This window comes from Zingiber officinale, chromosome 11A (genome assembly GCF_018446385.1).
Source record: "Zingiber officinale cultivar Zhangliang chromosome 11A, Zo_v1.1, whole genome shotgun sequence".
NCBI classification, from domain to species: domain Eukaryota; kingdom Viridiplantae; phylum Streptophyta; class Magnoliopsida; order Zingiberales; family Zingiberaceae; genus Zingiber; species Zingiber officinale.
In genome coordinates, this window is record NC_056006.1 from 65,510,057 (window position 1) to 65,582,145 (window position 72,089).

The 72,089-nt window shown below is 37.4% G+C and overlaps 3 protein-coding genes and 1 pseudogene across 4 annotated transcripts; 2 read left to right on the forward strand and 2 right to left on the reverse strand.

The window, feature by feature from the left end:
- Window positions 1-8,814: 8,814 nt before the first annotated feature.
- Window positions 8,815-10,237, reverse strand: LOC122031994 (adenylate isopentenyltransferase-like). Its single transcript, XM_042591236.1, has one exon. It carries the CDS (start codon window positions 10,092-10,094, stop codon window positions 8,991-8,993), a length of 1,104 nt encoding a protein of 367 aa, XP_042447170.1. The 5' UTR covers window positions 10,095-10,237; the 3' UTR covers window positions 8,815-8,990.
- A 1,649-nt stretch (window positions 10,238-11,886) lies between these two features.
- On the forward strand, window positions 11,887-12,589 carry LOC122031425 (mavicyanin-like). Its single transcript, XM_042590544.1, has 2 exons — window positions 11,887-12,043; window positions 12,210-12,589. Exons 1-2 carry the CDS (start codon window positions 11,887-11,889, stop codon window positions 12,587-12,589), a joined length of 537 nt encoding a protein of 178 aa, XP_042446478.1.
- An 11,212-nt stretch (window positions 12,590-23,801) lies between these two features.
- LOC122032942 (chloride channel protein CLC-d-like) lies at window positions 23,802-44,454 on the reverse strand. Of its 2 annotated transcripts, none has more exons than XM_042592256.1 (23): window positions 43,917-44,454; window positions 43,749-43,821; window positions 39,311-39,532; window positions 39,191-39,237; window positions 39,022-39,120; window positions 38,359-38,433; window positions 38,089-38,177; window positions 33,510-33,650; window positions 33,350-33,420; window positions 33,155-33,234; window positions 32,614-32,754; window positions 32,177-32,236; window positions 32,014-32,088; window positions 28,252-28,403; window positions 25,849-25,984; window positions 25,644-25,775; window positions 25,484-25,561; window positions 25,349-25,404; window positions 25,178-25,258; window positions 24,936-25,089; window positions 24,760-24,861; window positions 24,650-24,691; window positions 23,802-24,220 (listed from the first exon to the last, which is right to left on the reverse strand). In XM_042592256.1, exons 1-23 carry the CDS (start codon window positions 44,094-44,096, stop codon window positions 24,203-24,205), a joined length of 2,304 nt encoding a protein of 767 aa, XP_042448190.1. In that variant the 5' UTR covers window positions 44,097-44,454; the 3' UTR covers window positions 23,802-24,202. The 2 variants fall into 2 exon arrangements, with proteins under 2 accessions (XP_042448190.1, XP_042448189.1); XM_042592255.1 differs by having other exon boundaries at window positions 24,645-24,691.
- Window positions 29,873-30,016, forward strand: LOC122033046 (annotated as a pseudogene).
- Window positions 44,455-72,089: the final 27,635 nt, after the last annotated feature.

Sequence of the window (72,089 nt, forward strand, 5' to 3'; positions counted from 1 at the left end):
CAAATTAATTGATCATAAATGCAAGAGATGATGACATGGCATAAAATAATATCATAAGTGAAAACATGTGCCAATGTCATGATGTCATGTCATCAAGTATGAAACTTAAATAAGGCATGGCATATAACTAACCTAAGCATTATCATGACATTTCAAATGATAATAAAATAAATATGATGTCATGACATGGCATATGACAAACAATGTATGGCAAATAACATATAAAGGTATAGAAAATACCTAATTCTAGCCTTAGTTGCCATTTTTGATAATTTTGATCATTTTACCATAAATTCTATATTCCTAAGTGTAATAGACCTAAAATCATATACTAAAGATTTTTAGATCACTATGTGCCAATTAGATTAACCCTAGAAAACTCCTCAAATGTGGTTGGCACATCCTAATCACCTTAGGAATAATTTTTAGTTTCATTTTCAAGGCTTGATTACACTTTGAAAATTCCTAAAATGCCACCTTTTGCCATGAATAGGTTAACTACCTATCCATTTAAGGTTGACACACCCTAAACCATCTAGCGTGAAGGAATCACGCTCCTAGGAACCCAATACCTATTTGAGCTCATTGGGTTCACTAAATATTCACTAGGGATGACTTCCCTAGCAACCCTCCTAATGACCCTCCTAGGTTTTAAAGCCTTGGTCATTTGGGACTCATCAAGATCAACTCTAGGGGTGACTCCCCTTGTGACCTTGGTGATGATCTTCTTATCCCTAGGTCTTGTTCCATAATTGAATGGAACATTATGATAAGCGGGCTTAACCACTTGAGACTTAGGTTTGTGACCCAAACCTCTCATGTCCTTGGGCTTTGATTTTTGACCCTTAGACCCTAGAGTTGACTTCTCCAAATTCTTAAGAGCCTTTTCTAAAGTGTCAAGTCTTGACCTCAAGACTTGATTTTCCTTCTTTAATACCTCAAGCTTTAATTTTCCATTTTTATTTGAGGTATTCTTAGGCATATGTCTAGTTGTTTTGGGATTCCTATCTAGGTTTTCCTTAACCTTAGATGAGTTAACTCTAGAGTTGGTATTTCTAGCATTGTCCTTATCTAGGCTAACATGTTTGGCACCTAAGCACATGTATCGGTTTCTATGGTTATCATGCTTATCATTATTGACAATTGCAATAAAACTACTAGTATGTGTCTTATTAGAATTGCAAGAATGTGCCTTAAAGGATACCTTAGGGTTTGCCTTAGCTCCCCCCATAGATGTGCTTGGTCTCTTGTCCTTGTGAGGTTGCCTCCCCCTTGGACATTGACTCTTATAATGTCCCCTTTGCTTGCATTGGAAGCACACCATGTGCTCCTTGCCCTTGCGTATCGGGACTCCGGCTTCCTTGACTTTTGGTGTCGGTGGAGTCTTCCTAATCCTCTTTGGGCATTTACTTTTGTAATGCCCATATTCCCTACACTCAAAGCACATTATATGTAATTTACTTGAAATTAAGTTGCTTGAGTTACCTAGGGTTGAGGATGGATACAAGCTCTCTCCTTCATCCCTTCCGGAGGTAGAGGCTTCTTCTTCTTGCTCCAGTCTTGAAGAAGAACTCTCCTCCTCTTCTTCCTTAGATGTTGAGTAGCCCTCAACTTCTAATTCCATACCTCCATGATGTGAGCTACTTAGCTCATTTGACTCCTCTTCATGACTTGAATTGGAGCTCTCCTCATGGAACTTAGCCAAGTTGTTCCACAACTCCTTGGCATTGTTGTATCCACCTATCTTACACAAGATATCATTAGGTAATGAAAATTCAAAGATTTTCGTTACCTCGTCGTTGATTATGGATTGGTGGATTTGTTCCTTCGTCCACTTCTTCTTCTCGAGAGGTTCTCCTTCTTTATCCACCGGAGGAATAAAACCTACTTGTACACAATTCCAATTTACTGGGTTAGTCATAAGAAAATACTTCATTCTTACCTTCCAATACGCGAAGTCGTCGCGATCGTAGAAGGGTGGAATCGTGAAGTTGATCCATTCTCTAGCTCGTGCTCCCCCGGGTGTTAATCCGACGAAGAGCGACCTCGCTCTGATACCACTTGTTAGGACCTTCGGATGGCGGCTAGAGAGGGGGGGTGTGAATAGACGACCCCAAATTCACGTTTCTTCCTACAATTTGAGTTAGCGCAGCGGAAATAAAAGATAGAAACGAAAATGGAGAAGATCAAACCTCAAACGCGACGATATAACGAGGTTCGGAGATGATACTCCTACTCCTCGGCGTGTCCGTAAGGTGGACGAATCCTATCAATCCGTCGGTGGATGAGACCCCGGAAAACCGGCTAATAAAAACTCCTTCTGGGTGGAGAAACCTCGCCACAATCTCTCTTGCAACAGCAAGATCAGCGAACAATATGAATGTAAAAACACTAGTTTGCTTTCCTTCTTGTCGACTGTTGATGAAGCAACAACTTCACGCCAACAACAGCAACAACTGATCAGTTGGAGTCCAGCCGAGGGAAGCTCACACGAAGCTTCAGTAATGGAGAGCTTAGCAAAGCTCTGATCGCAAGGAACAAGAAGCAGCAAGCAGCAGCAAGCCCTACTGTAGAGGCCCTTGATTTATATGAACCTGCGAAGAAGAAGAAGAAGAAAGAAGAAATCTAGTCGTTGTGTCTCAACGGCTAGACCTGGACCGATCAGGCTCCACCCTGATCGGTCCAGGATGGATCTGATCGGTCAAGGGACCGATCAGGCCCTAGGCTGATCGGTCCCCAGACCGATCCCAACTCTCACAGAGAGTTGGTTGTGATCCCTGATCGGTCTGTGGACCGATTAGGCCCTAGGCTGATTGGTCCCCAGACCGATCCCAACTCTCACAGAGAGTTGGTTGCCAGAGCCCTGATCGGTCTGTGGACCGATCAGGCCATTCCTTCTCCCAATCTGTTTGATTATTAATCGGTCACCAGATCGATCAGATGACCCAGTGTATCACTGGATCGGTCAGCAGACCGATCCAATTTCCCAGCCTTAAACCCTAACGTCTTCCTAGTCTAGAGAACGAGCTACCAAGCCCTCTCTGACCTAGTCCGGAGAATGAGCTACCGAGCCCTCTCCGACTCCATCTAGTCCAGAGAACGAGCTACCGAGCCCTCTCTGACCCAGTCCGGAGAACGAGCTACCGAGCCCTCTCCGACTCCATCCAGTCCAGAGAACGAGCTACCGAGCCATCTCCGACTTCCACGTCCGGTCCAGAGAACGAGCTACCGAGCCCTCTCTGACCTAGTCCGGAGAACGAGCTACCGAGCCCTCTCCGACTTCGTCCGGTCCAGAGAACGAGCTACCGAGCCCTCTCTGACCTAGTCCGAAGAACGAGCTACCGAGCCCTCTCCGACTCCATCCAGTCCAGAGAACGAGCTACCGAGCCCTCTCTGACCTAGTCCGGAGAACGAGCTACCGAGCCCTCTCCGACTCCATCCAGTCCAGAGAACGAGCTACCGAGCCCTCTCCGACCTCCCATGCCAAGCTTCCATACTTGGACTTTTCCCCGTGCCAAGCTCCCTGCTTGGACTTTTCCCGTGTCAAGCTCCCTGCTTGGACTTTTCCGTGCCAAGTCTCCATACTTGGACTTTTCCCGTGCCAAGCTCCCTGCTTGGACCTTTCCGTGCCAAGTCTCCATACTTGGACTTTTCCCGAATCAGGTCAACTCAAGTCGGGTCAACCAGGTCAACCTTGACCAAAGGTTGCACCCACAATCCCCCAAGTTCCTATTCTTGTCAAACATCAAAATACAACTTCTCTATTCTTGTCAAACATCAAAATATACCTCGAGTCAGATCAACTTGAGTCGGGTCACCCAGGTCAACCTTGACCTAAGGTTGCACCAACAATGTCATCCTGCAAAGTGTCGTCGCCCCACTTTTAGCAAGTGGTCAGCTATCAACGGATTTGTCGTGTCTTTACCGCGAGCCGTTTGCTGCAGAGTAGATAGATCCTTATGGTGGATCTATGTACCCTCTTGGGCTTTTTGGCAAAGCCCTAGCCATCAACAGATTTGGTGTTGTCCTTACCGCGAGTCGTTTGTTGCGGACTAGATAGGTCATTATGGTGGACCTATTCACCCTCTGGGGCTTTTTGGCAAAACCCCAGCCATCAACGGTTTTGGTGTTGTCTTTACCGCGAGCCGTTTGCTACGGACTAGATAGATCATTATGATGGATCTATTCACCATCCTCACCCAAGCCTCACCCCCACAATAACCAAAATACACCCATACCACCCTCACTCTCATTTCCCCTCTCTATACAGCTCCCTACATGGCCAAGGTGACATCACTCACACACATACATTATTGGCCTCACCTCACATCCTCACTCTGTGAGGCCCCCACTGACTACATCTCCCTCTGTGAAGTGAAGAACGTCACGTGCTGGAGAATGGAACATCAAGGTGAGCTCCAAGTGGTGAAAGGTAAGAGCTTAAAACATCAAGTGGGCTCCATGTGGTCAATCTTCTAGTGGCATCCATCATGTGGTTGAGAATGGAACTTTGAACCATGTGGTCAATCTTGAAGAGAGGAGCTCGGAACCATGTGTCAATCTTCAGTGGAGGTTCAACCTTCATGTGGTGGAGAATGAAACATCAAGTGAGCTCCAAGTGGTGGGGAAGAGGAGCTTGCAACCGTCCAGTGGTGGAGAGGAGGAGCTTGCAACGTTGAAGCTCAGAATTGCTTGAATTTTTTTTTTTCCTTCATCTTTTTTTTTTCCTCCTTTTCCTTTTTTTTCTCCCTTTTTTTCCCTTTTTTTTTTCCTTCCTCACAAAAACAACAACAAGCAGTACAATACTAGCAAGACAGTATAAAACCAAAAGTAAGATAAAGAAAACAAAAAACCAAAACAAAATTCTCCTTCACTCCACCCGCTGGTGCAGCTCCCCTAGGACCTCCCTCCAAGTGTGGCAAACATCAAGGTGGCTGATAGAGCACAATATCCGAGTGAATATCCAAGGAGCGGTAGACATGGGTTTGGATCCTTCTGAAAACATCCTCCCCAATAAACGACTCCCCCTCAAATCGCAACCGGTTGCGGGCCTGCCAAACATAATGTATCATCGCAGCCATAGCAGCGTGGCGCGCTCGCATCAGTATCCCCGTCCCCCGGTAGCGTCGCACGAACACCCGCAACATTCGTCGATGCTTAGTCATCTCATGTGTCATGTGTAGCCAATCCCTGATACGGTCCCATATCCATCGTATCTGTGGGCATCCGAAAAATAGATGATCCTGCGTCTCCTCCTCCGAGCCACAGAATAAGCAGAGTCTGTCAGCCTCCCTAAGGTACTCCAATCGATCCCTGGTAAGTAACCTACGATGTGCAAGTAACCATAGGGTGAAGCTGTGGCTGGGCTGGATATGTTTCCTCCATACTGTCTGTGCCCATGGTGCACTGACTCAAGTATCGCGGAAGAAAACATATTCCTGATTGGACGATCGGGAGAGAATACGAGTACCTCAAATAGAGCATCAGGTCTTGACTTTTTTCTTTAATATTCGAGTTTGTCTCCGACGATACGCAGAAGAAAACCCTAACACCAACAAACTCCTTTCGGGCTCCAATCATGTAGAAGAAGACGGATTTGACTTTGGTGTGCTTTACCCATTCACCAAGTGTTACCGTTAATGATAAATTTGACTTTGGATGCTTTCTCCATTCTTCTTCATTAAAGCAGCTATCATCATTAATGATAAATTTGCTTTATTAACGATGGATTTGGCCTTTCCTGCTTTGCTCACGCCGCTGACAATTGCCGCGTGCTTCTAACATTTCATTTCCATTATATAATCAGACGGCTACAGTAGTCAAGCACAGTCCAACACTTAATCTACAGTAGATCAAGCCTACGATCCCATGGATTCCAATGAATGACAGTCATTCCGCATCTTTCTTTATTCCAAAGACAACAAAAAGAGGCCGACGACGGCTGCGAAAACTCCGAGTGCCAAGGTAGTGGATGCCGCCGGGTCGCTGTCAAGGTTGTTGTCCAGTTGTTGCTTCCTCTTCACTTGTTTTGTCTCCATATCGCTGTGGACTTTCTATGTGCGCAAAGACGGATTTTTGTTAAGGGTTGTAGTGGGCTGTAGCCCACCTCAAATATATGATTAATTATCAATAGCTACCCGTCAGGGCCCACATCTAAGCGTTGAAATGAACACCAACCCTTTCCTTACGTTACCCTGCTCATTAAATAACATCAAATTAAATGGAAACAAAACAAGTCACACAATAAATTATGAAAAAAAAGAAATCATAAACACCTTTGTGTTTTTTTTCACCGAATCAATAAACACTAAATGTCCTTTTAAATCATTCCTTACACAAAAAAAAAAAAAAAAAAAAAAAAAAAAAATATCGACCGTCTAACCGATTTAAATCATATAAAAAATTTATTAAAAATGATTTAAAAAATATAGTTTGAATGGATGAATTTGTTTGGTAGATCAGCATCCAATCATCAAGAATAATGAGCTTTCTAATTAATTAATTATATATGTCGAATTTGACGTGACGTTGATGTGATGTGTCAAAGCACGAATAATTATGAAAAAAAAGAAATCATAAACACCTTTGTGTTTTTTTTCACCGAATCAATAAACACTAAATGTCCTTTTAAATCATTCCTTACACAAAAAAAAAAAAAAAAAAAAAAAAAAAACTATCGACCGTCTAACCGATTTAAATCATATAAAAAATTTATTAAAAATGATTTAAAAAATATAGTTTGAATGGATGAATTTGTTTGGTAGATCAGCATCCAATCATCAAGAATAATGAGCTTTCTAATTAATTAATTATATATGTCGAATTTGACGTGACGTTGATGTGATGTGTCAAAGCACGAATAGATGCAACCGAGTATGCCTACGTATATGCTAGTGAGTCCGTCACATTTCTCTATCCTCTATCTCGATATTAATATTATACCAAGATTTCATCTAATGTATAATCGTTAAGAATATAGATGTACATTTTATTATAGATGAAGTTTATATTTTCAAACTCTGGTATGGCATAATAACTAACTGATTTATTATCTCATCGTCAAAAAAATTTAAATTGATCTCATATCTGGGAAATCTTGGACCTATGATATCTATTGGTACTACTTTTACGGAAAAATCTTACAACTTGAAATGTCAAAAAATATTAAGTATTGAATTTTAAAAATAAAATATATAATAATAAATAGATAAATTAAATCGTCGAACACGGTGAGAATGCAAAATTAAAATTTGATTTGATTCAAACTAAATCCAATGAGTAGATATAGAAATAAGAATTACATTAATTCAAATAAAAATTGATTTGAAATTTATTTGGCTAAGTTACGATTGAATCAACTTTAAAGTTTAAATAAGTTTCATCATTTAAAATGAATTAAAGTATTTTTAAACAAACTTTCCTTTTTTCCTTCTTATGCATGCAGCAGTCCTCACTATGTCATGCTTTTGTTCATTACTCTTTTTTATTTTTTATCTTTCTCTTCTTCCTCGTTTCCTACTTTTCCTTCTCTTCTCCAACTATAGTAGCAATTTTTTTCTATTCTCTTCTCGAGCATGAGAGCTTTCTTTTTCTCCTTTCTCTTTTCCAATAAGTAAGAAATGTAACATCAATAGTTGTTCTTTTTCAATAATAAAAGCAACCCTCGTATCTTCTTCATTTTCTCGTATTTTCTTGAATTTTGTTGGCATTGTAAAAATAATCCTATTTTGTCTTACTTTACTTTTTTGTGTCGTTGTCGAGCTCACCGAAGTTAATCAAGATTGCTAACAAGGAAGATAAAAATCTCCTTTTTTGTTTCTTTGTCTCTATCTTTTTTTTTTTATCTTTTTTTCTCCAAAACAACTCTTTTCCTTTTGTTTTTTCTAACGAGCTATTTTTTACAAGCAGCTCTTTTTTTTCTTTTGTCCAATCACAACAACAACAACAACAAAAGGAGTGAGTCATTCTTTTCTTCTTTCATATTTCGTTAATTAAAGATTTTATTTCACTAATTAGAATGTATGTCTCATGGGTAGGAGTATTAAATATGATGAGAAAGTGAAAATTATAAATAATTTTTTTTTTTTTTTTTTTTTTTTTTGACTTTAAAGCATATATAAACTTTAGATATCGATAAATTATTGTTTAAACTAGAATTATGGTTAAGGTCGGGATTTTTAAATTTAAATTCATTTTCTATCATTTAAATTAGAAATTTAGACTTTGGATTGTGAAAATAGGTCAATACTGTTTGAAATTTTTAAAAAATTCATCTTATATTTTAAAGTATTTTTAAGTTTTTAAAATTAAATAATTTAATTTAATATTATATTAATTTTTTAAAAATTAAAAATCTTAGCTATGTCAGTGGCTGCATGAGTGCAAGTAGTTCTCCAAGTCCGAATCTGTTCTACTCGGTGCTGTCTTATTTGGTTTTTTTTTTTTTGTTCCAGTGGCAGAAATACAACGTAACGTTGGCCCCTCGTTATCGCCGGCCACCAAGAGATGGTGTTCGAGAATTCTTAACGTTTTTGGCAACGTCCTCGCTCGAGTTCCCACAAACAGTGTCATTGAGATGATGTCAATTGGGTATTATTATTCCATTGCTAAACCACATCCTTCCAACAAGTATGTCTGAATCCGATAGAGCTTCCCTCTATCCGATCGAACAGCTTTTGTGCATGAACATAACATCCGTCAACGGGCCAACATGACTCCTGTCAAATCAGTGTTGAGTTTAAAAAAAAAAAAATTGAAATAGATGAAGTAGAATAGTGTCAGCAGCTTCCTTTTACCATGGCTTGTGATGCCCTATTTATATAAAATAATGAATGTAATCACACTTAATTAGTCGGAGAATTCATAAACCCCAATATATGATTCAAATTGTAAACAAACAATGATGATTCAGATTATTTGTTTACCCCAATGGTTCAATTAATCTAAATTACTAATTAAGTAAACAAACAAACTTAATTATCACAATATAACTAGTGTTCGTTGAGAAGCCAAATTAAACTCAATGATGATTCAAATTGTAAATGCGTGTAGCTGGGCGTCGTGTTCAGGAAATGCTCCACCGCTGCGACACCGGGCCCTGCCACGTCCCTCTCCCACGCGGCCTCTGATTCCGCCACGGACCCCACTAATCGAGCTGCCACCGCTGCTGTAGCGTCGAGCTTCTGCAGCGGCCACCCCATCCACCTCAGTCGCTCCATCTTCCGCACTTGCTCCTTCGCGAGTCGCCGCGTGTTTGCCTTGATGGCCTCGACGGCCGCCTCGTACGCCGCCACCGTCCCCTGACTCTTCCCCCGGAAGTACTCCCGGAACTCAGCCACCCCGATCGCCTTGCTTAGCCCCGGATGCCTCGACTCGCCTTTCTCCGCCGCCGCCTCTTCGACCAAGTACCGACCCAGCTCCTCCACCATTCCTCCCGCCACCATCTCGCCCACACGCTGGTCGAGCTGCTCTTCCAGCTCGGCGCCGTCCACGTTTACCCACAGAAAGCAGCAACGGTACCGCAGCGCCGCCTCCCTTCCCGTCCGCTTCCCCCAGGCCGCCTCGAACGGGCTCCGCCTCGGGTCAAAGCTCCCAGCCAAGGCCGCATGGATGAAGGAGTTCGACCCGCCGGTCACCACCGGAAGTAGGCCGCGGTCAGCGATACCGGCGATGGCCCCCGCCGCCAACTCCCGGTAAGCTGCGGGCGCGAGCTCGCCTTCCTCTGGGTCGAGCTCCCCCAGCAAATGGTGCGCCACGCCGCGTCGCTCATCCACGGGCATCTTGTTAGTCGCGACGTCGAGTCCCCGGTAGACCTGAATCTTATCAGAGTTCACCACCTCGCCGGCGAACTCGATGGCCAGCTCCACAGCTAGTTTCGACTTCCCCGTGCCGGTAGCACCCATGACCACCACCACGCTCTCCTCCGTCCTATCACTGTTGCCTCCAACACAGTGACGTCCGGGGCGACAAGAGCTCCGGCGCACGACGAGGTGACGGCCGGGGCAGCTGCTCGGCGGCGGCACGACAGGAAGAGCACGACGACAGAGTGGAGAGGCCCAGCGAACGCTGACAGCTCCGTGGAGTATAATTCTCATATATCAACAAAAAGAAGCAGCTTGAGCTGTTAAGAAGAGCGATCGAGGAATGGAAGGAAGAAGAGAAGTGGCGTAACCACTACTTAATTTCCTTCAAAGTTCAAACCATGTGACCTTGAGCTTAGATTCGAATCGATCGCTAAAATAGTCACCTACAAATAAATATAAAATAATAAATTTAATATAGAGCTTCGATCCTTCCTTTAATTAATTTAATCATTGCCTTATTTATTTGGTATGTCATATAATAATAATATAGAGCTGCAGGAGATCATTCAGCGCAGCCAACTGATCAGTTCAGCATGCATGGTTCAGATTGATCTGGACCAAATTGTATCCAGATCAAACGCAGCTGGTCTGATCTGAGTCTATGCCAATCTATATATATATATATATATGCTCCACTGGGCATATGAAAAGACTCAATCGATCGATCGAGCTGATCAATCTGTTCACTAGCGTCCTCATCTCGCAATTGGTTGTCAATGTTAAAATATATGTATTATATGATGATGGGAAGGACATTCGTGATGGTTACAAAAATAATATCCTTTTTGGAAATGGAGTGAAGTGTAGAATCATTGATGGCTTGCTTGACCGATTAGAGGGTAGGAGGTAAATAACCAATTAATTTACATTATTTTTTTTTAACTTAAACACAAAAAATCAAAATAGTCAATTGTCCTAGTTCCTAGCTAGTGTTGTTTGTATCGTGAGTATGCAATAGAAATAGAGAAAATAATATTAATAATTCATTTGACACGATTTTAATATACCATGCACATTCATAATCTACCATCTAATACTTATCGGGTTCCAATAGAATTAATATTTCCCTTGGTAAGAGATAGGGATAAATCTCTTCACCATCCCACTTGGGATATTTTACAGTTAATTTACTACTCTCAATAAGAACAAATTAAAGTGCTAAGAGTTGAGCCTTCAAACTTAATTATTCAAGCCCTTATAAAAATTTAATTTATTAGCATCTATTAGAGAAAATTTTAAAATGTTTTCATGCAACTCTAAACAGACTAAGTCTTGTAAGGCTCATATAATAACTTATACATGTGTCTGATATTTATAAACTGAGATTATAAATTTTTTATAAACAATATTCACGAGAAATCCTTGTGAATTATATTTATCAATAAAGGGAAATTGCTCGGTTTTTCTTTCTGTAAAAGCATAAACACGCACAACAAAGACCAGTACTACTGATCATGCAAACCTATAAATCTTTTTTTTTTTAAGGCTAGCACCCAACCACCAAATGACTAAATTATAATAAAATAACAATTTTAAATATGCATCCAAATAACTAATTGATCTAATAATTTAAAGTATATGTACCTTCTTCTTTTATATATATAGAGAGGGGGATATTTTGACAACAAATTTTTTTTTTTTGAAAAAGGTACTTAATTTCATGTTAATCAAATTGTGGAAAATAGAGACATTTTAATTTAAAGTCTACTGCATTTTGATAAGCCCCTCCATGGCAACTACATACCTTTGGAAGCACAGGAGTGGTCATGATTCATGAATTCGTGAATTCGAACCCAAGAAATCCAGCCATCCATCGAGCTCAATGGACGCTCGATAGCCATGCATGCAACTCGATCACGAGAAAAATGCATGGCAGGTTTCCATGTGGCCGTGCCTCCCTATATATATAGTGAGAGGGTCCAGTAGAAAGAGAACAGAGTTGGTGAAGAACGACCAATATATAAGAAGACGTTTGTTGTCACCGTCGTGGTGTTTGTCTCCTTCTTAGGGTTTATGGCCATGCATGGGGAAGGTAGGGTTTCTGATGGCTGTGTTTGTGTGCGTTTTGTGCGTGTCCGAGGCATCGGTTTACCAAGTTGGAGATGAGCAAGGGTGGGAGCAGTACGTCAACTACACTGAGTGGATTGCTTCCAAGACTCTCCATGTAGGAGACACTATCGGTATTATATGATCATGATCGATTGCTTTTATATAAATGATTGATGATTTCTTCCTCGATCCATTCTCTTTTTTCTAATTATATTTGGGTGTCGTCGATCGATTTCATGAATTATATTCTGATGTTTCTAGCTACCTAGCTTATCGTTTTTGTTCTTGTTTGATCAGTATTCGAGTATGACAAGGAGCGGATGAATGGGATGGTGGTGAGCCTGGATGATTTCCACAGCTCCTGCAGACCGATCCGTATCTACCAAACAGGTTTGGACAAGTTCATCTCGGTGAAGAGGGCACACCTCTACTTCATCTGTGGCTTCCCCGACCACTGCCTCCACGGCCAAAAGGTCGACATCCGGATCCTCGAGAGTCCGGCTCTGCTGCCCCAGACCACCACCCAGTCTTCCAGGGATACTCAGACTCAGCCTCTATCATCCAACTCCTCTCCGTCACCCCAGTCGGGACAGTGTGAAACAAAAATAGTTGTACAACAAGTTCCTGCTGACCCAAGATCTAGAACCAAACTTGTGAAGGAAACAACCAAGAAATAGAGAGCATAACAAAGAAACGTACAACAAGCAGAGGAATTTTACTAATGTGAAAAACTCTAAAAAAACCCCTACCTCTTGAATTACACCCATGAAGCATAAAAAGAGAACAAGTCTACCTTGAAAAACTAAGTACATTTTATGAAAAGAGAGTCTAATAATATCTGCTACCTAATTGATAGCTAATAATAATCATTTCTAATAAAAATCAGTTTTAATAACTTAACACTCCAAACCAATCCAAGTCTTTTGCAGAAAGACTCAAATGCAGCTCTCGGAAGTATCTTTGTGAAGATATCAGCAATATTCTCTTGACTCCGTACTTCTAATGGTGAAATTGTTCCGTCAAGAACCTTTTCTCGAATAAAGGGATGCTCCAACTCGATATGTTTTGTTCTCGCATGACATACGGGATTCGTTGTCAGCTTGATAGCACTCTGGTTATCCCCGAAGATCACAGTTGGCTTGACAATGGATAAATGCAAGTCTTCAATGAGTCTCTGAAGCCAAACACCTTCTTGTGTAGCAAGAGCAACCACTTTGTATTCAGCCTCAATAGTTGAGAGAGAAACAAAAACTTGTTTTTTTACTGCACCAAGAAACTGCAGTACCACCACAAAAGAAAACATAGCCCGAAGTAGACCTTCGATCATCCAAGTCACCTCCAAAATCTGCATCTGTATACCCAATCAATGAAAATTCAGCATTCTTCTTAAAGAGAAGTCCCATATCTTAAGTTGCATTTACATACTTTAGAATCTTCTTTGCAGCTTCTAAGTGACCCTTCCTTGGAGAAGAAAGAAATCTGCTGATAAGTCCAACAGAAAAGGAGATATCCGGCCTTGTAATGGTTAGATACAAGAGACTACCAACAAGTGCACGATATGGCCGAGCATCTAGGAGAAGAGAACTTTCTTCACGTCTGAGTTTTGTTTCTAAATCAAGCGGGGTCATTCTAGTTTTACTTTTCTTCTAACCAAACCTCTCAACCAACTTCATGGCATAACCTTTTTGAGACACAAAAATACCATCTTCTCTATTTTCCACTTCTAGGCCAAGAAGGTGACGAAGTTCTCCCAAACTTTTCATGTCAAAGCGAACAGAGAGTTCATCTTGTAGCTTCTCAATCTCTCTTTCATTGTTTCCAGTTATTACTATGTCATCTACATATAAAAGAACAACCACATGCAAGTCTCCTTTACATTTAACAAACAAGCTAGAATCTGAGTTAGAAGCTTCGTACCCACAGAAATGGAGATATTGAGAAATTTTTCCTTACCAGGCCCTTGGAGCTTGCTTTAAACCGTAAAGAGTCTTCTTAAGCTTGCAGACATAATTGGAATGATCGCTAAAAAAATACCCGGGTGGTTGCTCTATATAGATGTCTCGATCGAGCTCTCCATACAAAAAAAGCATTCCTCACATCGAGCTGCCACAACTCCCAGTTATAAGAGGCTGACATGGCTAATATAATTCGAATAGAAATCATTTTAGCCACTGGACTAAAAGTTTCTTCATTGTCCTCTCCATATTTCTGAGAGAAACCCCTAGCAACTAGCCTTGCTTTGAACCTGTCGATACTGCCATCAACCTTTCTTTTAACTCGAAACACTCATTTACATGAGATAGGTCCCACATTTTCAGGCTTTGGAACCAACATCCAAGTTTGATTTTTTTTAGAGCATCTATTTCTTCATCCATAGCACACTTCCACTCTTCAATTTCTTTGGCTTCTTCATAGCATGATGGCTCATCATCATCAACAGGGCCTGCAAAGAAGCAAGAATAGGTACTAATAAAGTTCTCATCTCTATAGCGAGCTGGTTTGGTGATGTTCCTCCAAGGTCTTTGAGAATTTTCAACATCAATAATTTCTTCTTCCTGTTGTGCTTGAGATTGATTTGAACTCCCCCTTTCACTTTGCTCCTCTTTAAGTTCTTCTTGTTGATGATGAGATTGAGATCGATTCAAGACCTCTTTTCCTTGTTGTCCCTCCTGGGACGATGAAGAAGAACTAAAAATATTGTTTATTGAACATGAAAGATTTATTGATTTATGCTCAAAACTTTTAGAATCTCCATTTACAGGTGCAACTCCATAATACCATGAAACTTCATCAAACACGACATCTCTTGAAACTACAAATCGATGACTTGTAGGATCCAAGAACTTCCAGCCCTTTTCCCTTTCATCATATCCAACAAAGATGCATTTCCTTGCCTTTGCATCTAATTTACTCCTTTTAGATTCTGGTACATGGACGTAGCAAATGGAATCAAACACCCTCATATGCTTGACATTTGGCTTCTTCCCAAACATGAGCTCGTAAGGAGACTTCTTGTTTGTTGGAGACTGAGGCAATCTGTTGATAACATTTGCTGCACACATCATTCCTTCTACCCAAAAGGCCTTGGACAAATTCTTTGCATGCAACCAACTCTTGCAAGTCTCAGTGAGATGTCGAATCTTTCGCTCAGCCGCTCCATTTTGCTGAGGAGTTTCAGCACAAGAAAGCTCTCTTTTGATGTCATTTTCACAACAAAAAGATGAGAACTCATTTGAAGTGAACTCTCCTCTGCTATCTATCCTTAATTGTTTTATCTTGGTACAAAGTTCAGCTTCAACTATCTTTTTGAATTGCAAGAATCTATTCATAACTTCAAACTTTCGCTTGACAAAATAGACCCAAGTAAATCTCATAAAGTCATCAATAAAGATTAGCATGTAAGAATAACTAGAAAGGAAGGAGTCTTTGTTGGACCCATTAAGTCACTGTGAATGAGTTGAAGAAGACCCTCACACTTTGATATTGATCTTTCGAAAGGAAGTCGATGTGCCTTCCCATACTGACATCCTTCACATATATGACCTTCGCTGAAGTTATTTAATTGAGGCAGCCCATCAACTAATTTCATCTTCACCATAGCCTTTAATTTCTCCATGTTGACATGCCCAAGTCTAGCATGCGAAATAGCGAGATTATCATTGCTACTCATCTTTTCCACATACAAATTTGAAGTAGACAAAACAAATAAATCATTTACTCTCTTGCTAGTGTGAACCACATCAGCTTTCAACTCCTTGATATTCCAAAGAAACTTCACATCATGGGGTCCGAATAGCACGAAATGTCCAACATTAACAGCATTTGCCACTGAAAACAGATTCTTACACATGCCTGGAACATGGTACACATTTCAAGCATTATCGAGTCCTGGTGCTTCCCATTTATGATCACCGTGCCTTGATTTTTCACTTGGTGGACTGTATTATCAGCTATAACAATAGCTTGGCGACCACTGTATTGTTGAATGTTGGAGAATTTTCGGTCGTCCCCAATGAGATGATGCCCACAGCCTGAGTCAACAATCCAATCCTTGTCAAAATTGATTGAGTTCATAGCATCCATAGTCTTATTTTCAGCCATAAAGCATTTTCCCCAATCTTCTTCGTCTTCAATTAGTTCAGTACCAGCCACATTACCTTCCTTTAGCTTTACCCAACAATTCTCCTTTATATGACCAATTTTTCCACACCGATAACACTTGATGCTTTTCCTACCAGATTGATTTAGAGAATAATATTTTTCAGTGTCAAAATTTGAATCCTTGTTATTTTCCACCCCCCCCCCCCTATAATCCTTCTTCCTTGATACAAGAGCAGCTCCTTCTAATTCCTTCAAAAAGACTTCAGCCATTTGCTTGGCCAAGGATTCTTGGGATGATAATAGGCTCTCTAGTTCCTCCAAGGATGGTTGTTGAGCCCAACCTTGGACTGATGTTATGAATGGAATGTATTATGGTCTTAGTCCATGAATAATATTTCTTCGAATTCAAGCTTCTGAGATAGCTTCCTCTGGATTTAACAAGGAAATCTCCGAATAAAGATTCTTAACTTTCAAGAAGTACTCTGAGATTGACAGATTACCTTGAGTAGCTTTTGTCAAATCATTTTCCAAGTGTTGCAACCGAGCCTCATCCTTCTTATTGAACAACTTATCAAATGTCTTCCATATCTCATGAGCAGATTTGCATCTTACTATATGATCAAAAGGCTAGGTATGATTGATCTCTTCAAGACAAACTCGGCCTTTGCATTTAACTGCTTCCATTTCTTGAGATTGTTCGATTTATCAGCCGTGGTTTCTGGACATGTGGTATTGTTTCCATTTACAATATCCCACAGATCTTCTCCAACAAGATATGACTCCATACAACTCCTCCAAACCTTGTAATTTGACTGGTTCAGGAACTCAATACCAAGCCCACCAACACGACCACTTAGATCCATTTGAGGCACCGGCTGAATCCTTCACCAAGGGTTGTTAACACACGAAAATTACGAATCGCTATGACCCTTATGGCTCTGATACCATGTGAAACAAAAATAGTTGTACAGCAAGTTCCTGCTAGCCCAAGATCTAGAACCAAACTTGTGAAGGAAACAACCAAGAAACAGAGAACATAACAAAGAAATGTACAGCAAGCAGAGGAATTTTACTATTGTGAAAAACTCTAAAAAAAACCCCACCTCTTGAATTACACCCATGAAACATAAAAAGAGAACAAGTCTACCTTGAAAAACTAAGTACATTTTATGAAAAGAGAGTCTAATAATATCTGCTACATAATTGACAGCTAATAATAATCATTTCCAATAAAAATCAGCTTTAATAACTTAACAGGCAGTGGATGTAACACCCACGAAATTATAAGATAGGTACATGAATATTATTTTTCCTTAGAGCATAGAAATGAAAAGAATAAGAGAAAAGGGAAAATAAAAAACAAAAATATAGAATAAGAAGAGGTGAGGTCAAGGATTGAACCTTGAACCTCCCACAAATGATGGAGATAAATTGATGCATGATAACCACTAGGATAAGGAGTAATATTTGGATGGAAAGGAATGAAAAATTTAATTAAAGGTGAGAAGGAAATAAAAGAAAATTAAACAAAAGAGCAAGAGAAAACCAAGTGACTTACCTTCTTTTCCTCTTGGTTAAGAAAAGGAGCAAGCAAAAGAGGAATTGCCTACTTCCCTCCCTCTCTCAATTTTCGTGGGAATTAAAGGAATGATGGAGAAGAAGAGTTGAGGGAATAAATGAAGACATGTTTCATTGAACAAAGGAATAAATAGATTTGGGAGAAGAAAAACAAGAGAGTAAGTCCTTTTCTCTCTTCCTCCTTCTTCCTTCTTCATTCCTCACCGAACCAAGAACCTTTCCCTCTCCTCATTCTAATAGCTAAGTTAAGTTCTTCTCCAAGAAAACTAATTTCCGTGAAGAAGCCCTCAAGTCCTAGCCCTTCCAAGCAAAGGAAACAAAAGGAGGTACAAGAAGAAGAAGCTTTCCCTTCCTTGGCACTTAGGATACTTTTCTCCTTAAGAAAAAAATCACAAGCGAAAGGATGTAAGTTTCCCTCACCTGTGGTACAATAGATTTTGTGTGTTCTATGAAGATTCGGTTACATAAAAATCTAAGAAAACCTCATGAAGAATTTCGGCCAAGATAAGACCAAAGGAAGGACCTAGGGAATGTAAAGATCTAAATTTCAACATGCTCAATATGTTTCTTGTAATATGTATTTTATGGTAGGGATTTATTTCATGTTTCTATGCTAGAATGTTTAGTTAGAACTTAGATTCATGATCCTAGACTTTCGGCCAAGCATGAACAAAAGAATTAGGTAAGCTTAAGCCTCAAACTAAAACATGCTCCTTTGTTCTTATGATAGGTGCCCTATGATAATGGTATTGTTAACATTTTCTCCTACTTGTTATGTTGATTGGAACTTCATTTTCATGCTCATGAATATTCGGCCATGGTAGAACTAAGGGCCTAGGAGAGCTTTAACTTAAAACTAAGCATGCCATGATTTCCCTAAGATAAGATATGAAGTTATTATGATATGCCCATGATTGTATGTTGAGTTGAACTCTATTTCATGTCTATGAAGGTTCGGCCATGTTTAGATTTGAGGCCTCGGAGAGTTTAAAACAAGTCTAAGATGCTCATGACCTTCTTGATGAAATGATATGAAACTAACTTAATGTTCTTATGTTTGTTTTTTGCATGGAAATTTGGTTACATGCCCTACAACTTTCGGCCACACAAGGTTTTAAGACCTAGGAAGCTTAGAACCTAACTCAACTATGCTCATGTTGTTCCTTGAAATATTTGCTATGAAAGTTGTTTAAGGTTCTCATGCTTTTAGGACACTTGAACCCTAGCTTTAAGTTCTACAAGTTTCGGCCATATCATATTTAAGGGCCTAGGAAACTTAGAATCTAACTCAACTATGCTCATGTTGTTCCTTGAAATATTTGCTATGAAAGTTATTTAAGGTTCTCATGCTTTTAGGACACTTGAACCCTAGCTTTAAGTCCTACAAGTTTCGGCCATATCATGTTTAAGGGCCTAGGAAACTTAGAACCTAACTCAACTATGCTCATGTTGTTCCTTGAAATATTTGCTATGAAAGTTGTTTAAGGTTCTCATGCTTTTAGGACACTTGAACCCTAGCTTTAAGTCCTACAAGTTTCGGCCATATCATGTTTAAGGGTCTAGGAAACTTAGAACCTAATTCAACTATGCTCATGTTGTTCCTTGAAATATTTGCTATGAAAGTTGTTTAAGGTTCACAAGCTTGAATGATAATTTTTAACCCAATGTATGTTTGATAAGTTTCGGCCATGATAAGTTGTAAGCTTAAGAAACCTAGAACTCTACCTAAACTTGCTCATGGTGTTTTCTTGTGGTATAGGAAATGATACTTATTTAGGGTTCACATGTTGGTATGGAGTTTTTACCTAAAACCCAATCTATATGTTTCGGCCACTATATTTTAGCGTCGTCATCTATTTTCTGGCCTGCTTCTGTGGATTTCGGCATCGACGCCCTGTCTACTAATTTCAGCACCGATGTCCTGTGCTGTCGATTTCGGTGCCGACGTTCTTTTCTGCCGATTTTAGTGTTGACACCCTATGTTGCCAATTTCATCACTGATATCCTTTTCTACTAATTTCAGCACTGACGTCAATTTTTACAGATTATACAAATGTGTATCCTTACAGTTTGGTTATTCTGAGAATTATTCATTTTGTCATCATGTCTGGTCGTGCAGATGCTTCATGGAAATCTGATTCGTATATGTTTGAGCAGTTTTAACAGTTTCTTGCTTCACAGCCCTCTGCCATGTCAACTTCTTCTCATATAGGTTTGTCATCGTCTAGTATTTCAGATATATCTTCGTCCTTATAGATCTTGGACTCTAGTGTCTCCCATCATATATTATCCAATTTGTCATCTTTTATTTCTTTTTCTCCCAGTTCATATATATCTATTGTGACTGCAGATGGTACTCCTATGTCATTAGTAGGTATTTGTTCAATTGTTACATCTTCTTTATCTCTAACTAATGTTTATTATATTCTAAGTTTTACTCTAAATCTTATTTTTGTTAGTCAATTATATGAGTCTGGATACCTAGTTTCTTTTTCTTCATCCAATTGTTATGTTCAGGACCCGCGATCTCAGAGGCTAATTGGGACCGGTTATAGGCAAGGAAGACTCTATGTTTTAGATCAACTCAAAGTACCAGAAGTTGTAGCTTCAAGTGTGGATTATCATCTTTTCATTTGAGTCGTTCATCTTTTGATTTTTATTTGTGGCACTCCCGTTTAGGTCATGTTTTAGCATCTCATTTATAGTTTTTAGCTTCTACAGGAGTATTAGGACCTTTAAAAGGTTCTGATATTTCTGATTGTAGTGGTTATAAACTGGCCAAATTTTCTGCCTTCCATTTTCTAAAAGTCTTTCTTTTTCTTCTGCTCCATTTGATATTATCCATTCTGATGTGTGAGAACCCTCTCCTATTCCTACAAAAGGGAGTTCAAGGTATTATGTTTCCTTTATTGATGATTGTACTCGTTACTCTTGGGTTTATCTTATGAAACATAGGTCCAATTATCTTACAATTTTCAATAACTTTAGAGTTCTAGTGAAAACTCAACATTCTAGTGTTATAAAGTGTTTTCATTGTGATTTGGGGGATGAATACACTTCAAATCAATTTTCACATTTACTTACTTCTGATGGTACTATTTATCAAACTTCATGTATAGATACTCTTGAACAAAATGGCGTGGCTGAACGGAAATATAGACATGTTGTTGAAACAACCCGTTCATTTTTATTGTCTGCCAGTGTTTCTAGTGTCTTTTAGGGGGAAGCAATCCTTACTGTTGCTCATGTCATTAATAGAATTCCAACCTCACACAATTCAGGTTTGTTACCTTTTGAAAAATTGTATGGGTATGCTCCTGTATATTTCTCTTTGCGTGTTTTTGGTTGTACTTGCTTTGTCTTCGTCCACATGCAGAGCGTAATAAGTTAGCCTCTTGGTATGCTCTGTGTCTTTCTGGGTTATGGTGTTAGTCAAAAAGATATCGATGCTTTGATCCTATTAGTCAAAAATTATATGTCTCTCATCATGTTGTGTTTCTTGAACATATTCCATTCTTTTCTATTCCTACTAGTTCGCATAATATGACAAAGTTAGATCTACTTTGCATTGATCCTTTCAATACCGACACTAAGGAAGCTTCACCCACAGCTCCTACTGATAGCTCAACTGAATCTAGTACTTTGGTTCCCGAGATATCTGCTCCACATGCTCCTCCTTCTACCACCACCCAATCATTTCCTGCGATTGCGGATGATCTTTCTCTTCACCGTCATCAATCCACTCATGTTCGTAAGTCTACTAAACTACCAGATTTTGCTTACTCTTGTTATTCTCATTCTTTTACTTCATTTGTTGCATCTATTCATTGTCTTTCTGAGCTTGTATCCTATAGAAAAGCTGTTGGTAACCCACTTTGGCATAGTGTTATGGCTGAGGAACTAATTGCTTTGCATCAGAGTCATACATGGGATTTGGTCCCATTGTCACTAGGAAAGCATACCATTGGTTCTCGTTGGGTATATAAGATCAAAACTAAATCTGATGAATCTATCGAATGATAGAAAGCTTGTCTTGTTGCTAAAGGTTATTCTCAGGAGTATGACATGGATTATGAGGAAACATTTGCTCATATTGTAAAAAGGACGACTGTTCGTACTCTAATTGTTGTTGCTTCTGTTTGTCGATGAAGAATATCTCGGATGGATGTCAAGAATGCATTTCAAAATGGTGATCTTCATGAAGAAGTTTATATGACACCTCCTCCTGGTATTTCACACCAACTTGGTGAAGTTTGTAGGCTTCGTAAAGTGCTTTATGGTCTCAAACAAGCACCTCGTGCTTGGTTTGAGAAGTTCTCTACAATGATTACTTCGTTTGGTTTTCATCTTAGTAATCATGATTCAGCATTGTTTGTCAGATGTACGAGTGCAGGTTGTATTCTTTTATCATTATATGTTGATGACATGATTATTACTGGCGATGATTCTGACGGAATTGCTTCCTTGAAGTCTGAGTTGTCTCATTGTTTTGCTATGAAAGACTTGGATATACTACGTTACTTTTTGGGCAATGAGGTTGCTTATTCTCCGAAAGGTTATCTTTTATCTCAGTCAAAGTATATATCTGATATGTTTGAGCATGCTCATCTTACTGATAATAGGATTGTTGATACTCCTATTGAAACTAATGCTCGATATTCTCCATCTAATAGCTCACCTTTGCCATATCATAGTTTATACAAAACTATTGTTGGAAGCTTAGTTTATCTTATCGTGACTCGTCCAGATATTGCGTATGCTGTTCATATGGTTAGTCAATTTGTCGCTGCACTAACTACAGTTCATTAGGCTGCTGTTCTTCGTATTCTTAGGTATCTTCGGGACACTCAATTTTAAAGCCTTTTATTTTCTTCTACTTCATCTCTTGAGCTGTGTGCATACTCTGATGCGGATTGGGCTGGTGATCCTACGGATCACAAATCTACCATTGGCTTCTGCATTTTTCTCGGTGATTCCCTCATTTCTTGGAAGAGTAAAAAGCAAGATATTATTTCTAGATCTTCCACAGAAGCTGAGTATCGTGTCATGGCCTCAACTACTTGTGAGTTAGTTTGGTTGCGTTGGTTGCTTGCGGATATGAATATTTCTCTTCATCAACCTACTCCGTTATATTGTGATAATCAGAGTGTTATTCAAATTACGTGCAATTCAGTTTTTCATGAACGGACGAAACATATTGAAATTGATTGTCACATTACTCGTCACCATCTTCAGATTGACACCATTATATTATCTTTTATTCCTTCAAAGCTACAGATTGCTGATAGTTTACATCGTGAGTTTGAGGGGGATATTAGATTATATAATTTATATTATATAATCTATTAAAATTATTTGTTTATAACCTTGAGAGCAATTTAGTCTTTTACCTTTTCAGTTTAGGGTTTAAATTTAATCTTTTATCTTTTCAGTTTAGAGTTTAGATTTTTTTTCTTATAATTAACTATATAAAGGCCTTGTACTCTTTATTTTTTAATCAATTTTGAATTCGTGGTAACTTGAGTGATGTCCTAAGTATGTAATAAGCCAAGCAAGAACTAGTTTGTTTCTCGTTCAAAACTGTCGTGTGTTTGTTTCAGATTCAAATTTCTCTCCCAATTTTAGTTTTAGTTTGTCTTATTACTGATAAAATTCAAATATAAATTAGAAATTTAATATTTTTAATAAAAAGGAGACAATTTATTTTAATAAATTAGCATACAGTTTTGAGTTTTTCATAGCTTTTTACTGGGAAGAGTCTTCTTGGAGATTCATTAATATTATAGTTTCTAATTCTCGTCTTCAATATCTTTCGGCGCCCATCATGGCTATGAATTACTTGGACAGAAATGAATCGAGTCAAGCCAACTTGAGGCGCGCAAAGTCAGATCAGAAGGAAATAAAATACATGAAACACAAAGTTAATATGCGAAATATTACTTTTTAAATTCTGACGGATAGATATTGCAAACTATTTTGGTTCTAGGCAACTCACAGTGGGTACTTAGATGATTACAATAATGCCCCCGAAGTTGACTGAGTTGGTCATCTTATTATAGAATTGTCAAATCAAGTATGTCAATTCCCAACAAAATCAAAAAAACTTACCCTCTATGTGGTGACCTGCTAAATCTTCTTATTGACACCAACAGTATGAGGTGCCCGAAGAATCTTTTGCGAAATCAAATGATTACAATATTAAGATGTTAATATCAGAACAGATCACATGCTCAAGAATATTACACAAAAAGTAGATGTACAATCACATATTTTCAGCCACTTATTGCTTGTAAAAGCTTTACATTTTCTATTTACTGAACCTGCGGCTACTTTTGAGTTTTGGCCCTACAAAATAATTCCACCATCTATTCTCCCTATTATAAAGATGTTAAGGCAAAATAATAACAAAAGAAGAATTTCTAGTTTTATCTATATATTAGACATTGAGAATGATCCAGTATATAATAACGTTCTCCATAGCATGGTGGATGGAAATGCATATAGAATATTGATGCCATGCCACCGAAAAGAAGATAGTATATTGCTATTCTTGGACGAGGAGACTATCCAGGAGAGGGTGTTCCAGATGTGTGTGTCGACCATTTGCTCTTCTATCTTGATGTTGATCTCTGAAATAAAAACAAAAGCCATCAATTAGAATACACTACAAAAACAATTTCAACAATTCTCTTTTTCTTCATAAAAAAGAAAGAAACAGCATAATTATCATTGGTTAGTAAAAAACAGATTGAGTTTGGTAATGTCATATCAAACAATTAATGATAGTATATTAAAGCATCAAATGCAATTAGGGCACATCCTAACATTTGCATAACATTTGCAATTGTCTGGAATCCTCAAGGTTGGATAAATTTCAACAAAAAGCTTTGAGACAAGAAAGTTTGTTGATTGGCCAAGGCACAAACAAGAAATATTTGTTTGTAAGGAGGCATAGATGCGTATGACTTCCACTTGTTTGACTTATGCATGTAAACTACCAATGATAAACTTATTCTGAATCACTGAGCAACTTAAGTGAAGTGGTGTAGAGACCTTACACTAGTTGATTGAAGTTCCACGGTGGCAGAACTATCACTCTCCTGTAATTCAACATGTAACATTAGTGTCACCACCAGGTTCTGATAAATGACAAAATCTGTCATCTCACCTCAACTAACAAATCCTTCCTAGTGATTAAACCCATAACACGTGAAGGACGAGGAACAACGAATATATGCCTCAGTCCTAATTGCCGGAAAAGATTGTACACCTGTCATTATTGATTTCATAGATGAGTATGTAGAGGAAACTAGTTCCAACACAAATACAAAAAGTTCCATTTACCTTCGCTAAAGACATGTCTTCTGGCACAATGTATGGGCAAGGATTTAGAAACGGTGCAAGATCGAGATAAAGTTCCATTTCATCCTCAGACAGATGAATTTCCTCAATCGACATTCCTTTGCTTGAAATAGGTTTGACAAAATCACTCAAGTGTCTAAAAAAGGAAATGAAAAGTAGGCAGTCACTCATTTGTAAAGAAGAAAAAATTGATTAAAATGTTAAAAGTAAAAAAAGGTACATACCTGTTGGATATTCCTCTCATCTCACAAGGAAAAGGATTGTTTTGAAAATCCAGCTTAGATTGTAGAAGTACCAATAAATGGCTGCAAAATCAAGACATTACAGAACTTAGCCACACTTTGATCAATTCTTCCAACACGCAAAGTTTTCTGTGTGATGACAAATGAAGATACCTGCGAAGAATGAGACCAATAACATGTGTCTCGCCATTATACCCTTGGTCTACCACCTATTATAAACCATGTGAATCAATTACAATAACTAATAAACTAAGTTATGAATATCAAATGTTCTGAGTTTTGACTCACTGGGAAGCCATTGTGCTTGGTGCTACGCAACACTGAAATAATTTCCCCAACTTTAGCTATGCGGGCGATGGACACAACCTTTAAATGCAAAGGCAGTCAAATGTTAAATAAAAATATGAATAAAAGAGCTATTCATATTTTAAAAGAGGTAAATAAGAACCTTTTGATTCTTGCAGACCTCCCTAACTGTCATGTTACGCATATAAAGCTTTGGTCGAGATTCAAGTAAGGGAATGCCTTTCAACTGAGCTTGTTCTTCATATAGGCCTTTATTAAAAAAATCACCAACAGACTGGATAGAAGAAAAAGTAAATTAACATGCTAGCCGAATTCATTATGCTTGTTAAAAATAAACAAATTCATACCTTTGATATTAGAAGAACCAGCATGATAAGGGGTAAGAGCTGTAAGTTATTTGTAATTTCAACCATAATGACACATAAAGAAACAGTCATCCGCATGGAACCACCAAGAAAAGAAGCAGCGCCAAGTAGAGCATATCTAAGAAGGAATTAAATTTCAAGAGTAAAGGGCACACGTCATTAACTATTGGTTCTTGATATTGAAAAAAAAACTAGAATCGTCGTACCCTAATATCACATCCCTTCAATAAGATAATGAAATGAAATGTTGAACCTAGAAATTCATAGAATCAACTAAGCTTTATCAATAATGCAAATCAGGCCATAGGATCATGAAATCCCAGATGGAACAGATGCAGACTTGCACCCTGATAGAAACACTGTTGAACACAACCTACCCTGTCAGGTTTATCAGAATTAGTGAAACAGCCCCTAGTTCCAACACTTTTTTTTTTTTTATTTTGTAATATAGATATCCAACTCTTACGATTCAACTAATCCTTGAGGTGACCGACCCGGCCCTACGGAAATTTTCCACCAGTCCACCAAGATAAATCAGAAAGCACAAATTGATCCTAGCGAACAACCCATGGTCAGCGTCACATGCTTTTCAAACTCAAGTATAATATGCCCTGGGTGAGATTTGAACCCTCGTTGCCTAGGAATCTTATTCCACCTCTTACAATCAGACATATGTGCCACCTCATAGTTCTTTGTTGGATTCATTGTTGTTTAATTGTCAATGGCACTCTGCCGCGGGCCGTCAAACCCCCATGCCCAAACTCCCCATCCAATTGGCCATGGCTCGTCTAACTATGTAGGTAGATTGCAGTTCACCTAACATTCACAATGATTCATCAAGGAGAGCAACCATATGTTCTCATGATCCTAAAAAAATCTTTTTACTTATGGTCAATATTGGATATCTTGTCTTCTCTTATCTGTTCTCCCCATCCCGCAACTATTTCAGTTATAGTAATGATGCATTCTTGTGCATGCTATGAATTTATGATGTTTGATATATTAATTTATTTGAATGACTGTCCAAAGTACAGTGTCCAACCTGTTTAGGTTCTAAACAGACTATCTTAATATGTTAAATCAGAATAATTGGTTGGTTCTTTGATTTTATTAGTGATTCATATGAGATTAATTTTTTAGTATTAATATAACTTGTCAGTTTATTTTGGTATATCCTTTTGTTCAAGAGAATAGGTTAATTAAGGTAATTTTCTGATTAGGTAATTTTTTTTGTTTAGAAAATAGAAATTCATTCCAAGTTTGAATGAGTTCAATATGAACAGGATTGTTTCTTTCCTACAATTGGTTTCCAAATTTTTGTTGATTACTTTTAAAGAGATCCCTCCACTTCCCCCTCCCTCCTCGATGTTAACCATATTATTTGTAATAAATTTTTTCTTTGGTGAATTTGGTCTTTGGTGGTGTATTAGCAACTAAGTTCAACAGAGAGAAATTATAAATAAGCTGTTTCTTGGATACCAGAATAAAGAAGGTTAAGTGTTTGAATCCATATAATAATATGTTGGTAGTGCATCAGTATCCGGAGGGCTTCTGCTTAAAGGTTAAGCATTTGAAACCACATAATAACAGTGTTTAGGAAATGGTTTAACCTTTTCCCTCCCACTCTGAATGGGAAATTGTTTCACATACAAGGTGAGGTGAAGACACCTCGTGGTTAAAATCAAAAAGAAAAAAAAATAAACATCTATTAAGTGGATAGAATAAGCTAATACTTGATGGAACTTTAGATGTTTCTGGACTATTCTTAAGAGAGATTGCTTTTGAGACAGGAAAAAAATAGTGCTAAAATCAAATTGGTAAAAACCATTTAGCTGAAAAAATCAGTAGGGCTTCAGTTAACATATAGTTAATGAATAAAGTATTCACAACTTTTTTACTATTCTTTAATGTGCCCTCATTGTACTTAGATCTATATAAGATGTCCTTAGAAATCTGACCAAGAAAGCTGCTCCTTTACCTTGCTATCCTCTTTTGTCGCATCTGATGCTTAACTTCAGTCAGATCTTCTCTTCTAATCTGATATCAAGCAACTTCAAATCTATCATGTGCCATTAAATTGGTCAATGCTGCATGGCACTAATGCAGCTATGTATTTGACCTATTTATCTAACTGCCCTGGCCATAACCTGTTTGTTAGAAACCAGGAGAGTCGCTTTATGTTTCCTCCGACTAGTTCTGCATTGAATTTTAGTATTTTAAGCCACATCTCACAACATGCTCACTTTATAGGGCCAAAACTGTATTAAGGTAGTAGGGATAAGGTGTTCTCTGTGTAGATATTTATTGTCTAAATCTTGTTTGGAGAATTTATGGGAAAAAGTAGTCAAACAGCACAAGAGAAAACTGAAAAGAAGCAGCACTTACGTTCCTTCCTCAACATTTAGTTTTTGGTAGAATTTGACCACAAACATTCCTACAAGACGTCCATAAGTTGATCCGATCATTATACCCGGCACAAATTGTCCAGCTGGAACAGCAGTCCCAAATGTCACCACTGCCAGGGAATAAAACATAACCTGGAAAATAATCAGAGTAATCTATTCACGCGATGTGTTTTTTATTGAAGTTGGTTGGAAAGAACGGACATATCAGGTTCCGAGTCAAACGTAGGATGTCATGAATCAAAAAGAATCATAAGTGCTAGAAACATTAAATAGGGGGAAAAAAGCCATTTTCAATTCTTCACTAGGACAAACTGATCAAAATTAGAAAGATACATATCAATTTAAGTTTGAAGGGCATATACACAAATTAATAGTGTACCAGAGAGTATAATACCCATGCAAAGCACAGGTAATTTTTCTTAAAAAAAAATAAGAAGCATTAAATTTGAAAAGTTAAAAAATTAATCTAACCTATACCGAACTAAATTGAAATATTTAATTCAAGTTGAATTTTATTTACTTACTATTTCAATTTTCTTTGATTTTACAAGAATAATATGAAAAAAAAATCATTACCTATCCTAGTTCAATTTTTTATTTTATTTGAGCCTAATTTAATATATTTTGAATTAGGGTTTTAAGCAAATCATTTTGTTTGTTTCAATTTGTTGAAAAATCTCGAAATTTCAAATTCAATTTTAATTTGTTTGTAAATTAAAAAATATATGTCACTAGAAATTAATATTTAAACTAAAAAAATGTCATATTTGGTCATTAACTTGCTTTAACTCAAACAAAATTCAATCAACTTGAATAGTTCAAGCTCAGTTTGAATTTGACTCGTATGCCAATTCTATTTGATTTTAAGAACACATAATAAGTTTATATTTGTCAGATTAATTTAAGTGAACACTCTTAATTAAATTATATGAAAGACACATACTAATATTGTTAAGCATCTAGGCATAGAGAGTTACTTCAATTTGAACCAAACTGAACTAGACTGACTTTAGATCAATTTTTTTTTTGTCAAATTTTACAAATTCAACCAAATAGAGTAGATATATAAATTAAATTACAACTAGAACAAATTTATATGTTTGGTTTGATTTAGTTTCATTTAAACCGAATTTGGACATCAATTTTGTAAGTATAATTTTTAAAATTACATACAATTTCCTATTAATATCGTACTATTTTATTAAGAATCTACCCCCTTTACTAACTAATTTTGATGAAACCCAAAAAAAAATTAAATTAATATCCTTTTTTCTTTTCACACCGTAAATAATTTCAAGGTTTATTAGTAATTTTCACAAGCACATTAATCAGGGATCTAGAGTTCAAGACTCAGCTGCAGTGTATTATTGAAAAAAATTTTCATTAACCAATCAGTGATCTAGAGTTCGAGACTCAGCTTTGTGGCGTATTATTGAGAATTTTTCTCTAGAGTTCGAGACTCAGGTGCGGTGTATTATTGAGAATTTTTCCCATTAATAAATTAGAAATCTAGAGTTTTATTTATTCCCACATCTTAGAATTGACAACACTACGAGCAAATAACCTTCTATAAATACCTTGGGCCGGCGATGTTAGAAAACATACTTTTCTCGACTTTTTGGCTAAGATCAAGTATGATATTAAATTAATTTTATATAAGGGGGAGTCCATTACTGTAGCTTGCTGCTGAGATTCTCGAACATCACCATAGTATTGCACTATTACATAGGTCTGGCGCACCCTTACCTAATTTATGGGCGCATTTTGGCTAAGATTAAGTGTAGTATTTATTTTTATCAATTTAATATATGATATAAAGAATTAAATTAATTTTTTATGAAGAAGAGTCCGTTATCTACACGCGTTCATGTATTATATTACACACGTAACCAGCAGCGGAGTCACGTATAGCGTTGGTGTGGCAGTTGTCCCATCTCAATTTTTTGTAAGTACCCTTAGAGTTCTTCCCTCATATCTCTCCTTGCACCTAGTATAAGGGGTCTAGCTCACGCAACGCGTGTGCACGATCGCTAGTTAATATAACAAACGAAATCGTCATTATGAATTTACATCAAACTTTATAAAACTTCAATCATTTTTCTATTTGGTTCAATTCCCAATAAACTAAAAGAAAATCAAACTAAAGATTTATAATGATTTAGTCAACTTTGATAATTCCAATCAATATGGTTAAATTTAAGCTGAATTGAAATTTTAATTGGTTGCAATTTGAATTTTCAGCTTGAACTAAAATATCAGGTTTTGTTAATAAAAAAATTTTAAAAAATATATTCAAGTATGATAAAAAATGAGATATATATATATAACGGAAAAAACTTGTGGCCTCATGTTTTTACCAAATTGTTGATATTAAAATTTAGGTTTAGGACAATCCAATCGGATGCAATCATGATTTACAATCTAGTTCAATATCAAGTGCACTAAACTTAGATTTAGTCATCATTCTAGGATGTGTTTTTTTCTGTGATATTACTAGGCATCAACAAATCAATATGCCAGATCAGGCTACAATATCACTAGTGACTAGTGTTGCATTATCTTAATTTTATTTTTTTCAATTTGATCTGAGGTTTATTTTAGTTAAAATTGTTAGTTCCAGCTTTAAGATAAATCTGAGCAAATTTAGTTATTTGACAATTGAAAGTGTTCTAAGATCACGAGTTATTCAGTTTTCATACAAGAATTCAGCGAATGTGTTGGCCACCATTTGGATGTTGAGAATCATTAAATGCTTATGTAGGCCCCCACGACTCCCAAACACTTATATTCCAAGTTCACAATAACTCACTATAAATTTCTAAACTACTCATTTATTATTCCTTTCACAATAAAATTATGCAGACTTTATATTCAAATGTGGAAGCCCAGTGGCAGCCTGTCAAATGTAAAACAAACAAATACTTGACTTGGACAAGTTGCTTAAGGACCCCTTCACCATCCTATTTTCTCATGAATTAGTCATGACATGACCCTCAAAAAACTATTAGCTTAAAGTTGCAACTACTTAGGAAACAAAATGAATATTTATCTTTTTCACATATTCAAAATGCACCCACAAGTACCTATTCTATTAATTTTGCAGTTACAATAGGAAGCTAAAATAGGAATAGTAAATACTTAGTTGCATTATTGTTCCTGAAATTATCAAGCAGCTGATTGGCAATCCCAAAATTCATCCAGTATAATCTAAATTTTTAAATGCTTGAATAACCACTCAACCAAGTCTCATGCAAAATGGATTACGGGAACTATCAATCATCTTGGTGATATCTGATTTAGGTAATTTGTCTTCTTTTTAGCTTCTTGTGTAGCGATGAGGAGGGGATGAACTGATTCACTACAATTCAACATTGAAGTGGTAGATATAAAGGAAGAAGGCCATGGAGACAAGGAAAGCCTTGTCCCATTTCATTCAAATTTTAATCAATTCACTAGTTCAAACAGACATTTAAATAAGGTATTTCGGGGCAAAGACGTAGTAAAAAAGCATCAAACATTGGATAGTCCAATGCCAAGATATACTACTCTAATACATACTCGTCCGTCATAGGAAAAGTGCGGATATAGGACCAAGATTTTACTCGATGCTTTGGAAGCTTCCAATAACCAATCTTAAACTGTAATCTATCTCAAATTTTGCAGAATGTAACATCTATAATTGAGGAACAAGAAAATAAAGCATACATGAGTGCTTGATTGAACAAAATGATAAAAGTAATACCAAAAAGATGACAAGGCTTTGCGCACTGTACTCATGGAATGTTTTTGCACTAAATAAATTTCGTATAGCATCATCCTGCCACAGATATATCAAGGTATGAAAAACGAGGGAAAAATTAAAGAAGTTCCTTTCCTGAACAACCCATAAGGCATTGATAGGACACCTGTGTATTGAAGAAGATTGTTGCCAAATCATTGTATTCTCTATCCTTAGTGCAGTGAAACTGTATACAGGGATATACAATTGTTAAACAAAAATATATATGGAAGATTTTAGAGTTTGCTAGAAGAAAGGTCGCAAAGTGGTCATAATACTTGGTGGCAAAAAGTCATATGTTGACCCCGAGCGCCCCCACATGACCAATCCCATGGTCATTAGAGAGGTAAATCACGGGTGACTTTTATTTTTTTTTTGCCTTTTGAACAGTGATCATTGCATGAGGGAGGGAGGAACTTGGCAAGCATTTCGCTGATAGGAATTGACCTCTAGACCTCTTGATAGCAACGCCCCATGCAATGACCATCTGCCCGTTCCGTAGGGACAAAGTGATTATAATACTTGATAAGCAAGAAGGTGGAATAGATACAAAAGAGATCTCACATTCACGAAATTTCCATCTGTCCCAGGTGGGCGGGGGCATTCAATGCCCTCTGAATCAGGGCATTGGCTACATCTTCTTAGAAGTGGTAAGCCAAAAGAGATAGCAGAGGTTACAAGGGATATTATGCAAACTTCCAAAATCTGAGACAAGCACAAGAGTTGACATCCACTTCAGATATATAAACAGCACTTGATAATAAGGCATCAAAAGACCATAGTAAAAAATAGCAAAAAAATGACTAAAGCTTTGGAGAATAGGCAAATTCCATGTCCTCCCACCCAAAAATAAAATAAAATAAAATCTAAATATTCACTTTATTCCCTCTTTTAAACCCGTGTGGAAAGTAAAAGCACAGAGTAAAAAACAAAATATCCCTTGTTTTCACGCATGGTAATATTAAAGAAATTGACATGGGATTTTATAATCTTTTCAGTCTACCTGATTTGTATTAACTTATATAACATGTTGAGAGTAGGGATTAAAGGAGTACAGAGACGTTAACCTAGAAAATATTTCAAGCAATACTACCCCATAGCATACCTTGACTCTGTTTCCCTTCTTATGTAAAGAATTTCTGCGCCAACTTGTTATATAAAGTGTAAGTTGATTAAATAGGGCTCCTGGAGAATGACAGAGCACAGCAAAAGACATTTGGCAACCAATAGGCTAAGCAAAATTTGTATACATGATTTCAACTTGGAGGTTCATAAAAATTTTGGCTCGTGAAAGACTTACCTAGAAGACCACCAATCACCCCAATAATAGCCATAGGAAGAAATTCCTGAAAAGAGTAGTCTTCTTGACCACTTTAAGTAAGAATTTATCAAAATTCAGAATCAATTGATCAAGCATTATTGAAAGAAAATGTTGGTGGATAATAAGATGGAATACTGACCCTGATATGTCCCAGATAATGAAGCCACCAGAACCAAAATGTCCACATTTCCCACTCTTGCACCAGTTCATTGCCGATCTTACCACCACAGCCACAACAGCCGATGTAAAGAACACTCTCCACATAAGCTGACTTCTCCACCTTCAATAGTAAATAAGACCAAAGTTTTCAAGTTATTTGTTCTTATTCCAGCATCAGTAACAAAATTGAACCAAGATGAAATTTCATGTTCATTTAGTTTGAATCATCACTAGTCTTATCTAATGTTGATTATCAATCCAAACAGAACTTGCTAATGAACATTTTAAATGCTTAAGACAATTTTTTAACCAGGATATACAACAGCTTAGCATGGAGAACATTGTTGTTCCGTGTTACAATTTCAGTCTAATTGATATTCTAATGAAATCACCAATGCATCTCTCTTGGCATCCTCATATACCAATTGCTTCAGATCCAGTATCATCAAGCTAAATGGTTCCGATTATCTTCATGTGTGTGGATCATTTAGATTCTTGTTGATTCATGGAAAGGATAGTCACCTCACACCACAGCCTAGGATGCTAGTAACTCAGGATGAAAGAGTTCTGATGTCACTTTGTTTAGCTATTCAATTTGAGGGAAGCACCATATTCCATGATGCTTCTTGCTATTGAAGGAGATATGGAATTATATCTATTTTATGTATTCTAATGAGAAGAATGGCTCTCAGATTTATTGGATATATAAATTTTTTATTGAAATCAAGTTAATTGACTGTAACACAAATACTTTGTCCTCCAAGGCAAGTGAAAAATATTTGCCATATATCATCCTTATCTCCATTGTTCTTTCTGAAGCACCAGCATGGAGATTCCAAATCAACAATCTTTTTAGTTTTGAACTCTTGAAAACTCTCATGGTGCTATTCAATCACACACGCTTGCAAATGACGCAATAACTCTTCTTTCCAATACTTTAGCTCATGCGCTTCATGCTTCTCATGCATTTGCACCTGCAACCTCCATGTTTTCTTCTTCAGATGTTGTTACTCATGTTGTTGGGTGAGGGTGTGAAGGTGGTGGGCATGCTAGTGTTCATAGAGGAAGATCATTTCCTTATGTTCAATATGACCACAACAGCAATATAGAAGACCATTCTCACCTTAAGCATCTTATTAAGGTTCCATCCTGTGCTCAGTGGTAGAACTACCTTTACCACTATCCTTAACATCATAGTTTTCTTTATTATTGGGGAACTATGTTTGTTTATATTTTCTCCATGTTCTTATACTAGGACACTACAACCTAAGTTATTCCTCCACTTGTATTTTCTTAGGTACTCACACAGTTGTTATGATTCATTGTTTTATTGCTCTTGTTTACCTACTGAAGTCACACTCTTTGGAATTGCCATATCTTTTGGACTTCTTGCCATCTCCACCTGCATCTATAACACTTCCTCTACCAGTTATTCAACATCATCATTCCTCCATTATAAGGTTATCATCAATGAAGGGAATTCCCTTCAATAGATCCTCAACCTTCACTAGCCCATCTCTATAATCAACACAATTAGCCTCATATGACTCTTTAAAAGGGTAGGTGCACCCTCACCATGCAGCCCTCATGCTCCTCTCACACATTTGATGTCATCTTTTCACAATTTTGTCTTTGCTTGTATCCTTTGTGACAATACTAAGACCATTTCATGATGCCCTTGGTGATATCCAATAGAAACATGTCATCAATGAGATGTTTATTGTTGGATCTAGTTTCTCTACATCCTGGAGTCAGTCTACTTTATGATGTTGGGTATCACAGCTAGATATTCCAAATGGAAAAATTAAACGGTACACCACTCAATTATTTTTCTAAATATGGTTAGACTTACAATATTGAATATTTTAGGACATCTTCACCATTTGATGGTCTTTATTTTGTGTTGAGTTCTTTAGCAATCAATCAAAGATGAGAAAATTGTTTCTTTCAGATGGTGACCTTGTTGTTGAGGTAGACAAGGAAGAACACTAAGTTATAAAGGAGACTAAATTATGCAAGATCAAAATGACAACTCATGGCCTCAGACAAAGTCACTGAATGAAATCGAGAAATTATCTTAGGCAACACTAAAATTCAAGTAATGTTTGTTGGGAATAATGCCTCAAGAATAGCTGCTTACATTGTTTACAATGATGCCACATGTAAGAACTTGCTGAAGTTGGTATGTGAAAGCTAAAGTTGCCCCCAAAGACATGGAGAGTCGCATGATTTTGTTGGAATGAAATTCCACTTACAGTTAAAAAGGAAGTGTGATGGATTGTCTACAATAAAAAAAACTAGATAGATGAGCCTATAGATGATATCATAACTTTTGAGTCATAGACTATGATGAGAAGGTGATGATCAAAAATTGTGCTCATATGAGAAATTTATCTTAATATCCTACTAGAGATATCTGCTTTGTGGTTCATTCAGTAAGTTAATTTAAAACACATTAGAAGTATCATTCGGAAGTAGTACAGAATTTTATAATATCTTAAACGCTCTTTGAAGAAATTCATACTCTACGAGAAGAATTGACACCGAAAAATTAAAGCATTCTTCGTGCAGACTATGTGAAGTTGCCACTTAAAAATAACTACTTCAAGATAATGTATTCTATGCCACAAACATTATAGCATTTTTTGTTGCAGCAAATTTACCACTTATCAAATATCTACTTCCGGACAATATAATATATTCTGTGCAACAAGCTAAGCATAAGCGATATACAAGGTTTAAAATTTCGACCCGTGCCGAAGTTTCGGTCCTGGACCGGAACAATACGGTTTTAGTACCGTATCGTACCATGCCGATATAATTTCAGTATTTTTTAAATATAAAATATATTAATTAAAAACTAAAATATTTAACATAAATATTTAAAAAATAAACAAGATAAAAAATAATCTTTTAAAAAAGGAAAAGATATGAAAATAGATAAATAAATAAATAAAAATTTTATTATAATTTTTAAATTAAACTCAATAAAATATAAAATTAATTAGATAATTTTATTAGGGTTTAATAAATTCTCTTTAGATTATCTCCACCACAACTAGGAGTTGATTAAAAAAATTAACTTAAGTTTAATTAAAAAAATCTGAAATCCGACACCACTCGTGAGCCCGCACGACTTCGGTGTTGTCGCAAGGTTGCACGACCAGCCATGGCCACGGGGATTGCATGACTTCTTCGACGTGACCACGTTGGTCATTCGACCCCTCTGCAGTGACCGCAGAATCACACGATGCCTCCACGGCGGCAGCGAAAGGATTATGCAACCTCTCCGCTACTGTTGCAGGGTCGAGCGGCCCCGTGTGTCCACGGGGTCGCGCAACACGTCGCACTTGTCGTGGGTCTGGTGTCGGGGTCGTGCCGGTGCCAGTCGCTGAGCGGAACGAGACGTTTCGACCATTTCAGCACGACACTTTAAACCATGGCGATATATATGCTTGAACATGAGGGAAATTGTTAGAATAAATAGGGTTTTAGTACCAGATTGCTAATCAACCTAGGAGTATTAGACACAGAATCCATTCATATGTGGTGCATTATTTTACTCGTTAATTTTAATTAGATATGAATTTTATCCTTTAACTTGGTACTAGAGCAAACAATCTTCTGTTAGAATCTTGCTAATGTCAATATTCCAAAAGTGCCCATTCAAATTAATCCAAATGATAGACTTGGGTCAGATAATAAATCCACTTCCAAAACAAGGAAGAGTGTTGATAACACAAATTGTTAACTGAACCATTTTAAAGAAAGTTGGAGGTTTTTGGTTAAGTAATTAAATGGTTTTTCATCTAACGAAATTTCACATGGATCACTGCATCTGCATTGCAGATTAGTTGGAAGCCTATGTGAAATTCAGGATAACTCATATGCTGCAACAATGAAGATATTATCTAATTGGAAATGTAATTGAGGTGCATATTCAAAAGTGAAAGAAACAAAACATGATTAAGTAGTTGAATTGATTTATGGTTTACAAGATTAGCTAATTCAAATCAAGGTGAGTCATTCAACACAAGCATTATCATTATTTGATTCTTCAGTGATCTTGGCTACTCTGAGCCCAAGATGTCTTTACCCATTTGACCTACCAGTGGTGGTAGTAATTGGATAATTCCAATATGTCCATTGAGGCATCAAGTCACAGATAGCTTTTCCCTATTAAAGCTGTTTCCTTCGAGCCAATATCATCAGTTAAGCCAGCAAATTTCAGATAGTCCCAAATTGATACATGAACTGTCAATTTAGTAGACCTATTTCTACCACCACATTCAATAAATCTTATGAAGACTGAACCTAACATGAAGGTTGAGATTATCGACTCTGAAATGACAAAAGAAAATCAATTCTAGAAAATTTTTTATATATATGAGCAATTTCTTAATAATTATAAAAGTAATTTACAGAAGAGCTCACTTGTTAAGAAAAGTTTTAATAAAATAGTTATCATCTATTGGATACACAAATATAGGAACATTTTGTATCATTAGAAATGAGAACAATAGTCACTAAGAAAAAAGAAGAAATGGTTAAAAGATTACCATGATGTAACTTCATAAAATTCAAACAATACACCGCCAACTGGAGCTCTAAAAGCAGCAGCAACCCCAGCCGCACATCCACATGTCACCTTTTCAAAAATTTAGCAAACAGTCAAGAACATCTAAAGAAACACCAAGTTTCGCAAGCCAATTAAGTGTATTAAATCATCCTAATCTGCTGAGAGCAACAGACAGTAATTGTACAATGCAATATTTCCTGATAAAATGAAGGAGAAACCAAAATATTATTAACTCAATAATGTAACATACAAGATCACGCCGATCACGATCACTCTCAAAAATCCGTACCCACTTTGAACTTAAGTGGTACTTCTTGGTTCCACCCTACATGATACAAAAAGAACAAAATTAGCATGATCTACTCAGTTAATTAAATCATCCAGATAAACAACATAAAGGAACAAAAATTCTCCATGCAGATTCAATAAAAGAGTTTGCAAAGTTGATTTTGAATTGTTCAACTCTGAGACAAACATCGTAATGAATTAAATCAGTTACATTCATGTAATCAAAAGATCCATTTTGTTAATGGAAATCCTACTGAACCAAAAAAACATTCCTATAAACTTTTTTATAGAAACCCTTAAAGACATTTCAACATTGAAAAACAACTTGGATAATGAAAAATCCTTTTGAAGGATGCATCTATAGGTATTTACAAGCAAGTTTGCCGAGGCAACCCACAGTCCATTGGTTTAAATAGGCAAACCGGACAAGTAAGATCTAGCCCACAAAGCACTTAGAGTTAATTAGGACTACAGGTGTTAAAAGTTAAAAGAGGTGGACTACAGCTGTGTTGAAATAAGGTAGAAAGATTATTGTAACTTGTAAGTGATGCTTCAAAAGGCTTAATATAGGCATTATACTAGTTAATAATTAAGCATAAATTAGTTTGAAAAGAACAAAATTTACTTGTCCGAGAAGAGAAGCAATACAAGCACCAGTATGAACCAGTGGTCCTTCTTTACCCAGAGCAAGTCCACCTCCCACAGAGCCAATACTTCCAAAAATCTAGATTAGAGAATAGGCATTAATACCTCTTCTCAACCATAACAACCAACACCATAGAAAGAAAAAATACCTTCCCGATCAAAGTTCTGAAAAGAAGAATTCCAGGTGTATCAACTCCTGCCCATACCTCTCAGTTATTTACTTTCATTCTAGGTGATAGCATACAACTTTGAGTATAGGAACTGCTTACCATTTAAGTAACCCTTAATCTCTGGTATACCAGAGCCTGCAGCTGCTGGTGCAAACTTTGTCACAATGAAAACAGAAGATAAAACAAGACCCAAGTTGAATAATATGAACACCAAAAAGCCAGCAAAATATGAATGCTGTATTATAGAGAAAGTTGCAGCATATTTCCAGCCCGAAAAGTTTTCAACAGCTAGATTAATGAAAACAGCAGCCAAAGCAGTACCTGAGGGAAAAGATGGTAAATATAGGATTCGGTAAATATCACAGAAAAATAAAACACAAACCAATATGGATTTAACTATTTAAGCATGATTTTAGTAACTCATTTTGTATTGGTGTTACCAACAATAAATTCCGCATAAATCAATTGCCAGTGACCTGAATAAAATTGTAATATTTTTCTTCTTTTTTGGCACTCTGCAGGCCATTAGCACAATTAAACCCTTATTTCATCAGTGCATTATAACAAGATTCAAAATGCCAGTACCAGAACCAGTTCAAGTCCTAGACTAAACAGTTTGGTACTGGTGCCAACCTGGATGAAAAATGCTATAGATCAACCATGCTAACCTGGAACCAGCAACAGAGAGGGAGGTTTAGTAGCAAAAGAAGGGGAAAAGGGAGGAAGGTACTCGGTGGGTTTGGCAGAGAAAAAGCTCGCTATCCTACCCAATCACCACGAGGGCCTTGTTAGACCTTCCTCTATTCTTCCCACCAAGATTGCCACTGGATAGTCACTGATGACAAGAAAGGAAGTAGACATGATGTCACATTTCAATGTCATGCACATCTCGGAGTGAAAGCGCAGGACACCTCACCATATATGGGTGAGACAGCACCGAAGTTTCATACTATTCACTATAAGTAGGTTGTTTGATTTTGCTTAGTTATGTAAGCTATCCTTCCAACCACGACGAGTGCCTCACTAGACCTCTATTTTTCCTCATTGAGATCATTGTACAATGACCATTACAAGCTTGAAAGGAGGTAGATGTAATGTTATTTTCCATCTCAATTTGAGAGCAAAATGGGGCATGTCACCCAATATGAGCTAGATGCGACCTAAATCTCAAGCCATTTACTATAAGCAGCCTGTCTATTTTGGCTTAGTTATGTAAGTTTGCATTCATAATTTATCACAAGGACTCGACAACTTGGCATAAAATCCAGCATGCACAAGAGGAAACAAAGGGAATGCAGCTATGACCATATTACTTTATTAGTCCATTTGTTCTTCTGCCATGATAGTGTTCTTCTGCATTCACGGACTTGGGGTTAAATCAAGTATGCATGGAAAGAAACAAGTGGAGCATAGCTACAAACATACTTAATACAACATGAAAATGGTTTCTCTCCATTTTGGGCTTACTTCATGTGCTACAACAATACTTCTAAACATTGCAATAGTACCATCTAGTTATGGTATGCAGTAATTCATAGCAACTCTTAAGATATGGTGTATTACTTTCATATAATGTTTTTGAAAATATCAGATGCACAATGTGTACACCACCAAACAAGACTCAAAATTTTAATTTATCAAGACAACTACAAACTTCGTTCTACTAGTATACAACTATGTATTTATCGTCTTTCTTGAAACCCACTGGTTGACACTAGGATGAATTTCCTTTGTATAATAACTAAGAGGTGAGAAAGTTGGATTAGGGTTTGACCTTCGTTAGTATGAGAAGCCTATTGTTTATAGATTCTTCTTTCTCTACATTTCGGCCACAAATTGCATCATTGTTCACATTGTAATTTCTAGTTACTCATTTGCATTAATAAAATCATTTGTTGCTCACTAAGATTTGCCGTCTTGATCAATGAAATAGAGAACACAGGAGGGCATAGACATAGAAAAGAAAGAATAGAGAGACAACCAAAGAGAAGACAATTGTTTTATTGTTGATAATTGTCATAGGCTAACAAGCTTATTTATACATATTATCAAAGTAATATACATGAAAAATATTATGATAAATATGGCAACATATGATGATAACTATGGTAATAATAAATATAGAAATAATGATAAATATGGTTGTGATTGCAATCCAAACATAGCAAGTCATCAAAATTTGAAACCAATTTCTGAATATTCTGAACTACTATCTTTGTCGTCATTACCCCAACAAACTCAACAGGAAGATGTTGAAGGTTGAGTTTGGTTGTCAATTTATCAAAACATCTTCTTTAACAAAATAACCAACCAAATCTTCTAAAGCAATGACCACCAATATGATCAACGCTAAGATCTGACATTATTATGGCCTTTGATGGAAGAGGGCAGCAGCTAGAAGAAGGAGATGAGGAGTTGTTGTTTGACGGCTGGAATCCTATCTATCACTGAAAAAAGAGCAACAGAGAAAGAAGGCTGTAGTTTTGGTGGCCAAAATTGCTGAGCAGGGAAGGAAAGGAAGAAAATCTGCTGTGCTAGGAAAAACCTAAAAGAAAAACTTGTTGTTGGCCAACTAGAAGATGGCTGAAAAGAGACAACACTTGATAGAGGAAAGACTACTGCAAAGCGGCTACTGCCTAAGAGGAAGATGTAGACGGAGAAGGGAGAGGAAGACAAACAGAGGGAAGTAGTTCGTTGTCCTTGAAATTAAGGAGAAGAAAAGTGATGTTGCACTTGTTACGGGAAAAACATGAAGAGGAAGAAGAAGAAGATGAATGGGCTACTACTTTTGAGAAGAGAAGTTTTCTGAATTGATGTTGAAAGAAGGGGAACTTGGCAAAGTGAAGGGAAAAGGAGCGCACGTCCAGGTGTTAGAAGAAAAGGATGGAAGAATAAGAGTAAAGAAGGAAGAGATGAGATGTGAGGGTGGTGACTCATGAAGAGGAGGAGATAGCAGCCATTTTTTCCCCCAGTAATGGTATCTTCCCACCAGACGAGCCAACTGCGCCACTACCCTATTTGCTTCTGTCACAAGTTTGAGTCTTGGAAATAACCTCTTACAAAGCAAGGTAAGGTTACGTACAATAGGCCCTTCCCTGGACCCGCATTGACGAGAGTTTCATACATCGGACTGCCCTTTATCAATTCTCAATCCACTTCAACCTTCAAGTTTCACCACTTATTATTATTCAACTTGGTAGATTTATTAATCTCATCACCTTCTTTTGCTTTTTTTTCTCCTTGTTTTTCCACTAGGATTGCTGGCTTCACAACTTCAATCTCATGGCAGTCCTCACTAGAAGCCCCACCCCAACTCTCTTCAAGATGAATTCTATCACATTCTGCGTGCTCCAACTTCATATTTTTACACCTTTTGCAATCTCTGTGTCACTTTTAAATTTTTGTTAACAGCTCTTCTACCTCACTGAGACTGATCCACAATGGTATAGCTATTGAGAATGCAACGATTCTACAAAACAAAGCTTTAACTAACTTATGAAGTTTACTCCTAGAGCAACTCATATCTCTATGCTTCATGTTTCTTTTATTTTCCAAAGGATGGAATTTTAACAGCAATCTTTATGTTCCTTGATATACACCTAATGGTATTCTTCCTCTGCACTAGGATAGCCTTCAGCTCCCATATGCATGCAACTAATGATGATAAACATAGAAAATGGTCAATAAGCATGTGCTTATTCTTGAGCAAACAAACTTGCCTCAAGTAGTTTGAGGATACATTAAGGGTGAAAACATCTCGATATAAGTGGTCGTTCTTGAGCACACAAACTCATGTCCTTAAGTAGTTTGAAGATACACTAAGGAAAGATACATGACCCACTCCAAGAAGTTGAAACATTATTCAGATAACTAGTAAGGACCACAACATCTCCAAGTATGTTAGATTCCTGATCCATTTCCTTACTGCAAGAACCAATTTTTACAAGAATTGAATTCTAGTTCTCTAACAGAAATGAATGCAAGAATTGAAAAAGTAAATACCTGGAGGACTGGGAATTATATTTCTCAAAGTACTTTTGTAGATTGTCCTTTGATGTTTCTTTTATGTAGCAAAGAAAGTGGATGAAAACTTAGAAATCCCAGCATGTTCCCTAGGATTTGTAAATAAAAAATTTCTTATTCTTGGAATTTTGGAGTCCTATATGTTATCGTTCCAAGTGATATAGCCTTGAATACATAAGTGAGATAAGATTTATGTAGGAGACGCTAAGTAGTTGGGAGAACAAGGCTTGATGATGATATTATCATTCCCCAAAAAAAAGGAATACATTTAAATAAGGATTTGGAATTTTCCAAATCCATCTTTTTCAAACAAGTTGTTCGTGTGGTCAATTATAACAACTAAGATTAAGATTCATGTCTTCTTATACACTCAGAACTAACAGCGCTTATGAGTACTTAAAATTACTATTATATAACTTTGATCTGAAATTGTGAACACAATGTGTCGAGTTATTCAGACGACCCCCAACAAATTCATTTAATTGGCATGTAAAGCATCTTCAAAACATCATACCGATGCCAATCAGTAGAGAGAACAACCATCTGAGGACTACATAATACGAAACCCAGAGCGTTCCTCTCTGCGCCTGCAAGGAAAGAGCCAAAGATCTCGTCTTCGTAAGATATATCACTAGAAATCCTGTTAATTTTGCAAGACCGGGTATCCTAGAGTACATCGCACCTGCTGTTCCCGGTAGGCGTGATTCTCGATGACCTCATAATCGAGGCTCTCGGAGCCGACGCCGTCGTTGCTCCGGTTAGCAAATTCGACCTCGGCAGCAGCGCCATCCTCGGAGCTCGGGAGGCGGGACCAGACGAGCTTGGCCGTCTCGATCCCGTTCTGAAGGTGATTCGACAGCATGGGGATGGGACCAGATCCAAACGAATCGGCTGATCCGCAAGAGATCCGATCCCGCGACGCGATTGGAGCTCCGCCACGCAGCACGCGATGTGGAAGTGGGCGATCAGAGACGGAAGGGACGGCGAAGAAGAGGAAGACGGAGACGAAGAGGAAGAGGAAGAGGAAGAGGAAGAGGAGAGGCAGATCGTGTTATGCTACGGAGCAGCAGGAGTGACGTTAGGAGAGAACCGAGCGTCGTCGCTAGCCGTCGGTTAAACGTGCCTTTTCCCCAAACTCGACGCCGATATTCCACCACGAGTCTTTCTTGACTCGAATCTCGAATTATAATCGTCGACGGTCGACAAGAGCAGAAGAGGCGGCGGCGATCAGTGGCTATAATTAGCGGGCTTTAACGTATCGTGTTCGATTGCGAGAGGATTTTACGTTGCATGATCCAAAATTGCATTTCAGCAAAACAGATGAATACAAGGGTACATTTGGTTAAGTCATCGTGTGTGTATACAGATTTGATATGCTGGGCGACGATTTATGTGTGACCGTGAGCGATGCACAGACGTAACATTGCCAGCTCGATTTCTCTATAAATAAAATATTTTTACTATTCTCTCTCTCCGGTCGGCCTCTTGTCACTCGCCGATCTCTCTCTCCCCCTCGCTTCTGTCGTCTCCCTCCCCGCTCTCTCTCGTTCCCTCGCTCCCTCCGTCTCCGGCGTCCTATGTCCGGCCGACACCTCTCTCTCGCGGGTGGCTGTTTAATATTAAAATCTCCCTCGCCGCTCTCACTCCCTTTCTCGCTCCCTCCTTCAAAGTCCTCCCTCGAAACTCGTCCCTCGCTCCCCCTTTCTCGCTCCCGGCGGAAAAGTTTCTCCGGTGTCTTCAATCGCACAGCTGCTGTGAGCTCCTACCACCTCACTCCAATTTAATTTGTGTATCCACACCGTTATAGCCTTCAAGAATTGTGTAATTGTATAAAGAAGCACCGCGCGACTGAAGTTCTAAACGTTCCATCAACTACTTCGCAGAAAACCGTCCTTGTAGCAGCTTGGCTTGGATTGATCGTTGTAGAAGGTCGGAAGGATTTATGCTATGACGTGGAAGGCCGACGGCTGTAACAACCGCCTGCTCTACTTCAGACCTTACTTTGCTGCTACAAGGTGTAGCAGCTACACGGAGAGGTAGCTGCTACACTGTGCAACAGTTAACTCTCCGTGTAGCTGCGACACCTTGTAGCAGCTAACTTCGCAAGTCGTTTTTCTAGCAACCCTATTTTCTAGCTAAGATTAACCCAGCAGCACGACTTTTCATATTACTCGATTTCTTTTATTCTCTCTCCCCTTCGCCACTCTGTTCAAAAGTTCCGCCGCGGAAATTACCCAAATTAAAATCTCCCTCGCCGACCTCTCTTCTCCCTCGCTCCCTTCCCTCTCCCTCGGCGCGCACTCTCTCTCTCCCTCGCTACCTCCCTCTCCGGCGTCCAGCGTCCGGCGTCCGACCGACCTCGCGCTCCCGCCGGGAAAGTATAGTATTAAAATCTCCCTCGCCACACACTCTCCCCCTCGCTCCCTCCATCCTTCAACGTCCTGTGTCGAAACTCGTTCCTCGCCCTCCTGGCGGAAAAGTTTCTCCGACGTCTTCAATCGCAAAGCTGGCAGTGAGACCCTACCACCTCACTCCATTTTAATTTGTTAATCCACACCGTTATAGCCTACAAATATTGTATAATTGTATTTCCTAATCACCTCGTCATTGCTTCGCTTCTAAACGTTGCATCAACGACTTCGCAGGAAACCATCCTTGTAGCAGCTCATCTTCGATTGGTCGTTGTAGATAGTGGGAAGGATTTATGCTACGACGAAATTATACTGGGCCGACGACTGCAACAACTGTCTGCTCTACTTCGGACCTTACTTTGTTGCTACAATATGTAGCAGCTACACGGAGAGGTAGTTGCTACAACGTGCAGCAGTTAACTCTCCGTGTAGCTGCGACACCTTGTAGCAACTAACTTCGTAAGTCGTCTATCTCGCACCCCTATTTTCTAGCAGAGAGATTAACGTAGTAGCCATACTTTTCGTATTGTGTATATCAACTTGATTCAAAAATTGTTTTTGCTCACATTTTCCGCTGCCTTCAGCGCACTTGGTTTGTTGTCCTGCTACAGATTGCGAATATATATATATATATATATATATATATATATATATATAATTATTTAAAATTATTTATGGTGCTTCAGCGCCTTTGGTTTGCTTTGCTGGTACACGTTGAAGGAGCTACCTCGACTAATAACTTGCTACACCTGTTTGTAGTTGTATATCATCTTGCTTAAAAAATTATACAAAGTGATTTGTGATGCTGGCTCTCCTTTGCTTTGGTTTGCTGCGACGCATTGTAGCAGCTACTTAGACTAATAACTGCTACACATGATAGCAGTTACATCTACATGTAGCTGCCATAACTTGTTGGAACTAAATCGGTAAGTCATTATTTTAGTATCCGTATTTCGGTAAAAACATTAACCCTTAAAATATTTAATTGTCGTGTCCCTATTTAAACTTACTTAAACAATGATTATAAATTATTTTCACTAATGCAACGCTTTTGCTTTGGTTTGATGTGACACGTTGTAGCAGCTACTTCGACTAATAACTAATACACTTGTAGCAGCTACCTCTACATATAGCTGCCAAAACCTGTGGCAGGTAAATCCGTAAGTCCTTTTTTTAATAGCCATATTTTTGTTCAAAGATTATCAACTTTGAAATAAAAAGATTTAAAATAATTCCCATTGCTGGAGCGCGTTCGAGTTGCTTTGCTGCTACACGTTGAAGAAGCTATTTCGACTAATAACTGCTACACCTTGTAGCAGCTACATCTTCATGTAGCTTTAACAAGCTGTGGCAGCTAAAATCGTAAGTCCTTTTTTTAGCAGCCATATTTTTGTACAAAGATTATTTACTTGAAAAAAAAATATTTCCGCTCCCTGAGCGCCTTCGTTTTACTTTGCTACTACACATTGAAGAAGTTACTTTGACTAATGACTGCTACACCCTGTAGCAGCTACCGTGAGCGACATATAGCTGCAACAACCCTATGGCAGCTAACTCAGGAGGTTAGCTGCTAAAACGTTCTAACAACTCTTTCTTCATTTACGCTCCAACAAGATGGTATTCTGTATTTTCAACCAATAATAGTTGATAGCAATATCTGATTTTTATTAAGATCAATGAAATGAGGTTCTACAAGTGGTAGAAGCAACTGCAGCACGTTGAAAAAGTTAGCTTCATAAGTTGCTACACGTTGTAACAGTGTGACGGGGCAAATAACCTTATCTACCCAATTACCTTTTTTCATTTATTGTGCGAATATATATATAGTGTGCAATTACATTTTTACCCTCATAGTCCAAAGTTTTAACCCCTAAACTCGCCATGTGACAACTTTTTCTAAGGAATTTCCTTGATAGTTCATCGGTGCCCCTATGGAGTGTTAATCAGTCAACCTCACCGCGACGACTTGTTTCTCATCCAAATCTTCGCCTCCATCGTAAGTATTGTCTTAGGGTTTATCAGTCAAAGCTTTGCCTACTTTGATAGTTTGAATTTTTAGGGTTTTGATCTGTCTCATAGCTACTACAATGGGGTTTAAGGTTTTTAGGTCACTATTTAATGAGTGTTTACTTTGAAGGAAACAAGAGGTTTTAAAAAAAGTTTTTAGATTTGATGTCGCAGCTCCTGTCGTTGAACTGCTACAAAATGATACAACGTGTTTAAACCCTACATTGTCGATTGCCTTCTCACTATTGTAGCAGCTAATTGACACTAACTGCTACAACGTGTAGAGCATTATTGTTTACCAGCAACAAGTCACAATGAACTACATAACAAAAATTATAGACATTGTAATGTATTAGATTATGGTTTAAAAAGAAGAGGGCAGGTATCATAGTATGGGTGAAAATTGTTGGATCGAGACGAGCTAGGGAAGGGGTGAATAGCGCTCACGGCTATTGTGTTCGATTATCGGAATCGTAAAACTTGTTCAGAAATTAAAGCAGCGGAAATGAAATAAAGCAAATACAGACACGAAAGATTTTACTTCGTTCGGAGCCTGTGACGACTCCTACTCGAAGGCCCGCGATCTTTAATCGCTTTCGATGGGCAACAACTATAAGCACGATTATTACAAACTAAGTATTACAAGAAGTGCGATAAAGAAAATCTATACCAATGACGGAAAATGAAATCTTGGAGCTCTGGGTCATCGGGCACGAATAGCAGCACTTTGAAACGTCTTTTGGAGCAGCACGTGGCAAGAGGATCACTTAGAAATCAATGAATTGAGGTGCTGCTCGAAACCCCCTTATAAAGGGTGTTCAAGGCGCCTTGGAAGCCTCCGAAGGCGCCTCCATACTGCCGAGTCACCCGCGTGGATCAAGCTTGAATTGGTCGAAGTTCATCTGTTCAAGGCGCCTTATGCCCCATTCAAGGCGCCTTCCAAGGCGCCTTATGACTCCTTCAAGGCACCTCCCAAGGTGCTTCGCAGCCAGCTCCAGCTTTGCACCCGAGGCGCCTCCAAGCTCCGGAAAGACTTTATTATTTTGTACCTGCAAGACATGTTAGTCCAAAACAATATCCTGCAACACAAGGTTAGCACATAAAGCCATAAATAAGGTAACAAAATATTATCGATAGTCATCAGACTATCCGGTCTGACTTCGGATTTCCGTCCGGAAATCCTAGGTCGACCCGACGCCTACTGTTCCCTCTACGGGGAACACGTCCTCACCTACTCCATTAAGGAGATTTACCTGTTATCAGTGCGATCCTCCAGATCGACTGGACTTTTGCTCAGCAGTCGACGCTTCCGGACTTTCTACTGGACATCCACTTCTCAGCTAGTCCAGTCTTTCACCTGGTTCGCGATACCAGGACTTTCCACCTAGGGTTACCACCCCCTAGGACTTTTGCCTGAAGCCATCGACCTGCCAAGACTTTCCGCATAGGGTTACCACCCCCTATGACCTAGGGTTACCGCCCCCTAGGGTTTTCCCTTTGTCTAATCGCAGCTAGGACTTTTCTCTGCTTAAGGTTACCGCCCCCTAGGACCTAGGGTTACCACCCCTAGGGTTTTCACCTGCCTAACCGCAGTTAGGACTTTCCTGAAACACTCATTCAATATGTTAGATAACAACAAGACTTAACTTTGAACCCTTTGCCATTATCAAAACTTGGGTTCGATCGTCGGATGCTTCCCGCACCAACAATCTCCCCCTTTTTGATTATGGCAACCCAAATTCAAAGTTAAGGAAAACAAATGCATAAGTATATTAAAAAGTTTTAAGTGAGCAGGCTTAAGTATATAAATTCAAATGAACGCCTAACTTAAGCTAACACTTAAACTTTTGTGAAGCTCCCCCTTAATACAGGGTTTCCTTTTTAATTTTTACTTTTTACTTTTGAATTTCCTACTCTCCCCCTTTGCCATTTATCAAAATAAGCCAGTTGAAAATAATTTTCAATTTTTCTTTTTGAAAAGTAAATTAGGCTATGAAAAAAAACGGGATAAGTGCTAAGTTGAAAAATAAATTTTCACCTAAAATTTTGAAAGCACTGAGTTAAAATTTTGCAAAACTATCTGAAAGGTAATTTAGAAAATATCTTAGTAAGAATTTATAAAGTTAGGTTTCAAGGTTGGCTAAGTTTGAAAAAGTTTGAAAGTTGCTCTATGAATCACTTAGCTAAGCCTTCTGAAAACATTGAATTTTGAAAATATAGCTCAAGTGAAAAAGGGACTTAGCTTAATTTTGAATAAAATAATACTTATTTTTGAAAAAGAACTTATTAATTTTTAGGTTGAAGAGAGAGAGTAGCTAAAATTTTAATTTAGGTTATTTATTCAGTTGGTCCTTAAGTCCAAGCATGAGTCAAGTTAAATAGCAATCAAATTATCTAATTGGTGTTGATCAGGTATCAGAGCCCTAAAGTACAAGCATGCTTAATCTTAATATTTCCATTTCCTTTAGTTTGAGAGATACTTTTAGCTGAGATAAGGTTATTTTTGTCTTTAACAAGTAACTAAGCAAATTTTTGTGATATCATAACACTTTAAATTCTTAGTTTTTAAAGAGGGAGTTTAGCAAAAAAAATTTGATCAAGACTCAGTTTAGCTAAGATTTTTACTTTTAAAATACTTTTTATCAAAGACTTAGCTAAACTTATGAAGATAATAGTTTTGTTAAGTATTTAACCTTAAAAAGACTTAGTTTTTCAAAACAAAATTGTTTTGATGAAATTTTGAGAATGCTTTGGAAAATACTTAGCATTTTCAGCAAAACTTAGCATTTGAAAACAATTGCTTTGAGAGACACTTAGCTAAATTCCCTTTTTGTCTTTTAAAAAAAACTTTAAAAGGTACTTAGCTAAATTTGAAAAACTAATTTTAAAACCAACTCAAAATCACTCCCCCTTAATTAATTCCTTAATAAATTCTTTGAGTTCAGGAGTCCAAGCATGAGAGGTTAAAAGAAATTATTTTTCTATCTTTCCATCTCACTCATTCTAGATTAACAAGCATGTTTAGCATATGAGTGAGCGTGAGATGGAGTTGTCTTTACAGTTGATATAAAACATAAGTTTTGAATTTCAAATAATTTTGAAATGACTTTGAAATTAAGTTTTGAAAATATTTAAAAATAATTTTGAAATTAAGTTTTGAAAAGATTTTTAAAATGATTTTGAAATTAAGTTTTGAAAAGATTTTAAAATGACTTTTGAAATTTAGTTTTGAAAAGATTTTAAAATTAAGTTTTGAAAACATTTTAAAATGATTTTGAAATTAAGTTTTGAAATGATTTTAAAATGATTTTGAAATTAAGTTTTGAAATGATTTTGAAATTAAGTTTTGAAATGATTTTGAAATGATTTTTAAAAGATTTAGTTTTGAAAAGATTTTAAAATGATTTTTAAAAGATTTAGTTTTGAAAAGATTTTAAAATATTTTTTAAAAGATTTTTCAAATAATTTTGAAATTAAGTTTTAAAATATTTTAAAATGATTTTTTGAAATTAAGTTTTGAAAAGATTTTAAAATGATTTTTAAAAGATTTAGTTTTGAAAAGATTTTAAAATGTTTTTTAAAAGATTTTTCAAATAATTTTGAAATTAAGTTTTAAAAGATTTAAAATGATTTTGAAATTTAATTTTGAAAAGATTTTAAAATGATTTTTGAAATTTATTTTTGAAAAGATTTTAAAATGATTTTTGAAATTTAGTTTTGAAAAGATTTTAAAATTAAGTTTTGAAAAGATTTTAAAATGATTTTGAAATTAAGTTTTGAAAAGATTTTAAAATGATTTTTTGAAATTTAGTTTTGAAAAGATTTTAAAATGTTTTTTAAAAGATTTTTCAAATAATTTTGAAATTAAGTTTTAAAAGATTTAAAATGATTTTCAAAAAGATTTTTCAAATACTTTTGAAATTAAGTTTTAAAAGATTTAAAATGATTTTGAAATTTAGTTTTGAAAAGATTTTAAAATGGTTTTTGAAATTTAGTTTTGAAAAGATTTTAAAATTAAGTTTTGTTAATGATTTTTGAAATTTAGTTTTGAAATGATTTTAAAAGATTTTTTAAATAATTTTGAAATTAAGTTTTAAAAGATTTAAAATGATTTTCAAAAAGATTTTTCAAATACTTTTGAAATTAAGTTCATTTGAAAGAATAATATTAATTAAGAATTTAATTATAGAATTATAGTAACGAATTTAATTTTAAAATTTTAAATTTCTTAGTCATCTCACCCGATCTAAGTTTTCAATCAGGTAATCCTATAATTGTTGTGAGATGAGTTAAGGTTCAATTTAAGGGTTTGGTTTAACTTTGTGTTAGATTCAGGTTTAGCTTTTGGGTTCAACAAGTAAGCATTCTTTGGATAAACTTCTGGGCTATGGTGAGTCACAAGGAACTCATTAAAGTAATCATGCCTTCGAGGTTTTCCAAATAGTCCTACCCATTGAACTTAATACTAAACCTTGGTCTAACTAGTTATGATCCATTAAGTTACCGGTCGCTCGGCCCACAGCCGATGCCATATGCACTTCCTGCTTCCTGACATGCGATGCCCAAGCTCAAGCTTCTAACGTAACCTATCATCCAAAACTTCACCAAGATCATGGGTCAAGTTAAACCTAGCCCATTTTATCTAATTCCTTAATTACCTTCTGCCTAGTACTACTCTTGTTTACCCATTTCGTAGATTAAGTTCAGAGGTGCCATTTATTTTGCCTCCTCTTCGATTTTAAATTAATTTGAATTAATTTTATTAATTTTAATTATTTTAATTTTATTTTTAATTAAATTCTTTTATTAAGATAGTTTTCCTACTAGCTCCATAGATCATATAGCCTCGATATGGTCTATCAAGGTAATAGACTTGATCCTGGACCATTGTCCAAGTCCAACTTCGATTAACCAAGTTTGACTTGGGACCCATGCTTGAATTGTGTTTTTATTATTTCTATTAACTAGAGATAGATATGATTTATATTTTCTGGTTCTAAATCCAAGTCCGGATTGTTATAAACGCCATGTTCCAAGAATTAGGTCCAAATTTCGAACCTAAGACGAACTGCTCCAACGTGTCCTCGAGTTCTTTAATTTGAGTTTTCCAAATTGGAATTTTCTTCCCTCAAGTTGTTGGACTTGAGTCGAACTTCCAATTGAACCGTTGAACCTTCGCGCTATTAAACTCAACCTCCTTGGGTTGATTACGACCTTTTCGGTCTTGAATGTCGATTTAGCTAATTTCTTAAGCCGTAAGGAATTAAGTTTTCCGAATTTTCTAAGTCAATACTAGACATTAAAGAGCTTACGTGGAGTTCTGGGTCCTCTACGACCGCTGTGATTCTCGGACTCTTCCATTCGGGTATGCTGACTCATACTCGCCTAACCCACTGTGCGTTCGCCAATCTGAGAAGGCTCCGCTTGCTCTTCTCTCGTCCGATTCTGATTCATCCGATGACTCGACCATGTCAGCTTGCAGCTTTCTTCTTTCGCCTTGCTTGTTCTGCATAACGCAACACTCACCTTACTAATAGTATTAGTCCCTTCAATAATTTATTTATTAAAACATGCTTACCTTCGTATCACGTGAATACCTGTAGCTCAATCCATTCTCCCATGCCCTTTTGAGAATGGGCCTCAGATTCATCTCTTATTCGCTAAACCACATCAAGTGTATACTTGCTTGCTTGGGCTCCTCGTTCCTACCTGATGAAGGTTTGCGCCGCCTGCGAATTGCAGCCGTCCTCTGGATGGTGTGATCAGAGTTCAGTTCTGAGATACGCCCATCGACCCCTTCCATCTCCAAATCAAATCATCTCCGAGCGATGGGCGCCAGCAATGTTGTAGCCTTCACGGGCCATTTTAGAAAGACAATCAAAATAAACACAATAAAACTTAGTCTTGGAGTGAGAGAATAATAAATAGTAATTCAGAATTTTGAGAAAAATAATAAAATATTATTAAAAAATATTACTACAAATTTTTGAAAATGCAATATTCCGCTAATTCCAACCAATGGTGAAAAGATGAAAATTAATTTTTCAAAATAGTTTTAAAAAGGAAAGGCGAAGGTTTTATTTTAACCTATACAAACGCATAAAGCCACTAAAAAATGCTTGAATGGTGGTTTCACCAGTTCACTCAAAGGCAACGCTTTGATACCACGAGACGTTAGAGGGGTGAATAACAGGTTCAATTGTGTTCAATTAGATAAAAAACTTGTCTAAATCAAATGAAAAGCAGCGACATGTACAGCAAATTAAGAATTTACTTCATTCCTTGGACGTCTGGACTTTACTCAAGGACCGCGATCCTTGCTTTGATGGGCAACAACACTATAAGCACGATTATAGGAAGTGCGATAAAACTAAGTATTATAGGAAGTGCGATAAAAAATCTATACCAATGACGGAAATGAAATCTTGGGCTCCGGGCTGCCGAATAGAAGCAAGACTGACGCTTTTGCACACGTGGCAAGAGGATCACTTAGAAATCAATGAATTGAGGTGCTACTCGAACCCCTTATAAAGGGGTTCAGGCGCCTTGAAGGCCAGGCGCCTCCATACCGCCGAGTCACCCGGTGGATCAAGCTTAAACCGGTCAGTTCCTGCTCAAGGCGCCTTTTATGCCTTCCAGGCGCCCTAGGTGCCCGAGCGCAGACTTCAGGACCCGGCCAAGCTCACATGGAGGCGCCTTATCATCCGAGGAAAGACTTTATTATTATTTTGCACCAAGACATGTTAGTCCAAAACAATATCCCCGCAATACAAGGTTAGTACATAAAACCATAAATAAGGTAACAAAATATTATCGATAGTATCGGACTTCCGGAATCGACTTTGTTCCGTCCAAATCCTAGGTCGACGACGCCTCTACTCACGGGAATGCGTCTCACCTACTCCCTCTGAGATTTACTGAGATCTTGTGATCGACTCGATTTTTGCTCCGCATGATTTTGCTTCACGCTGGACATCCGTCATCCGTCGGCTTGCTTTCAACTGCGCCACCGTGACTTTCCACCTAGGGTTACCACTCTCCCCAAGACTTTGCTCAAGCCATCGACCGCCAAGACTTTCGCATAGGGTTACTATGACCTAGGGTTACCACCCTAGGGTTTTCTTTGCCAACCGCTAGGACTTTTCTCCGCCTAGGGTTACCGCCCCCTAGGACCTAGGGTTACCACTCCCTAGGGTTTTCACTTGCCTAACCGCAGTTAGGACTTTCCTAAAACACTCATTCAACATGTTAGATAACAACAAGGCTTAACTTTGAACCCTTTGCCATTATCAAAACTTGAGTTCGATCGTCGGATGCTTCCCACACCAACAAAAATCAATTGCATTGGAGTGATCGCAACTGTGTATCATTAATATCTGTTGTATTTTTTGGACAAAACTAAATGGCGAGCCAAAGAACAGCTGCTTCCCGTGCATATCACAAGAAAGTGCACTGGAAAAGTAACTACCCTTACTTCAAGGGGTTTATATGATCACTCCACATAAACGACCGACAAATGGAGATGATCAATAGATCCCCATTTGCTTGGGTAGTAGCCATGTCTGAAATTGCAAATATCCGAAGCCTTATTCAAAATATGTTTGATAATTGAGACGTGTAAGCCAGATGCTTCATCTTTAATAATAAGGAGATTAGCTTTACTAGGAAAGATGTTTCATTGATTCTGGGACTCCCAGACCAAGGCGTTGAAGTAAATCTGCAACAGCATGCAACCACTTCACCACTATTTCTTCAACACTTCCATAATGTGGAGTGTACACAGAAGGAGCTAGTGAACAGGATGATCAACCTCAGCAAACAACACCCCTTTGCCGAATCCGATACTCTGTTTTGCCAATTGTTAATATTGTATTTTTTTTACTGTTTTATTTACTACTACTAGCAGTATATCTAGATTACCAGTACAATCACTAATAGATTGCGTAGATGATTTTGCCAATTTAGGTAGGTATAATTGGTGTAAGGCTGTATATGACTATATCAGCCCACAACTGCCGACCATTGGTCGGATGCTTTCACTGAGGCCGAAACCAAAGGGCCTATCGGGAAATCAAGCTCCCATGCTCAGAGGGTTCGCACATCTCCTGGCGGTAATTCCCTTAATATAGTGATAGTCTCGTAAGATTTATGTAGAGAGTATCATACCTAAACAATTTTATTTTATTGTATTGCAGGTCTGGATGTGTGAACATGTCAGAATAATGGATCCTTACAGACAGCATGCCCTTCCAAGAATATGTAGATGGAAGTGGTCAGGCTCCCAGGTGGAGACAATAAAGTCTAGGATCGCAGAAATACCACCTGCCAATATAATTGTTGATTTAAGTCCATCGGACCTAGAGACACACCTGCTCTCAAATGATTCCATAGAAGATCTTGTAGACTTCCTGAGCAATTTCCTGAAGAGGCAGCCTATGCTTAGGAAATTCCCCACCCAGTTCCTGCACAGGCAGCAGAAGCTCTGGATATGCCTGATCAAGTTACTGAGCAAATAACTCTAGAAGGTATTCAGGAGGAAGAGGCTTGCAACAATTATCAAGCAAAGGATGCCGACATTTCTCGATTGGAGTCCGTGGTCGAAGGCAAGGACCAGATCATTGCCCAGATGGAGGCCACAATTAGTGAGTGAACTGAGGAGAATAAAAAAGGTGCCATGGATGCAGAAAGTTTAATAGCTTCCAAGGAGAAAATAATTGATGAGAAGGACAAAATTATACAAGTAAAAGAGCAAATTATAGCAGAGCAAGAGAGGAAAATTAAAGATCTTCAAAGTCAGTTAATTGGCAAAGATATAGTGGCATTACCTGCTAAACAGCCAATAATGAGGACAAAGAGTTGTGCTACAAAGAGAATGAGACCTCGAACTGCCAAAGAGATTAAGGGAGTGCCCTTGGCCAAAAGGAGTAAAAGAGTAACTTTTCAAGATGTGCATGAGTCAGAGATGGCCAAGGGCAAAGGAGAGGCATTTGTTGTGCCTCCTGTTAAAGCACAAGAAGGCCATATATCATCTAATGATGTAGCTGCCACATCTTCATCAAAAAACTATTGTCTACGCTTGCTAAACAAAAATCCAAAATACTTAAGGTACGGTTGTGGTTGGGTTAATGTGTTGTCTTTCCTAGTCATAATTCACATATTATTATTACTCACACCGAAAACTTGTCTCTATGTATTTCTTCAGCAAGAGAAGTCATATTTTAAGAAAAATAAAGATGATTTGGTGGCAGAGGCATTGGTGAAACTTAGCTAGCTAAAGTGAGTTATTTGTTTTTTGAGTTATACACTGGCTGTAATGCGCCTAATATGATGGATTATATCTATAAACTTTTATTGTGAATACAAGGTTAAATAATTTTAGCATTATCTTCTTAGTTAACATTGAAACAAACGTTTCATTATTGTTGAATAAAATCATCCATGCTTGATTTTGAAGTTGCTATAACACATATAATTTTTGTAATTGTTTTAATTGTAGTAGCAATAGGCACTGTTGATGCATAACCAAGTTAATGGAGATCTTGTATTTTTGGTGTATGCAGGGTCACGACAAACCCAATATGGTCCAACGGAATGATAATATTGAATATGTCATCTTTCCTGGGTATATTTGATTGGACTGTCGGCAGAGATGGTGATTGCATAAATGCATATTTTGCAATCATTGCAGAGGAAGCCAAGTCTTCCGACATACCCTATTGGCCTTGTGTATTTTGTCCTACTGGTTTTGTTGTAAGTATAACACCAACTCCTACTATCTTGGTTTTTATTATCCAAATATGCTTCCAACAATCTTTGTATGCATACACAGGATTTGTTTTCATTGACATCATTTGAGGCATTTGAGTTATCAACAATCACTAACACTAACAAGCCTCTCAGGTATATATTTTGTCCATTAAATAATGCAAATGATCACTGTCACCTACTTATAATAGACCTCCAAGAAGCTAAATACATGAACTATAACTCCCTTAGATCCTCAGAACTATACACCTCAATGTTTAAAAAATCTGTGAGTACCCGCCATGTTGAGTAACTCATAATCTACTGGATGTATGTCTGTATTGGTTAACAACTTCATACTCGTGCAGGTTGATTTTTTAAAAATATGGACCCAACCTACTATGAAATGTGGTATCCAGGGCTACTGTCTCTAGTGTCAAGAGACTTTGAGGTATCTACAATTCCGGGTCCAACACAAGTAAAATCGTAAGTACATATGTTTAATCATAATATTTATACATCTCCTAGCAAATATAATATTAACAGTGTGAAATCAACTGTATCTTTCAGGTTAGATTGTGCATTTTTTGTGATGTGATATGCTGAGAGTTTAATGTACCGGAGGCCACCAGATTTTGGACAAGCTGGAATGAGAGAATTTAGTTTTCTTGTTGGTCATAAAATTTTTAATAGCAAACACTAGATTAATGACAAGGTGAGGGTGTAAACGTGTTGATACACAGATTGTAATGACTTTATGATTCCCATAAAATAAGCCTAGGATGTATACGTGTTTTGTAATATACTGTTGTCTCATGACCCTTGCGAAGCTAATACAGGGTATATAAGCCAAATATTATGTATATGCTGACAGATGGACAAATACAAGTGTATATTTTTTTTGTATAATACCAAGTGGAAAAATACAATTATATACTTTTGTTGATCCCCATAACTAGTCACAGGGTGTAGCAGCTACCCCTGAAAAGCTGCAACAATTTGTAGAAACTAATCCATACTATCTACTACAAAGTGTAGCAGCTACTATTGAGAAGCTGCTCCAATTTGTAGGAGATCACTTTAATACTGTATATTGATAAATTATAAATATAATTCACCACCCTTTCCGGTAGCATTTAATGTGTTATGCGGAAATGATGGTTAAGTTACTTCAAGGGTGTAGCAATTACTATATGTATTGATTGTGAAGCTGGCAAGTCCACTTCGTTGCGCCACATCAAGAGCTAGTAATAATAATAAACATAATATTGTTATGAATATTATATTGGTTATTAAATACTTGATATTATTTTACTATCACTATAGGTTCTACAACACCTAACATGTATTGCAATAGGTGATGCACGTTGTAGCAGCTAGTGCAATATTAAATGGTACACGTTGTAGCAGCTAATCATTAGTAGCTAGTTTTTGTTGCTTCTATCTATCCTTGCATCAGCTACTGTTGCACGATGGCTTGTTAGTGTGTAAGGATTGTAGGTATATTTAAATTTTCAATTAAACCATTTTAAGCTGCGACATGTTGTAGCAGCTTTTGTACAATAAATGCTCTTTATAATTCAATACGCGACTTTTGATTAATCCTTATCTTTACTATCTGTCTTACGATCATTATCTTTGTCCAGGTCATAATGGGTTGTAGTGAGTGTTTCGATTACCCATGGACTCGAAAAGCGAGGACTGCTTTTCCCACCTTATATACTATTCTCACCTCCTGGCCCAATCTTGATTTTACCTTTATACCCTACCTTATACTCACATTCATGTGTAATTAAAGATAGTGATAATTTTTGTTAAGTGTCATGTGTAATTAAAAAATAAAGCAAAATACAAATTAAATAGAATTAAAATTTAAAATTCTTTAATTTAAGTAAACAAATAAATGTAATTAAAAATTTAAAATACATAATTATTGATGAATATATAATAAAAAAAATTATTAATAAAATAAATAAAAAAATTAAAATTGAAAAAACCTAAGTAAAAGGGTAGAAATGGTATTTAACAGGGAGAGAGAGTGCAGAGGGGAGTGGTGAGGGGGGGGGGGGGGGGGGGGCAATTAACTTAAGTTGTAGGGTTTGCAAGGGCCTCTTTTCCTATAAATAGACGATTAACATCTACCATTCTACGTTGCCTTTCCTTTGATCCACATTATAGCTCTTTCATGATCATGTCTATCTGTAGTAGAAAGACGAACCCCACTATGGGTGGGGTTAAAGAACACCCTATCGAAGAGGAATGAAGCTCTGTGTCTTCCCGACCGAAAATATCATCTGCATCAGTAGACTCGTCGGATTCCCGGTTTGTATTATTCAATTTTATTATATGTTATATATATCTTTCTTTATGTTGGATTTACAATTATAGCTAAAATATTCGTACCAGGTATCTCAGTTTAGCCATGGAACATCATGTAGTTTGTGGCTATATTCAGATTCTCACAGAACAACTAAACCAGGTGAGGAAGGATTTAGAAGCTGCCCTGTTGTGGGAGAAAAAGAGGCACACTGAACTTGTGCAGATGCGACGATAACTCTCGCAATTGAAAGGGGCAATAGATGATGCTACAAATCAAAACAATAAGTGAAATATCACTCTTTTTTGAAGCTCAACCTCATATTTGCATATTGATGCTGCTTGTCTATGAGACCAAAAGAATAAAACTGTATTTGTCCAAGTGCAACGATAACTATGTCAATATAATGTATCACTAAAGAATGCTATAAGCAAATGACTTACGCAGTAGTGTTTGTATTAACTATTTTCCTTAACATTTTGTTTGTCTGGTATTATTTTCAAACCGAAATTTAGTCTCCAAGTGGAACTTTTTTTTTACGCTGACCAAGAGTTGTAGTCCCTCGATCTCAGTTTTGCATTTAGATCACCTAATTGATCTTCTATACGTGTTACTGATTTGGCTAGAAATAGGCAGAAGCTGCTACATCTTGTAGCAGCTATTGCTACATCTTCAAAAGTGGTAGCAAGTGTAGCATCTTATTAACAATACCTACTAAACTGTGTCGCTGTTACTGCGGATCACGTATTCGAATTGGTTACTACATAGTTTTTTCGCTAATTATAACATATAGTACAATAGTTGGCCTTACTAGGTGCAAACATGTTGGCCTTACCAGATGACGTATCTGAATTAGTTGCTCCACAGTTTCCGCTAATCCTCACTACCAGCTATATAGTGTAGCAGCTAAAATTCAGTAGTTGCTACCCCTTGTAGTAGTTGTTATTGATAAGCTGCTATAATTATAGCAGCTAAACCACACTCAATGCTACCGTGTGTAGCATCTAATATTTAGAAAATGTTAAAATTTGTAGCAATCTAAGCCACACTAACTGCTACAGACTGTCGCGGCTAATCTTGTGTAGCAGCTACAATTTATAATATATCATTTTATTACTGAATCTGGAAAATAGTACAATTATTTATGATCGTCCGTTTTGATTGCATTTAATGTGTTATCTGGAAATGATGTTTCAGTTGGTACATGGATATAGCAGCTAACACACTCTAGTTGCAAAACCTTGGACCGCATGTTCATTGTTCGTGCATTAGTTCAGGAGTCAATGTGTCAATAGACTTTAGTTACCGCATTATGATATCCAACAAATCTAAGAAACAAAAAAGTAATAATCTATTAACTATAAATCTGGCAAAGATTACATTGTTTGCTCTAATATTGTCAAGACAACAAAAGAATAGGTATGTCCATTAGGCCGTAAATGTAATATTGAACACAGAAAAGGCAATAATATGAACCCCCTCACATTGTCCTCTATTGTTTTTCACCTGCCTTACATCATTTCGTTGGCGATGGGAGAAGTGGGAGAAGTTCGTGGAGGCATGAATCCTATGCTTACACCATTAGGATTCCTCATTGAACTCCCAAGGGTCTTCATTGCGAACACAGGATTTTGGGGGGATGAAGGACAACTACATGATCCGCCTAACCTTACCAACATCATTTGGTCGAGATTGGGAGAAGTTCGTCGTGACAAGCATCATATGGAGCGTACATGAGGATTTCTAAGACCTCAGTGCATGACGGAAACACTTGAATAAATAGGCTAGATGCAATAAAATATAAGACGAAGGTGGTGTCGCGAAAATGACGTCAATCCAACTACTCATTTATAAATGGATGTAATGAAATGAGGCTCCATGCCTCTGTTATATAGGAATACAAAGGCGCTTAGTATTCATTATGGGAATAGTTGGATTGATGCGTCCACGACAGTGTGCTTCTGACAAGGCCGGTTTTGTAAGTCTTCAATAGTTATGATTTATGATAGTTATGAGTAGTCAAAGCTGTCATAAAAATAACTATGAGTGGTCATTCTATGGACGTCACGGATGAATGGACCTGATGTGGTAGGTTACCATTAATGAAATGGTGTGTATCTATAAATTTATTACGTTTAAATTATATAACTGGCCACCGAATTATTAATATAGGGTTGAGCTGGTTAGTTCCACAACTCTTAACTGCTACACATTGTAGCAGCTGACATCTCTGTAGTAGCAGGCTACTTTGCAAGACAGTTACTCTGTAATAACTCCTACACCTTGTATCAACTTGTTAACAGTGGATGCTACACGGTCGAAAAAACTTTTTCATACCAATTTTACCTATTGGCAAATTTTTTTCCATATACATTTTTACAATCATTGACCCTTGAAATAATATACACATGAAAGTGGTCTGTGTTGTTGTAGTTACCGATTTGTAACTGTTGCACCTTCTACTTGAAACAAAATTATTTTTCACTGACTCATCGTCTCGTTGATTTGAATGTGTTATATGGGAATAATAATTTAGTTCCTACGTTGGTATTTATGTTTGTCACAAAGTAGTTGCTCCGGCGTGGACCTCAGTTTCTGTGGTCGCCTGATTGTTCAAGTATTCACTAGTCCACTTGAATTTACCACCTCATGATATGACGATGTACTTACGAAATTAAATGACAATAATATATGCAGAAAATCATTAATCTGGTGTTTAAAATTATCTGGCAGTAGCTATTACATAATGTAGTAGCTACTTATTCCTACTTCAATAAGGCATTTCACCCATACATTTAATTAATACATTTACCTGAGAAAGTAATGTCAATACATTTACATTTCGATTACATCATTAGTTATATATTGAACAATGTTCAAAACTCCCATTATCGCTTACATTGATCTCACACAGACACCGTCATTTTCATATAGGGCAAGTTTCATCCACATTTCATCCACATTATTCTCCATTCGAGAGACCCGTACATCAATGTACAACATGTTGTGAACACCCAACAGATTAAACTATTTTCCACGTGCCTCGCATCCTTTGGTAGTGGCTGGGAAAAGTACTTCGAGGCCATCATCCTCTCCCTAATGCACTCCAGTGGCCAAAACCTTATCAACATACACGCATCAGTGCGAGACGATGGGGTAGTATGGAAGCATAATCTAGACCGTGGAAGGCAACATGACCGCTTTGTCTTTCACAATTTGGGAGCTTGATACACTTCATGTCTTCATGGTGACAAAAGGCGCTTACGTTCATCACATTTCATGATATAGAGAGGATGACATGAAAGAAATGATGAAGGTGGTGGCGGTAAAATGTGTGCCTTCAAGGATTAGGCTGCGCATTTTCCTTGTTGACTATCAAGAACGGTGTCACCCTCCGTTATATAGGAGAACAATGTCGCAATATTATTAAATATGAGAATGGTTGTAGTTACGAGCCCATAGTTGCCCCTCTGACCAAGCAGCTTTATAGTTTCAATCACGGGTTATGATTTATGACAGTTATGACTTGTCCTATGGGTTATAGCTGCTAGTGCTATGAGTGGTCATTTTATTGGCCATTGAGAGATTAATGTACCATAAATCTACAATATTGTTCTATCAATTAACTGAGATGTGGAGCTGAATGCCTCTCTCTATTTTGTAGCAGCTTTGGATCGATAGCTGCTACAACATGTAGTATTATGTTGTAGAAGTTTCCGGCCCCGAACTTCTACAACATCAACCTCCTCCCCTATTGTGGCAAGACGCCACCAGTGGATTCGCGAATACAACTAATCCCTAAGTAATCCAATGTCACAAGCAAACGCTACATTAGTGTATATAGAGTTACCTAACAATGCAGCAGCTTCCCAAGAGTAGCTGCTACACCGTGTAGCAGTTACTTCTTATTAGCTACTACATTGTTTATTAATTAATCAATATTTAGGTATATAAATTTAATAGCGTGGTAATCTGAGTACCATGTGCAACTGATTATGGGCGGCTAGATGATGTATCAATTAGTGCGGAATAGCTGCTACACATTGAAGTAGCAACTTCGGGGACGTGATCAACTACAAAGTGTTCCATCTACTTCGGAATCAGCAAACAAACCTTTATCTCTATATATAAATCCATGCTCAATTATATTATTTGAAATTACTTTATTTTTGGAGTTAACCAATCATTATTTGAGTTATCAAATAAAGAGGGATGGTGATGAAAGGTAGTTTTATGGAGAAATGATTTTATAATAATCAAATTTAGTTAAATGTGATACATCTCATATTCTTATTGGAATAATAGCGTCATGGTTCATAGCAGATGGAAACGGATGTAATATAATTCATAACCGCTCACCACTAGTTTGGCAAACCAATCCTCATACCGCAAAGGGCAAGGTGTTAGAACTTACAAACATAGTGGAATAATTATAAGCAACCCTTTGTCTAGATTCAGTTATATAGGGCCTAAAACACATGAACGTACCAGCTATAGATGTCAAATATTCTTCGTAGGATTCGTCATCGTTGGTATTATCCTTCTCCGTAGCAGTTGATCTGGCAATCGTTTAGTCATTAACGATATTTCTAAGGGATGATAATCATTGATATGCTCAGCTATTAACTTATGCTCTAAGGAGATAATTAATGGAGGCATACTCCTACTGCAATACTGGACAGTTGCGCTTGTCATGTGAGATACCTCAGTGACCGCATCCACGACATAACCTGGATTTTGAGGTTGACGTTTCTTTTGAATATTTCAATCGTTTTCCACAATCCTTTGCCCTTACTAACGAAGGATCAACAATAGAGGGGCCACCATCAATGCCTTTCCTCCTTTCACTTAGGTTGTCCATTTTTCTGCTGATGTTCATCTCTTGAATTTTACTGTATATACAATCTAATTGGTCATCCAACAAGTTGGTCCCCTCAATAGTCAAAGATGCAACATCGATGTCTACTGAAGCTTTATAGGACAACCTCGAGTGTCTTGCCATCAATTTAGCATCTAGACTGCCGATGGAAATTTGCTCCCCAAAATCATAGATTGCCCCAACCTTGGCATTTCTTGTCCATATGTTGAGTATATACTTATCAGGCAGTAGAAACACTTGGTTAATACGGAAAAAGCTAACATATGCCTACATGGAATATCCTCGAACTCAAATTTACTACAACTACACGAGATGTAGTCTGCATGTTTGTCATGCGTGAGGACCCTTGGTTTTGCAGATGAACCACTCTGAAAATTCATGACATTGTAACCCACTATATCACGAACTATAGATGCTTGTTGCACAATATAACCATGATTCACATTCATTTCACTTTGAAAATCCAACCATTTCTTTTTGGTGTACACCCTAACCATTTGAGATTCCATAGGCCAGTTTGTTTTAACCTTTGGCTGCTAGACCATATCAATATGATCAGCAACTAACTCATTGTATCTTTGGTGTCGCAATGCTCTATTAAATCGTGTGATAAAATCCATCAATGAGTTCTTATGTGATACATACTTCTTGAAAAATGAATGTGAGCTTTCAGATCACTGACTGCTTGACATTCCAATGGAAAAAACATGGCGAAAGAATAATGGGCTCACCTTTGTCGTAACTCATACATCAATGTTAACCAGTCATTTTTCTCCAAGGCAGAAGACCTGATAACTTCTTCCCATGATCTATCAAATTCGTCAGGGGTTGAGGAGTTAACAATTACATCCTTTATGGTTTGATAGTAGTTGCAAAAGGTCAAATGGGGTAATTTATCTAGAAATTTATTGAGAATGTGCCACAAACAATATCAATGCACTGTGCGTAGTAAAACTTGGGCAATGACCTTCATCAAAGTTGGATCCTGATCGGTAATGATCACAGTTGGTGGACCTTTAGCCATGACTTCTATGAACTTCGTAAGCAACCAAACAAACGACTCAGTTTTCTCATCACTTAGAAAGGCACAGGCAAATACAATGCTCTGATGATGATGATTAGCTCCTACAAAGGGTGCAAAAATCAACCCATATTTGTTGGTGTTATATGTGGTATCAAAAACAACTGCATCACCAAAGACGCTATATGCCCTCCTCGATACATGATCCACCCAAAAACACCTAGTGAATCTTTCTGTTGAATCAGTCTCATAATCATAGAAAAAGGCGGAATTCTTCTCTTTCTCCATTGCAAAAAACTCAATGAGTGTTTCAGTGTCAATTCCCTTTTGTTCATTCCTTAGCTCCCTCTCAAAGTTTCTAATATCCCATTCTGTGCAACCGATATGCTCAGGGCCTCCAGATTCTATCTCCAACAATCAGACTTGTTGACAAGTTGACACATTAGCCTCTGAAAACTACTGCGTTAATACTTTCTCGGCTTCAGAAAAATGGCGATGTGAGCGAAGTAAATGCACCTTTGAAGGAGTCAAGAGTCGATGATTATGACTTTCCATGAATTTTGTGACAACCCAATTTGGGTCGGTCTATTCTTTAACAAGTGAAAGTTTTGTCCTACATCCAGTCCTTACTTCCCCACGTGCCATTTCTTTTACACTGTCAACTTGTGCTTCTTTTTTCTGTTTATCATCAGTATGTCCTTCTTTAAAGCATACAAATTATTTCCATCCAATTTCATTTGTCCTCTTATTTTTCTTGCTGTTGCCTAATCTTGCACTAAATCCGGCTTCACATGCATATTGATTATAAAATGAAAATGCCTCCTCCAATGAGGGAAATTCCATCCTAATCCGGGGTGTTCGATCTTCGGCAACTTGGGGAGTGTATAGCTTCTTAGCATCATAGGTGTCCCCCATTGCTAGAGAATGATATATTTAGCTCAAATTAAACGTATCAATTTCAATCAATGATGACGACTAATTAGGATAAAAATATGAGATAGAGGAAATATTTATCAGCTCGTAGAGTTAAGTTGGATAATCTATAAGGTGACTCAAAATCATCTGAACACTAACCGTTCAAACCCTAATTACAAAGTGAAGAGTTAAATTAACTTACACCGGACGAAGATTCGAAGATGAAAACCAAACGTTGCAGTGAGGTTTCGAGGCAAAGTAATGGTCCCAACTCCCGAACTTAGTATGTGTTAGTAGATGTCATATTTCCACGCAAGCTTTGTCAACGGGGTAAATAGTCTAAGACTATATCGCTCTAATTGCGAGGTGACCAACAAAAAAAAAAGAGGGAAGGTGTAGCAACAACTGCTGCCTAACTGCTACATCATACAGTAATAAGGTAAATGTCTAAGCAATGACTGCTACATCGTTGGAGCAACTAACATTCCCTGTATGCTACTTCCCAAAGCAGCAACATCAACATTTAGTTGCTACAGCTTGTGGCAGTTATGTGTCACAGTAGCCACTAGCACGTGTAGCAGCAAAGCACACTCGGTGTAGTACAGTAGGAAAAATAAATTTAAAAATCAATTGTTACCCAGTTTTTTTGTACAGGCGCACACAAAAAGTTTAGGGGCAATATTTTATAGCAAAATGACGCTACTAGTATGATGACTTATCATGTAGCTGCTACACCTTGTAGCTGCTACACATTATAGCTGCTACACATTGTAGCAGCTACATGGACAGTTATCTGCTACAACGTGTAGTGATTAAATGTGTAGGTAGCTGTTATAACTTGTAGCGTGCTACATTTGGTCGGTATCACTACACAATTTCTTTGTCCATCTTCTCCTGCACCTTCTCTGTCTCCATCTTATCCTGTACCTTATAGTCAAGAGGTATGAATTCAGATTTTCAACAAGCTTGCCCTCAACTATTATCCAGGAAAGAGAGAACCCTAGCAAAAGCGATGCAAGCTCTGGAGCTTCATCGCTCACATTAGGGCGACCTTGAGTCACGTCTCTTTGCTGCTCATTTCCAGATTCGAGCTGAGGTCGCCTTAAGGGAAAAAACTTATTTTGACTTAGAGCAAAGGTCTGCCAAACTAAATGATCTAGGATTGAAGCATACTTCAGTGATCACCATCCTCACAAAGAAGATCCAAGCAGATGGTTGACTAATATCGCAACAACAGCAAGAATTGGAGCAACAATCAGGTCAAATTAAGTCCTTGCAATCTGAATTAAACCGAGCTAAGTCGGAGATAGGCTCTCTTTCACAGACCTGTGAAGGTAAGTCTAATAAACGTAGCCAGATGGAGCATGAGTCTCATCTTTGTCCAGCGTGTTATTCAGCCACACGACCCTACCTGGGGTGGGAGGAACAATCAGGTTCGTCCTCGAGGCACTGGAACAACAATTAAAGTGACCATCCATTTGTTGGAAAACATGGAATTCCGTGGTTGTGGACGTTGTTTGTAAAGCATAATAAAGTACAATTCTATTCATGTATATCAAATCCAACTATAGTCTCCAAGTCTGTCTTCGCTTACGCGCAATCAGATGTTAGATAGTCTATTTATCTCAGTTTTTTATTCGGCAATTTATCAAAGGGCGCACGTGGAAATCTAAATTTACTAAAAGACGTACACTACTTTGGTATTTACCAAAGAGCACACTTTTTTAAAAACATTTCCTATTTTACCCTCCTGATAATTTGACTTTTTCTACTATTTTTCTTTTCTTCACTATATCTCTCTCTCTTCTCTGTCTGGGAAGATGTAACATTAGTCCAATTTTAATCACATTTTAATCACAGCAGCCAAACAAATAAATAATGGACACCATATTTAGATCCTTGCAATTTTAGAAATCAAATGAAAGGATGAGCTTCTAAGTCGATCAGTGAGTTTCGTCAAAACCCACCGATGGACCCAGAGCTCGGTGTACTCATTTCAGTTTCTATGGATTTCTAAAATCGCAAAGAGTTCAAATATGGTGTACATTATTTATTTGTTTTTATAGATGTTAACAGTAAAACAAAGAATCGATAAAGCCGTTGGATAATATGGAATCATATCGCCGCGCCCAGGGGCTGATATCATTCCATATCCGCCATTGGGCTCGATTTGAAGTCCATATCGCCCAATGTGGATTTTTGTCGATTCTTTGATTTTACTTGTTAACATCTATAAAAACCAAAATAATAATGGACACTATATTTGAATCCTTGGTATTTAGAAATCGAGTAATACTGAAATAGTGCGATCAGTCCATTAGTGGGTTTTCGCCAAACCCACCGATCGATCTGAAAGCTACGCACCCATTTCAGTTTCTATGAATTTCTAAAATTACAAGGAGTGAAAATATGGTGTTTATTATTTTTGGCACTTCTAGTAGTGGACCAGAGGTTTTGAAAACCCTAAATCTTCCTTTCTTTTTTCTTTTTTATTTAGGCCCGATATGAAGAGATATCATGCCCACGTTGGGCTTGATATCTCTTCATATCGATATAGGGCCCTGATATCTCCCCATCGTATCGCCTGACGGCCCGATATGAGATATCGGCCTAGTAACAACAAAAATAAAAAAAAAAAAAGAAATAAAGAGAGATTTAGGGGTTTCAAACCTCCACTGCATTAAGATGCTGCCAAAATAACGAACACCATATTTAATCCTTGTAATTTATAATTATAAAAATTAAATAGGAACTGAATCGACTTTTTGTCGACAGTGGGTTTGTCAAACCCACTAATGGACCTGGAGAGCTCATCGCACCCATTTCAGCTTCTATGGATTTAAATTGCAAGGAGTTCAATATGGTGTCCATTATTTATTTTGCTTTATAGATGTTCAAAAATTAAAGAATCGTATAAAAGCCCGCGTTAGGCGATATGGAATCATGTCAGCCCAACGTCGCATGATATCATTCCATGCGGGCCACGTTGGGCCCGATTTGAGTCCATCAGTGCCCAATGTGGTTTTTCACGATTCTTTGATTTTGCTTGTTAACATCTATAAAACAATAAATAATGGACACATATACTCCCTTGCAACAATTCAAAAGCGAAATGGTGCGACTCGTCTTCTCATCATGGGTTTCGACCGAAACCCACCGATGACATAAAGCTGATTGCACCCATTTCAGTTTCTATGAATTTCTAAAATTACAAGGAGTTAAAATATGATGTCCATTATTATTTTTGGCACTCCTAGTGGTGGACAAGAGATTTTGAAAACCCTAAATCTCTCTTTATTTATTTATTTATTTTTTTTATTTTTTGTTATTACTAGGCCTGATATTTCCCATATCAGGCCCACATTGGGCCTGATATAGGGAGATATTAAGCCCACATTGGGCCTGATATGAAGAGATATCAGGCTCAACGTGGGCATGATATCTCTTCATATCATGCCTAAACAAAAAAAAGGATAAAAAAAGAAAGAGAGATTTAGGGTTTTTCAAAACCTCTGGTCCACCACTAAGAGTGCCAAAAATAATAATGGACACCATATTTTCGCTCCTTGTAATTTTAGAAATTCATAGAAACTGAAATGGGTGCAATCGGAGCTTTCTAAATCGATAAGTGGGTTTCGGTCAAAACTCACTGATAGACCTAGAGAGTTCCGATTGCACCCATTTCTATAGATTTTTAAAAGTAGAGTTCAAAATATGGTGTCCATTATTTATTTTGCTTTATATATGAGCAAAATCAAAGAATCGCAAAACCCACATCTCCCCGATTGGTCAAATCAGCCCAACGCGATATGATATCAGTTTGACGCTGGGCCGACATGATTCCATATCGTGCCCAACGTGGGCTTTTATACCGATTCTTTAATTTTGCTTGTTACAAAAAGTAAAATAATACTACCGTATTGAACTTACCTTAGCCTTATGAATGGGTATATGTCCGATTTCTAGGTCCATTAGTGGGTTTGACCGAAACCCACTAATCGACCTAAAAAGCTCCGATTGCACCTATTTCAGTTTCTATGAATTTATAAAATTACAAGGAGTTAAAATATGGTGTCCATATTTATTTTGGCTTCTTCAAATGTATTAATTGTGATTAAAAATTGACTAATGTTATTCCTATCTTCTGCCGACAGAGAAGAGAGAGAAGAGAGAGAAATATAGTGAAGAAAAGAAAAATAGTAGAAAAGTCAAATTATCAGGAGGGTAAAATAGGAAATGCTTTTAAAAAAGTGCGCTATTTGGTAAATACCAAAGTAGTGTACACCTTTTGGTAAATTTAGATTTCCACGTGCGCCCTTTGGTAAATTGCCGTTTTTTATTTAGATCACCTACACTAAGCTTATACACGTGTTATGAGATAACGTATAACCCGCAAGCTAGTTGACAGTAGTTCTTAGATAATGTAGCAGCTACTTATTTGTAAGACAACACAGTGTAGCAGCTATAATTTCGTCTGATTTTTACTTTTATTGACAATGTTGTGAATACAATGACATATCGATTACATCATAAGTTTAATATGAACACAGTGGTTAGAAGGCCTAGGAGCGCTCACATTTTTTTCACCAATTATGTCACTACATGTATTGGTCGAGTTGCATCCATAGTAATATCCATGAACGATCAACCTTGATAAACGTACTCAGTATTCTGAACACAATACACCATGTTGTTATTTTCCATGTCTCTCATGTCACTTGGTGGAGGATGGTCCAAGTTCAACGAGGAGAGAATCCTATGGGTACCCCAAGAGGAATCCTCAGGGTGATGAAGAAGCACTTTGTCGCGCACACATGATTTAAGGAAGAAGTGAGACCTTTGCATGAGCAGCCGACCATCATCCTCGTATGTTGATGGGAACTGGACGATGGTGTTCGCATTAGGGAAATACGTTTACGAGTATGGAACTGACCTTTAGATTGTGGAATGCTACTTGACCGCTGTGGCTTTTCCGATTTGGGAGCTTGATAAACTTCAAGATTTATAGAGGATGGCATGAAAGGAATGACGAAGGTGGTGGCGAGAAAATGTGGGCAATCCATGAATCTGCTACTAGTTGTCCTTTGTGAAATTCATGAACGTGGCGACCCTCTAATATATAGGGAAATCAGGTGTAGTCACGAGCCCACGCATACGATTCTGACAAAGCAACATATAAGACAACTAGTCACGAGTGATGATTTATGATAGCTATGTGTAGTCATATGGGTGATGACTGATCTGAGTGGTCATTCTAAGGGTGATGCCTGCTATGAATGGTCATTCTAGGGACACTATATCTGTATTTATGCTACAATGCACATAGCCTAAACACAAGACGCTATTAAAGCTATTAGGACCCTAACCTACTACAAAGTGGAACAGATACATGGAAATTATGCTGCTACAACATGTAGCAGCTAATTGACTAGTAAACTGCTACAACGTAGAGCAGTTATTTGGTAAGTCATTCCAATATTAGTTTTATTTCCAATCTTATCCTACTATATTCTTTTTGGTCTTGAATATAAATGATCTCTTTGTTTAATATATGGAAAAAC

Bases quoted from the DNA above. Each gene is read 5' to 3' on its own strand.
- LOC122031994 (XM_042591236.1), bottom strand. From the start codon at position 10,094: ATGAGAATTATACTCCACGGAGCTGTCAGCGTTCGCTGGGCCTCTCCA.
- LOC122031425 (XM_042590544.1), top strand. From the start codon at position 11,887: ATGGGGAAGGTAGGGTTTCTGATGGCTGTGTTTGTGTGCGTTTTGTGC. The intron at 12,044-12,209 runs GTATTATATGAT...TTGTTTGATCAG, and splicing joins CCATGTAGGAGACACTATCG to TATTCGAGTATGACAAGGAG.
- LOC122032942 (XM_042592255.1), bottom strand. From the start codon at position 44,096: ATGCTGTCGAATCACCTTCAGAACGGGATCGAGACGGCCAAGCTCGTC. The intron at 28,404-32,013 runs GTATTACTTTTA...ATTATTTTCCAG, and splicing joins AAAGCCTTGTCATCTTTTTG to GTTATGTTTTATTCCCTGGC. The intron at 25,776-25,848 runs GTATGAATTTGT...TCTTCTATCCAG, and splicing joins TGGTTCTTCTAATATCAAAG to TCTGTTGGTGATTTTTTTAA.